This window comes from Cibotium barometz, chromosome 19 (genome assembly GCF_041138505.1).
Source record: "Cibotium barometz isolate CiBa-2024 chromosome 19, ASM4113850v1, whole genome shotgun sequence".
In the NCBI taxonomy this organism is placed as follows: domain Eukaryota; kingdom Viridiplantae; phylum Streptophyta; class Polypodiopsida; order Cyatheales; family Cibotiaceae; genus Cibotium; species Cibotium barometz.
Window position 1 is genome coordinate 55,109,373 of NC_141064.1, and position 72,089 is coordinate 55,181,461.

The following is a 72,089-nucleotide window of genomic DNA, read 5'->3' on the forward strand; positions in this document are numbered from 1 at the left end:
CCCATCAGGAAATTAGTCAACCTGAACCTCCAAGCATGGAAGTTATTCTTGTCCAGCTTCTCAGCCACAATCTGTGTTATGCCATCATTAGACATCTTGCCAAACACACAATTTTACCAGAAACTGCACTCTGGTTTTTCTGCACAAATGCTGTATTTTCTGCACAGCGGTACTGTAGTACTCTCAAATGTCACAACCAGTGACTTCAATGTGCATACATACACCCAATGGCAACTGTAGACCTCTTTGCAGCACTCACAGTGTCTGCATAGTCAATCTGTCTTCCTACAGTTCTTAAAACAGAGTTCTGCAGAGAATCGATGACTTACCCGCAGTGCTCGAAATCGCCTGCTTTCTGAAAACTGGAGGTCTAGACGCGCCCGAAACGCGTTTTCGGCCCGGAAATTTCAGTCCGAAGGACTATATAGTTGCCCTTTAGCTTCACTCCCGCGAAGAAAGCTCCTCAATCGGAGATCGTTTGCCGGTGCCTCCCGTAGAGCTCCCGACAAGGGTGTAGTCACCAACACAATAGGGAAGAGTAGTTGAAGCTCTTACCCTCGTACCGCTTCCTGTGGTTCTCTTGCTTGCAGCTCAGCCCTTAGCATGAACCAGGCTCTGATACCATGAAAAGATGCAGGGAGGAAGAGAGCTTGAGCTCTTGCAAGCACACACACACACTCACAAAACCCTAATAGAGAACACACAAGGTGAGAGGCTGAAAATCTTCTTCTTCTCTACTCAACACTCAACACACCATATACAAGGATAAGAGTACACACAATATGAAAGGTACTCAACCAAATACATACACGGGTTCTCTATAGTGTGAACCCGACTAAATGAGCTGGCGCTATAATTATGCCAGTCTCCAGAGTGGCTGTCACACAGCCTGTCATCCCACTGGCCGCATATCTCCCATGATCTCACCAACCATGCCAGTGGTGTAAGTGTGGGGCCTATCCCCCAGGCGGGTCATCAGTGTCCACCGCCTCACTAGACGAGCTTGATATCTCAACATGCCCTAGAGGACTCATGGGAGGGATGTGGATGCCCTGGACGACTGATGGGAGGGATGTGGATGCCCTGGACGACTGATGGGAGGGATGTGGATGCCCTAGACGACTCATGGGAGGGATATGGATGCCCTAGAGGACTCATGGGAGGGATGTGTATGCCCTAGAGGACTCATGCCCTAGAGGACTCATGGGAGGGATATGGATGCCCTAGAGGACTCATCCATATCCCTCCCATGAGTCCTCTAGGGCATCCATATCCCTCCCATAAGTCCTCTAGGGGATGTGTATGCCCTAGAGGACTCATGCCCTAAAGGACTCATGGGAGGGATATGGATGCCCTAGAGGACTCATCCATATCCCTCCCATGAGTCCTCTAGGGCATCCATATCCCTCCCATGAGTCCTCTACTGTGAACATTACTATGAACATTATTTTGAGTCCTCTAGGGCATTCATATTCGTCCCATAAGTCCTCTAGGGCATTCATATCCCTCTTGTGAAACCTCTAGGGCATCCATATCCCTCTTGTGAAACCTCTAGGGCATCCATTTTGAGTCCTCTAGGGCATATATATCCCTCTTGTGAAACCTCTAGGGCATCCATATCCCTCTTGTGAAACCTCTAGGGCATCCATATCCCTCCCATGAGTCCTCTACTTTGAATATTACTGTGAAACCTCTATATGTATGCCCTCCTAGAGGACTCATAGGAGGAATATGGATGCCCTAGAGGACTTATGGCTGAGGGATATGTATGCCCTCCTAGAGGACCCATAGGGGAGGGATATGTATGCCCTAGAGGACTCATGGGACGATATGGATGCCCTAGAGGACCCATAGGGGAGGGATATGTATGCCCTAGAGGACTCATGGGACGATATGGATGCCCTAGAGGACTCATGGGAGGGATATGGATGCCCTAGAGGACTCATAGGACGATATGGATGCGCTAGAGGACTCATGGGAGGGATATGGATGCCGTGGAGGACTCATGGAAGGGATATGGATGCCCTAGAGGACTCATAGAATGATATGGATGCCCTAGAGGACTCATGGGAGGGATATGGATGCCCTATTAATGTTCACAGTAACTCATAGTATGTTCACAATAGTTCACAATATGTTCACATGCTCATTCACAGTATATTCACAATAATTTCACAATAGAGAGGACTCATAATAGGGAGGGATATATATGCCCTCCTAGAGAGAACTTATGGGAAAGATATGGATGCCCTAGAGGACTCATGGGAGGGATATGGATGCCCTAGAGGACTCATAATAGGGAGGGATATGGATGCCCTAGAGGACTCATGGGAGGGATATATATGCCCTCCTAGAGAGGACTTATGGGAAAGATATGGATGCCCTAGAGGACTCATGGGAGGGATATATATGCCCTCCTAGAGAGGACTCATAATAGGGAGGGATATATATGCCCTCCTAGAGAGGACTTATGGGAAAGATATGGATGCCCTAGAGGACTCATGGGAGGGATATATATGCCCTCCTAGAGGACTCATAATAGGGAGGGATATGGATGCCCTAGAGGACTCATGGGAGGGATATATATGCCCTCCTAGAGAGGACTTATGGGAAAGATATGGATGCCCTAGAGGACTCATAGGAAGATATGGATGCCCTAGAGGACTCATAGGAGGGATATGGATGCCCTATAGGACTCATAGGACGATATGGATGCCCTAGAGGACTCATGGGAGGGATATGTATGCCATAGAGGACGATATGGATGCCCTAGAGGACTCATAGAGGATGATATGGATGCCCTAGAGGACTCATAGAGGATGATATGGATGCCCTAGAGGACTCGTGGGAGGGATATGTATGCCCTAGAGGACTCATAGAGGACAATATGGATGCCCTAGAGGACTCATGGAAGGGATATGGATGCCCTAGAGGACTCATAGGAGGGATATGGATGCCCAAGAGGACTCATCGGGGAGGTATATGGATGCCGTATAGAGGACTCATGGGAGAGATATGGATGCCCTAGAGGATTCATGGGAGGGATATGGATGCGCTAGAGGACTCATGGGAGGGATATGGATGCCATAGAGGACTAATGGGAGGGATATGGATGCCCTAGAGGACTCATGGGAGGGATATGGATTCCCATGAGTCCTCTAGGGCATCCATATCCCTCCCATGAGTCCTCTACTATGAACATTATTGTGAGTCCTCTAGGGCATCCATATCCCTCCCATGAGTCCTCTAGGGCATCCGTATCCCTCTTGTGAAACCTCTAGGGCATCCATATTTCTCCTATGAGTCCTCTGGATGCCCTAGAGGACTCATAGGACGATATGGATGCCCTAGAGGACTTATGGGAGGGATATGTATGCCCTAGAGGACGATATGGATGCCCTAGAGGACTCATAGGAGGGATATGGATGCCCTAGAGGACTCGTAGGAGGGATATGGATGCCCTAGGGGACTCATATGGATGCCCTAGAGGACTCATAGGAGGGATATGGCACCATTGGGATGCCCTAGAGGTCCCATAGGAGGGATATGTATGCCCTAGAGGACTCATGGGAGGGATATGGATGCCCTAGAGGACTCATGGGATATGGATGCCCTAGAGGACTCAGAAGGGATATGGATGCCCTAGAGGACTCATGCCCTAGAGGACTCAGAAGGGATATCTATGCCCTAGAGGACTCATGGGAGGGATATGGATGCCCTGGAGGACTCATAGGCGGGATATGGATTCCCATGAGTCCTCTAGGGCATCCATATCCCTCCCATCATAGAGCGATATGGATGCCCTAGAGGACTCATGGGAGGCATATGGATGCCCTCCTCTAGGGCATCCATATCCCTCCCATGAGTCCTCTACTGTGAATATTACTGTGAAACCTCTATATGTATGCCCTCCTAGAGGACTCATAGGAGGAATATGGATGCCCTAGAGGACTTATAGGGGAGGGATATGTATGCCCTCCTAGAGGACTCATAGGGGAGGGATATGTATGCCCTAGAGGACTCATAGGACGATATGGATGTCCTAGAGGACTCATAGGACGATATGGTTGCGATACAGGACTTATGGGAGGGATATGGATGCCGTGGAGGACTCATGGGAGGGATATGGATGCCCTAGAGGACTCATAGAATGATATGGATTCCCTAGAGGACTCATGGGAGGGATATGGATGCCCTATTAATGTTCACAGTAACTCATAGTATGTTCACAGTAGTTCACAATATGTTCACATACTCATTCATAGTATATTTACAGTATGTTCACAATAATTTCACAATATGTTCACAATAGTTCATAGTAGTTCATAGTATGTTCATAGTTATTCACAATAGTTCACAATATGTTCATAATAGTTCACAGTAATGTCCTCTAAAGCATCCATATCCCTCCTATGAGTCCTCTAAAGCATGCATATCCCTCCTATGAGTCCTCCAGGGCATACATATCCCTCCCAGAGTCCTCTAGGGCATATGGATGGACTCATGGGTGGGATATGGATACCCTAGAGAGGACTCATGGGAGGCATATGGATGCCCTAGAGGACTCATGGGAGGCATATGGATGCCCTAGAGGAGTCATGGGGATATGTCGCCATTGGGATGCCCTAGAGGACTCATAGGAGGGATATGAATGCCCTAGAGGACTCATGGGAGGGATATGTATGCCCTCCTAGAGGACTCATAATAGGGAGGGATATGGATGCCCTCCTAGAGGACTCATAGGAGGGATATGGATACCCTAGAGGACTCATGGGAGGGATATGTATGCCCTCCTAGAGAGGACTTATGGGAAAGATATGGATGCCCTAGAGGACTCATAGGAGGGACATGGATGCCCTAGAGGACTCATAGGACGATATGGATGCCCTAGGGGACTTATGGGAGGGATATGTATGCCCTAGAGGACTCATGGGAGGGATATGGATGTCTTAGAGGACTCATAGGACGATATGGATGCCCTAGAGGATGATATGGATGCCCTAGAGGACTCATGGGAGGGATATGGATGTCTTAGAGGACTCATAGGACGATATGGATGCCCTAGAGGACGATATGGATGCCCTAGAGGACTCATAGGAGGGATATGTATGCCCTAGAGGACGATATGGATGCCCTAGAGGACTCATAGGAGAGATATGGCGCCATTGGGATGCCCTAGATATGGATGCCCTAGAGGACTCACAAGAGGGATATGGATGCCCTAGAGGACTCATGGGAGGGATATTGATGCCCTAGAGGAGGGATATGTATGCCCTAGAGAACTCATGGGAGGGATATTGATGCCCTAGAGGACTCATAGGAGGGATATGTAAGCCCTAGACGACACATGCGGGGGATATAGAAATCCTAGCGGACTCATGGGAGGGATATGGATGTCGTAGAGGACTCATGGGAGGGATATGGATGCCCTAGAGGACGGATATGTATGCCCTAGAGAACTCATGGGAGGGATATGTATGCCCTAGAGGACACATGCAGGGGATATGGAAATCCTAGCGGACTCATGGGAGGAATATGGATGCCGTAGAGGACTCATGGGAGGGATATGGATGCCCTAGAGGACTCATGGGAGGGATATGGCTAATGGGAGGGATATGGATGCGCTAGAGAACTCATAGGATGGATATGGATGCCCTAGAGGGCTCAAGGAAGCGATATGATACCCTAGAGGACTCATGGGAGGGATATGGATGCCCTAGAGGACTCATAGGACTCATGGGAGGGATATGTATGCCCTAGAGGACTCATAGGAGGGATACGTATGCCCTAGAGGACTGATGGGAGGGATATGTATGCCCTAGAGGACTCGTGGGATGATATAAATGCCCTAGAGGACTTATGGAGATATGTCGCCATTGGGATGCCCTAGAGGACTCATGGGGTTATGGATGCCCTAGAGGACTCATGGGGATATGTCGCCATTGGGATGCCCTAGAGGACTCACGGGGATATGGATGCCCTAGAGGACTCATGGGAGGGATATGGATGCCCTAGAGGACTCATGGGGATATGTCGCCATTGGGATGCCCTAGAGGACTCCTAGGAGGGATATGGATGCCCTAGAGGACTCCTAGGAGGGATGTGCATGCCCTAGAGGACTCATAGGAAGAAATATGGATGCCCTAGAGGACTCATAGGACGATATGGATGCCCTAGAGGACTCATGGGAGGGATATGTATGCCCTAGAGGACTCATGGGAGGGATATGTATGTCCTAGAGGATGATATGGATGCCCTAGAGGACGATATGGATGCCCTAGAGGACTCATAGGAGGGATATGGATGCCCTAGGAGGGATATGGATGCCCTAGAGGACGATATGGAGGGATATGGATGCCCTAGAGGACGATATCCATGCCCTAGAGGACTCATAGGACGGATATGGATGCCCAAGAGGACTCATAGGAGGGATATGTATGTCCTAGAGGACTCATGGGAGGGATATGTATGCCCTAGAGGACACATGGGGGGGATATGGATGCCCAAGTAGACTCATCGGGGAGGGATATCGATGCCGTAGTGAACTCATGGGAGGGATATGGATGCCCTAGAGGACTCATGGGAGGGATATGTATGTCTTAGAGGACTCATGGGAGGGATATGTATGTCTTAGAGGACTCATGGGAGGGATATGTATGCCCTAGAGGACACATGGGGGGGATATGGATGCCCAAGTGGACTCATGGGAGGGATATGGATGCCCTAGAGGACTCATGGGAGGGATATGGATGCGCTAGAGGACTCATAGGAGGGATATGGATTCCCATGAGTCCTCTAGGGCATCCATATCCCTCCCATGAGTCCTCTAGGACTCATAGGAGGAATATGGATTCCCATGAGTCCTCTAGGGCATCCATATCCCTCCCATGAGTCCTCTACTGTGAACATTACTGTGAACATTATTGTGAGTCCTCTAAGGCATCCATATCCGTCTAGTGAAACCTCTAGGGCATCCATATCCGTCCCATGAGTCCTCTAGGGCATCCATATCCCTCTAGTGAAACCTCTAGGGCATCCATATCCCTCCCATGAGTCCTCTACTGTGAATATTACTGTGAAACCTCTATATGTATGCCCTCCTAGAGGACTCATAGGAGGAATATGGATACCCTAGAGGACTTATAGGGGAGGGATATGTATGCCCTCCTAGAGGACTCATAGGGGAGGGATATGTATGCCCTAGAGGACTCATAGGACGATATGGATGCCCTAGAGGACTCATAGGACGATATGGATGCCGTGGAGGACTCATGGGAGGGATATGGATGCCCTAGAGGACTCATAGAATGATATGGATTCCCTAGAGGACTTATGGGAGGGATATGGATGCCCTAGAGGACTCATAGAATGATATGGATTCCCTAGAGGACTCATGGGAGGGATATGGATGTCCTATTAATGTTCACAGTAACTCATAGTATGCTCACAGTAGTTCACAATATGTTCACATACTCATTCATAGTATATTTACAGTATGTTCACAATATGTTCATATACTCATTCATAGTATATTTACAGTATGTTCACAATAATTTCACAATATGTTCACAATAGTTCATAGTAGTTCATAGTATGTTCATAGTTATTCACAATAGTTCACAATAGTTCACAGTAATGTCCTCTAAAGCATCCATATCCCTCCTATGAGTCCTCTAAAGCATGCATATCCCTCCTATGAGTCCTCCAGGGCATACATATCCCTCCCAGAGTCCTCTAGGGCATATGGATGGACTCATGGGAGGGATATGGATGCCCTAGAGAGGACTCATGGGAGGCATATGGATGCCCTAGAGGACTCATGGGAGGCATATGGATGCCCTAGAGGACTCATGGGGATATGTCGCCATTGGGATGCCCTAGAGGACTCATAGGAGGGATATGGATGCCCTAGAGGACTCATAATAGGGAGGGATATGGATGCCCTCCTAGAGGACTCATAGGAGGGATATGGATGCCCTAGAGGACTCATGGGAGGGGTATGTATGCCCTCCTAGAGAGGACTTATGGGAAAGATATGGATGCCCTAGAGGACTCATAGGACGATATGGATGCCCTAGAGGACTCATAGGAGGGATATGGATGCCCTAGAGGACTCATAGGACGATATGGATGAAAAGATGCAGGGGGGAAGAGAGCTTGAGCTCTTGCAAGCACACACACACACTCACAAAACCCTAATACAGAATACACAAGGTGAGAGGCTGAAATCTTCTTCTTCTCTACTCAACACTCAACACAATATACAAGATAAGAGTACACATAATATGAAAGATACTCAACCAATACATACACGAGTTCTCTATAGTGTGAACCCGACTAAATGAGCTGGCGCTATAACTATGCCAGTCTCTAGAGTGGCTGTCACACAGCCTGTCATCCCACTGGCCGCATATCTCCCATGATCTCACCAACCATGCCAGTGGTGTAAGTGTGGGGCCTATCCCCCAGGCGGGTCATCAGTGGCCACCGCCTCACTAGACGAGCTCGATATCTCAACACTCCCCCTCGAGCTCAACTCCATCTCATGTACACCAAGCAAAGCCCTGAATCTGCGGAGCTTCTCTGTACCCAATGCTTTGGTGAAGATGTCAGCTACCTGATCCTCTGTGCTGACATAAACAAGGTCAAGGTCTCCTGCCAAGACCTTCTCTCTGACAAAGTGGTAGTGGACCTCTATGTGCTTCGTACGAGCATGAAAGACTGGGTTCCTGGCCAACTGTATACTGCTAATGTTGTCACAGAAAATGACAACCTGTCTATCCACTGATAGACCCAAATCTGCAAGTAGCTTCCTCAACCAAGCTACCTCACATGCTGCCATAGCAGCTCCTCTGTACTCGGCCTCTGTACTCGATAGAGCAACCGTAGGTTGCTTCTTGCTGCTCCAAGTCACAGCAGCACTCCCCAAAGAAAACATGAATCCACTGGTAGATCTTCTATCTGAGATACTACCAGCCCAATCAGCATCTGTGTACCCATGTACACATATCTCTGTCCCAGTCTCATAGAATAGTCCACAATGCAAAGTAGACTTCACATACCTCAGTATGCGTCTCACTGCATCCAAATGCGATTTCCGTGGAACCTGCATAAACTGACTCACCAACCCAACAGCATAGCTCAAATCTGGTCTGGTGATCGTGATGTAGATCAAACTCCCTACTATGCGTCTGTACATAGTAGGATCCTCCAAGATCTCTCCTGAATCTGCACTCAATTTGCCATTCTGATCCAATGGCACAGAAATAGGCTTACAGCCTGTCATACCATACTTGGACAACATGTCCAAGCCATACTGTCTGTGCAGTAATCCAATACCATGTGGTGACCTAATCACCTCAATGCCCAAGAAATATCTGAGCTCCCCCAAATCCTTCATCTCAAACTTTTGTCTTAGCAAGATCTTTACATCAAAGATCTCTGCATCATGGTCCCCCGTAATGATCAAGTCATCTACATAGATGACAACAAGCACAACCCCTCTATCACCATGTCTCACATACAATGAGAAATCTGCATTGGCTACATGAAAGCCAATAGTGACAAGATATTCAGAAATCTTGTCAGACCATGCTCTTGGTGCTTGCTTTAAGCCATACAAGGCTTTCTTCAACCTGCAAATATGCTCGGGGTGACCCACATCCTCATAACCACGTGGCTGCAACATATACACCTCTTCTTGCAAATCCCCATGCAAGAATGCATTCTTTACATCCATCTGATGTAAAGACCATTGCTTTGACGCAGCCACTGCTATCACAACTCTCACCGTTGCCATCTTGGCAACTGGGCTGAAAGTTTCCTCATAATCAATCCCATATGTCTGCGCATATCCTTTGGCTACCAATCTAGCCTTGTACCTGTTTATGCTTCCATCACTGTTATGTTTAACTTTGTACACCCACTTGCATCCAATGGCTTTCTTGCCTTCTGGCAATTGCACTAAATCCCAAGTTTCATTTCCATATAGTGCATCCATCTCCTCATCCATAGCTTTCTCCCAACACACATTTCCAACAGCCTCATCAATGCATGTGGGCTCAACAACCTGCACAACCTTTGCCATATATGCATAGTGATGTGCCACATAACCATCATAAGTAAACCTCTGCACAGGGTTCTTCACTCTCCCAGATCTTCGCAGCTTTTCATTCATGGCTTCCATAGCCTTCTTTACACCAGGTGTTCTCATAGCTGGGATCCCAAGCTCCTCATCAAGGCTCATATCTGAGCCACTAGACTCTCCATCAACATGAGAATGCCCTGCAGAAATGTCAGGCATACCAAGGGGCTCAACCACTTTCTCTTTTCCTTTACGTGATGTACTAATCACATTTGCAGGGCTGGTATTATGACGCAGCCTGCCACTCCATGGTCTATCAACAGACCCACTAGATGAGGACTCTCCTGGTCCACTCAAAGACTGTGATTGCTACCTGCATTCTGTGCAACCACACTTCCACTCAAATCAGCCCCAACAGCTTCTTTTTCAGCAGCATACCAGCTGCTTATCTCATCAAAGACAACATCCCTGCTTACCCTCAACTCACGTGTAGCAGGGTTATAACACCTGTATCCCTTTTGCTCAAGGGAATATCCAATAAACACACATTTTTCAGCTTTCGGATCTAGCTTAGTTCTCAGCTCATCTGGCACATGCACATATGCAATGCATCCAAAGACTTTCAGATGAGATAAATCTGGTTTTCTGCCAGTAAACCTCTCCTCTGGAGTTACATCATGTATGGCTGCAGTTGGGGTCCTGTTCATGATGTATACTGCTGTAGAAACAGCCTCAGCCCAATAGCAATACGGCATATTCTTCTCTTCCATCAATGCTTGCGCAATCTCAGCAATGTGCCTGTTTTTCCGCTCAGCAACTCCATTTTGCTGCGGAGTGTATCTGCATGTAAACTGTCTCCGAATACCATTCTTCTTCAAAAATTCAGAGAACTCATTGGAGAAGTACTCTCCCCCTCCATCTGACCTTAGGCACTTTACATATTTTCCTGTTTGCTTTTCAACCAAAACTCTGAAATTCTGAAAGTGAGTAAACACCTCACTCTTCTCCTTCATGAAATATACCCACACTTTCCTTGTGTGGTCATCAATGAAAGTGACATAGTACCTGCAGCCTCCCATAGACACGGTCTTCGTAGGACCCCATACATCTGAATGCACAGCATCTAGTGCATTTCTGCTCACATATCTGTTACGTGGAAACACATGCTTTGTTTGCTTCCCAAATTGGCATGCTTCACATATTTTCTGCATACCTTCCACTTTAAATTTTGGCAGCCCTGTCACAATTCCTTTTGTCTGCATAGACTTCAATCTTTGCACATTTACATGTCCAATTCTTTTATGCCATATGTCTGTGTCTGCAAGAACTCCTGAACCATTTACAAATATCGCAGCACTCATTTCAGGCATGTCTACATCCAACGTGAACATTCTGCCCACTCTGTTGTCTTTTGCAACCAACCTACACTTGTCTTTAAAATCTTCAACATAACATCCATCAGGGTTAAACCAAACCTGCAAACCCTGCTCAATCATCTGGCCAACTGAAACCAGATTCTTTGTTATGTTCGGTACATGAAGTACATCTGCAAGGTACTTCACTTTGCCATCCTGCATAGACAATGGCACATCTCCAATGTGGGCAATTGGATGAGCAGTGTCATCCCCTGTTTCCACAAAACCTGGTCTTTCCGGGTTTCTCATCTCCTTGAACCACTCCCCATGACTCGTCATGTGGTTCGAAGCGCCTGAATCCACATACCATACATTATCTTTTTGTGCTGCATCAACATTTTCAGACATGGCATTCACAACATACTGCATAACAAACAACCTTTCATTATCCTCATTATTTCTGCTTGAGGATGCATAGTTGTTTTGCTGCACTTTCCCATTTTGCATGTCAGTCTGCTTCTTATAACATTCTGACTGCACATGTCCAAGCTTACCACAATAATAGCATTCACGTGCATCATTATATTGCCTTTGCCAATTTCCACGGCCTCTTTGACTCCCCCTGCCTCTGAATTTGCCTCTTTCACCTGCGTGTTGTTGTTGTTGTTGTTGATTCTGGGACTGTTGTTGCTGCTGCTGCTGCTGATGGCCATAATTCTGATTACCTGTTTGGCCACCTCCTTGACCGCGTCCACGGCCTCCTCTACCTCGTCCTCTTCCTGAACTCGTGTAGAAGGCCTGTTGCTCTGAACTGTTTTTGCTTTGTGAAGACTGTTGGTCTTCACCCAAGTTCTTCTCTTCGATAATCAGCATAGACACCAAATCTGTAAAGTTGGGAATGTTTTCCCGAGTCTGAATAGACGTCTTGAACGCCTTGTATTGTGGCCCGAGACCACGTAGACAGACCTCCACCTTATCATCATCATCTACTGACACACCAATAGATGCAAGGGATTCCACAATACCCTTTATCTTCAACGCATAGTCATTCACAGACATGGTCTTTTTCTCCACAGTATGAAGTTCATTCTTCAGCTGTATCTTACGTGCCTTGGTGTTTGTTTCATAAAGCTTTACCAAGGTGTCCCACGCCTCCTTGGGGGACTTGGCATCCTGAATGTGCCCAATCATGGTGTTCTGTATACTAATGGAAAGCCAATACATAACCTTCCTGGCTCCTTGGTTCTAGTCTTTAAACTCTTTCACATCTGCAGCAGTCAGATTTATATCCGGTATCTCCGGTGCCTCTTCATGCTCACCTTCTATGTAGTCCCAATAGCCTTTTCCCATCAGGAAATTCGTCAACCTGAACCTCCTAGCATGGAAGTTATTCTTGTCAAGCTTCTCAGCCACAATCTGTGTTATGCCATCATTAGACATCTTGCCAAACGCACAATTTTACCAGAACCTGCACTCTGGTTTTCCCTGCACAAATGCTGTATTTTTTGCACAGTGGTACTGTAGTACTCTCAAATGTCACAACCAGTGACTTCAATGTGCATACATACACCCAATGGCAACTGTAGACCTCTTTGCAGCACCCACAGTGTCTGCACAGTCAATCTGTCTTCCTGCAGTTCTTAAAACAAAGTTCTGCAGAGAATCGATGACTTACCCGCAGTGCTCGAAATCGCCTGCTTTCTGAAAAACGGAGGTCCAGACGCGCCCGAAACGCGTTTTCGGCCCAAAAGTTTTAGTCCGAAGGACTATATAGTTGTCCTATAGCTTTACTCCCGCGAAGAAAGCTCCTCAATCAGAGACCGTTTGCCGGTGCCTCCCGTAGAGCTCCCGACAAGGGTGTAGTCACCAACACAATAGGGAAGAGTAGTTGAAGCTCTTACCCTCGTACCGCTTCCTGTGGTTCTCTGGCTTGCAGCTCAGTCCTTAGCACGAACCAGGCTCTGATACCATGAAAAGATGCAGGGGGAATAGAGCTTGAGCTCTTGCAAGCACACACACACACTCACAAAACCCTAATAGAGAATACACAAGGTGAGAGGCTGAAATCTTCTTCTTCTCTACTCAACACTCAACACAATATACAAAATAAGAGTACACATAATATGAAAGGTACTCAACCAATACATACACGAGTTCTCTATAGTGTGAACCCGACTAAATGAGCTGGCGCTATAACTATGCCAGTCTCTAGAGTAGCTGTCACACAGCCTGTCATCCCACTGGCCGCATATCTCCCATGATCTCACCAACCATGCCAGTGGTGTAAGTGTGGGGCCTATCCCCCAGGCGGGTCATCAGTGGCCACCGCCTCACTAGACGAGCTCGATATCTCAACAATGGATGCCCTAGAGGACTCATGGGAGAGATATGTATGCCCTAGAGGACTCATGGGAGGGATATGGATGTCTTAGAGCACTCATAGGACGATATGGATGCCCTAGAGGACTCATGGGAGGGATATGGATGTCTTAGAGGACTCATAGGACGATATGGATGCCCTAGAGGACGATATGGATGCCCTAGAGGACTCATAGGAGGGATATGTATGCCCTAGACGACGATATGGATGCCCTAGAGGACTCATAGGAGGGATATGGCGCCATTGGGATGCCCTAGATATGGATGCCCTAGAGGACTCATAGGAGGGATATGTATGCCCTAGAGGACTCATAGGACTCATAGGACTCATAGTCATAGGAGGGATATGTATGCCCTAGAGGAGTCATAGGACTCATAGGAGGGATATGTATGCCCTAGAGGACTCATAGGAGGGATATGGCGCCATTGGGATGTTCTAGAGGACCCATAGGAGGGATATGGCGCCATTGGGATGCCCTAGAGGACCCATAGGAGGGATATGTATGCCCTAGAGGACTCATGGGAGGGATATGGATGCCCTAGAGGACTGATGGGAGGGATATGTATGCCCTAAATGACTCCCATGGAGGGATATGTATGCCCTAGAGGACTCATGGGAGGGATATGTAAGCCCTAGAGGACTCATGGGAGGGATATGTAACCCTTGAGGACTCATGGGGAGGGATATGTAAGCCCTAGAGGACTCATGGGACGATATGGATGCCCTAGAGGTCTCATGGGGATATGTCGCCTTTGGGATGGCCTAGAGGACTCATGGCAAGGATATGGATGCCCTAGGGGACTCATAGGAGGGATATGGATGCCCTAGAGGACTCATAGGAGGGATATGGATGCCCTAGAGGACTAATGGGAGGGATATGGCTAGAGGACTCATGGGAGGGATATGGATGCCCTAGAGGACTCATGGGAGGGATATGTATGCCCTAGAGGACACATGCGGGGGATATGGAAATCCTAGCGGACTCATGGGAGGGATATGGATGCCGTAGAGGACTCATGGGAGGGATATGTATGCCCTAGAGGACACATGCGGGGGATATGGAAATCCTAGCGGACTCATGGGAGGGATATGGATGCCGTAGAGGACTCATGGGAGGGATATGTATGCCCTAGAGGACTCATGGGAGGGATATTGATGCCCTAGAGGACTCATGGGAGGGATATGTATGCCCTAGAGGACTCATGGGATGATATAAATGCCCTAGAGGACTTACGGGGATATGTCGCCATTGGGATGCCCTAGAGGACTCATGGGAGGGATATGGATGCCCTAGAGGACTCCTGGGAGGGATATGGATGCCCTAGAGGACTCATAGGCATGCCCTAGAGGACTCCTAGAGGACTGCTAGGAGGGATATGCATGCCCTAGAGGACTCCTAGGGATGCCCTAGAGGACTCCTAGGAGGGATATGCATGCCCTAGAGGACTCCTAGGGATGCCCTAGGAGGGATATGCATGCCCTAGAGGACTCCTAGGAGGGATATGCATGCCCTAGAGGACTCATAGGAAGAATATGCATGCCCTAAAGGACTCATAGGAAGAAATATGCATGCCCTAGAGGACTCATAGGACGATATGGATGCCCTAGAGAACTCTCAGGAGGGATATGGATACCCTAAAGGACTCATAGGATGATATGGATGCCTTAGAGGACTCATGGGAGGGATATGTATGTCCTAGAGGACGATATGGATGCCTTGCAGGACTCATGGGAGGGATATGTATATCCTAGAGGACGATATGGATGCCCTAGAGGACTCATAGGAGGGATATGGATGCCCTAGCGGACTCATAGGAGGGATATGGATGCCCTAGGAGGGATATGGATGCCCTAGAGGACGATATGGATGCCCTAGAGGACTCATAGGAGGGATATGGATGCCCTAGGAGGGATATGGATGCCCTAGAGGACTCATAGGAGGGATATGTATGTCCTAGGAGGGATATGGATGTCCTAGGAGGGATATGGATGCCCTAGAGGACTCATAGGAGGGATATGGATGCCCAAGAGGACTCATAGGAGGGATATGTATGTCTTAGAGGACTCATGGGAGGCATATGGATGTCTTAGAGGACTCATGGGAGGGATATGGATGCCCTAGAGGACTCATAGGACGATATTGATGCCCTAGAGGACTCATGGGAGGGATATGTATGCCCTAGAGGAGGATATGGATGCCCTAGAGGACTCATGGGAGGGATATGGATGCCCTAGAGGACTCATAGGAGGGATATGGCGCCATTGCGATGCCCTAGGGGACCCATAGGAGGGATATGTATGCCCTAGAGGACTCATGGGAGGGATATGGATGCCCTAGAGGACTCATATGCCCTAGAGGACTCATGGGAGGGATATGTATGCCCTAGAGGACTCATGGGGATATGTCGCCTTTGGGATGACCTAGAGGACTCATGGTGGCAGGGATATGGATGCCCTAGGGGATTTATAGGAGGGATATGGATGCCCTAGAGGACTCATAGGAGGACTCATAGGAGGGATATGGATGCCCTAGAGGACTCATCGGAGGGATCTGGATGCCCTAGAGGACTAATGGGAGGGATATGGCTAGAGGACTCATGGGAGGGATATGGATACCCTAGAGGACTCATGGGATATGGATGCCCTAGAGGACTCATGGGATATGGCTAGAGGACTCATAGGAGGGATATGGATGCCCTGGAGGACTCATGGGAGGGATATGGATGCCCTAGAGGACACATGCGGGGGATATGGAAATCCTAGCGGACTCATGGGAGAGATATGGATGCCCTAGAGGACTCATCGGAGGGATATGTATGCCCTAGAGAACTCATGGGAGGGATATGTATGCCCTAGAGGACACATGCAGGGGATATGGGAATCCTAGCGGACTCATGGGAGGGATATGGATGCGCTAGAGGACTCATGGGATGGATATGGATGCCCTAGAGGACTCATGGGAGGGATATGTATGCCCTAGAGGACTCATAGGAGGGATATTGTGCCATTGGGATGCCCTAGAGGTCCCATGGGAGGGATATTGTGCCATTGGGATGCCCTAGTGGTCCCATGGGAGGGATATGGATGCCCTAGAGGACTCATGGGAGGGATATTGCGCCATTGGGATGCCCTAGAGGTCCCATGGGAGGGATATGTATGCCCTAGAGGACTCATGGGAAGGATATGTATGCCCTAGAGGACTCATGGGAGGGATATTGATTCCCTACAGGACTCAAGGGAGGGATATGTATGCCCTAGAGGACTCATGGGAGGGATATTGATTCCCTACAGGACTCATGGGAGGGATATGTATGCCCTAGAGGACCCATGGGATGATATAAATGCCCTAGAGGACTTATGGGGATATGTCGCCATTGGGATGCCCTAAAGGACTCATGGGAGGGATATGGATGCCCTAGAGGACTCATGGGGATATGACGCCATTGGGATGCCCTAGAGGACTCATGGGAGGGATATGGATGCCCTAGAGGACTCATAGGAGGGATATGCATGCCCTAGACGACTTATAGGAGGAAATATGGATGGAGGACTCATAGGAGGGATATGGATGCCCTGGGAGGGATATGGATGCCCTAGAGGACGATATGGAGGGATATGGATGCCCTAGAGGACGATATGGATGCCCTAGAGGACTCATAGGAGGGATATGGATGCCCAAGAGGACGGATATGGATGCCCTAGAGGACTCATAGGAGGGATATGTATGTCCTAGAGGAGTCAAGGGAGGGATATGGATGCCCAAGTGGACTCATCGGAGGGATATGGATGCCGTAGTGAACTCATGGGAGGGATATGGATGCCCTAGAGGACTCATGGGAGGGATATGGATGCGCTAGAGGACTCATAGGAGGGATATGGATTCCCATGAGTCCTCTAGGGCATCCATATCCCTCCCATGAGTCCTCTACTGTGAACATTACTGTGAACATTATTGTGAGTCCTCTAGGGAATCCATATCCGTCCCATGAGTCCTCTAGGGCATCCATATCCCTCTAGTGAAACCTCTAGGGCATCCATATCCCTCCCATGAGTCCTCTACTGTGAATATTACTGTGAAACCTCTATATGTATGCCCTCCTAGAGGACTCATAGGAGGAATATGGATGCCCTAGACGACTTATAGGGGAGGGATATGTATGCCCTCCTAGAGGACTTATAGGGGAGGAATATGGATGCCCTAGAGGACTTATAGGTGAGGGATATGTATGCCCTCCTAGAGGACTCATAGGGGAGGGATATGTATGCCCTAGAGGACTCATAGGACGATATGTATGCCCTAGAGGACTCATAGGACGATATGGATGCGCTAGAGGACTCATGGGAGGGATATGGATGCCGTGGAGGACTCATGGGAGGGATATGGATGCCGTGGAGGACTCATAGAATGATATGGATTCCCTAGAGGACTCATGGGAGGGATATGGATGCCCTAGAGGACTCATAGGAGGGATATGGATGCCCTAGAGGACTAATGGGAGGGATATGGCTAGAGGACTCATGGGAGGGATATGGATGCCCTAGAGGACTCATGGGAGGGATATGTATGCCCTAGAGGACACATGCGGGGGATATGGAAATCCTAGCGGACTCATGGGAGGGATGTGGATGCCGTAGAGGACTCATGGGAGGGATATGTATGCCCTAGAGGACACATGCGGGGGATATGGAAATCCTAGCGGACTCATGGGAGGGATATGGATGCCGTAGAGGACTCATGGGAGAGATATGTATGCCCTAGAGGACTCATGGGAGGGATATTGATGCCCTAGAGGACTCATGGGAGGGATATGTATGCCCTAGAGGACTCATGGGATGATATAAATGCCCTAGAGGACTTATGGGGATATGTCGCCATTGGGATGCCCTAGAGGACTCATGGGAGGGATATGGATGCCCTAGAGGACTCCTGGGAGGGATATGGATGCCCTAGAGGACTCATAGGCATGCCCTAGAGGACTCCTAGAGGACTGCTAGGAGGGATATGCATGCCCTAGAGGACTCCTAGGGATGCCCTAGAGGACTCCTAGGAGGGATATGCATGCCCTAGAGGACTCCTAGGGATGCCCTAGGAGGGATATGCATGCCCTAGAGGACTCCTAGGAGGGATATGCATGCCCTAGAGGACTCATAGGAAGAAATATGCATGCCCTAGAGGACTCATAGGACGATATGGATGCCCTAGAGAACTCTCAGGAGGGATATGGATACCCTAAAGGACTCATAGGATGATATGGATGCCTTAGAGGACTCATGGGAGGGATATGTATGTCCTAGAGGACGATATGGATGCCTTGCAGGACTCATGGGAGGGATATGTATATCCTAGAGGACGATATGGATGCCCTAGAGGACTCATAGGAGGGATATGGATGCCCTAGCGGACTCATAGGAGGGATATGGATGCCCTAGGAGGGATATGGATGCCCTAGAGGACGATATGGATGCCCTAGAGGACTCATAGGAGGGATATGGATGCCCTAGGAGGGATATGGATGCCCTAGAGGACTCATAGGAGGGATATGTATGTCCTAGGAGGGATATGGATGTCCTAGGAGGGATATGGATGCCCTAGAGGACTCATAGGAGGGATATGGATGCCCAAGAGGACTCATAGGAGGGATATGTATGTCTTAGAGGACTCATGGGAGGCATATGGATGTCTTAGAGGACTCATGGGAAGGATATGGATGCCCTAGAGGACTCATAGGACGATATTGATGCCCTAGAGGACTCATGGGAGGGATATGTATGCCCTAGAGGAGGATATGGATGCCCTAGAGGACTCATGGGAGGGATATGGATGCCCTAGAGGACTCATAGGAGGGATATGGCGCCATTGCGATGCCCTAGGGGACCCATAGGAGGGATATGTATGCCCTAGAGGACTCATGGGAGGGATATGGATGCCCTAGAGGACTCATATGCCCTAGAGGACTCATGGGAGGGATATGTATGCCCTAGAGGACTCATGGGGACGATATGTAAGCCCTAGAGGACTCATGGGGATATGTCGCCTTTGGGATGACCTAGAGGACTCATGGTGGCAGGGATATGGATGCCCTAGGGGATTTATAGGAGGGATATGGATGCCCTAGAGGACTCATAGGAGGACTCATAGGAGGGATATGGATGCCCTAGAGGACTCATCGGAGGGATCTGGATGCCCTAGAGGACTAATGGGAGGGATATGGCTAGAGGACTCATGGGAGGGATATGGATACCCTAGAGGACTCATGGGATATGGATGCCCTAGAGGACTCATGGGATATGGCTAGAGGACTCATAGGAGGGATATGGATGCCCTGGAGGACTCATGGGAGGGATATGGATGCCCTAGAGGACACATGAGGGGGATATGGAAATCCTAGCGGACTCATGGGAGAGATATGGATGCCCTAGAGGACTCATCGGAGGGATATGTATGCCCTAGAGGACACATGCAGGGGATATGGGAATCCTAGCGGACTCATGGGAGGGATATGGATGCGCTAGAGGACTCATGGGATGGATATGGATGCCCTAGAGGACTCATGGGAGGGATATGTATGCCCTAGAGGACTCATAGGAGGGATATTGTGCCATTGGGATGCCCTAGAGGTCCCATGGGAGGGATATTGTGCCATTGGGATGCCCTAGTGGTCCCATGGGAGAGATATGTATGCCCTAGAGGACTCATGGGAGGGATATTGCGCCATTGGGATGCCCTAGAGGTCCCATGGGAGGGATATGTATGCCCTAGAGGACTCATGGGAAGGATATGTATGCCCTAGAGGACTCATGGGAGGGATATTGATTCCCTACAGGACTCAAGGGAGGGATATGTATGCCCTAGAGGACTCATGGGAGGGATATTGATTCCCTACAGGACTCATGGGAGGGATATGTATGCCCTAGAGGACCCATGGGATGATATAAATGCCCTAGAGGACTTATGGGGATATGTCGCCATTGGGATGCCCTAGAGGACTCATGGGAGGGATATGGATGCCCTAGAGGACTCATGGGGATATGACGCCATTGGGATGCCCTAGAGGACTCATGGGAGGGATATGGATGCCCTAGAGGACTCATAGGAGGGATATGCATGCCCTAGACGACTTATAGGAGGAAATATGGATGGAGGACTCATAGGAGGGATATGGATGCCCTGGGAGGGATATGGATGCCCTAGAGGACGATATGGAGGGATATGGATGCCCTAGAGGACGATATGGATGCCCTAGAGGACTCATAGGAGGGATATGGATGCCCAAGAGGACGGATATGGATGCCCTAGAGGACTCATAGGAGGGATATGTATGTCCTAGAGGAGTCAAGGGAGGGATATGGATGCCCAAGTGGACTCATCGGAGGGATATGGATGCCGTAGTGAACTCATGGGAGGGATATGGATGCGCTAGAGGACTCATAGGAGGGATATGGATTCCCATGAGTCCTCTAGGGCATCCATATCCCTCCCATGAGTCCTCTACTGTGAACATTACTGTGAACATTATTGTGAGTCCTCTAGGGAATCCATATCCGTCCCATGAGTCCTCTAGGGCATCCATATCCCTCTAGTGAAACCTCTAGGGCATCCATATCCCTCCCATGAGTCCTCTACTGTGAATATTACTGTGAAACCTCTATATGTATGCCCTCCTAGAGGACTCATAGGAGGAATATGGATGCCCTAGACGACTTATAGGGGAGGGATATGTATGCCCTCCTAGAGGACTTATAGGGGAGGAATATGGATGCCCTAGAGGACTTATAGGTGAGGGATATGTATGCCCTCCTAGAGGACTCATAGGGGAGGGATATGTATGCCCTAGAGGACTCATAGGACGATATGTATGCCCTAGAGGACTCATAGGACGATATGGATGCGCTAGAGGACTCATGGGAGGGATATGGATGCCGTGGAGGACTCATGGGAGGGATATGGATTCCCTAGAGGACTCATGGGAGGGATATGGATGCCCTATTAATGTTCACAGTACCTCATAGTATGTTCACAGTAGTTCACAATATGTTCACATACTCATTCATAGTATATTTACAGTATGTTCACAATAATTTCACAATAGTTCATAGTAGTTCATAGTATGTTCATAGTTATTCACAGTAGTTCACAATATGTTCATAATAGTTCACAGTCATGTCCTCTAAAGCATCCATATCCGTCCTATGAGTCCTCTAAAGCATGCATATCCCTCCTATGAGTCCTCCAGGGAATACATATCCCTCCCATGAGTCCTCTAGGGCATATGGATGGACTCATGGGAGGGATATGGATGCCCTAGAGGACTCATGGGAGGCATATGGATGCCCTAGAGGACTCATGGGGATATGTCGCCATTGGGATGCCCTAGAGGACTCATAGGAGGGATATGGATGCCCTAGAGGACTCATGGGAGGCATATGGATGCCCTAGAGGACTCATAGGAGAGATACGGATGCCCTAGAGGACTCATAATTGGGAGGGATATGGATGCCCTCCTAGTGGACTCATAATAGGGAGGGATATGGATGCCCTCCTAGAGGACTCATAGGAGGGATATGGATGCCCTAGAGGACTCATGGGAGGGATATGTATGCCCTCCTAGAGAGGACTTATGGGAAAGATATGGATGCCCTAGAGGACTCACAGGACGACATGGATGCCCTAGAGCACTCATGGGAGGGATATGGATGTCTTAGAGGACTCATAGGACGATATGGATGTCCTAGAGGACTCATGGGAGGGATATGTATTCCCTAGAGGACGATATGGATGCCCTAGAGGACTCATAGGAGGGATATGGATGCCCTAGAGGACGATATGGATGCCCTAGAGGACTCATGGGAGGGATATGGATGCCCTAGAGGACTCATTGGAGGGATATGGCGCCATTGGGATGCCCTAGAGGACCCATAGGAGGGATATGTATGCCCTAGAGGACTCATGGGAGGGATATGTAAGCCCTAGAGGACTCATGGGGACGATATGGATGCCCTAGAGGACTCATGGGAGGGATATGTAAGCGCTAGAGGACTCATGGGGACGATATGGATGCCCTAGAGGACTCATGGGAGGGATATGTAAGCGCTAGAGGACTCATGGGGACGATATGGATGCCCTAGAGGACTCATCGGAGGGATATGTAAGCCCTAGAGGACTCATGGGACGATATGTAAGCCCTAGAGGACTCATGGGACGATATGTCACCTTTGGGATGACCTAGAGAACTCATAGGAGGACTCATGGGGCAGGGATATGGATGCCCTAGGGGACTCATAGGGATATGGATGCCCTAGGGGACTCATAGGAGGGATATGGATGCCCTAGAGGACTAATGGGAGGGATATGGCTAGAGGACTCATGGGAGGGATATGGATGCACTAGAGGACTCACAAGAGGGATATGGATGCCCTAGAGGACTCATGGGAGGGATATGTATGCCCTAGAGAACTCATGGGAGGGATATGGATGCCGTAGAGGAGTCATGGGAGGGATATGGATGCCCTAGAGGACTCATGGGAGGGATATGTATGCCCTAGAAAACTCATGGGAGGGATATGTATGCCCTAGAGGACACATGCGGGGGATATGGAAATCCTAGCGGACTCATGGGAGGGATATGGATGCACTAGAGGACTCATGGGAGGGATATGGATGCCATGGGAGGGATATGTATGCCCTAGAGGACTCATGGGAGGGATATGTATGCCCTAGAGGACTTATGGGGATATGTCGCCATTGGGATGCCGTAGAGGACTCATGGGAGGGATATGGATGCCCTAGAGGACTGATAGGCAGAAATATGGATGCCCTAGAGAACGCATAGGACGATATGGATGCCCTACAGGACTCATAGGATGATATGGATGCCCTACAGGACTCTCAGGAGGGATATGGATGCCCTAGAGGACTCATAGGATGATATGGATGCCTTAGAGGACTCATGGGAGAGATATGTATGTCCTAGAGGACGATATGGATGCCCTAGAGGACTCATAGGAGGGATATGGATGCCCTAGGAGGGATATGGATGCCCTAGAGGACGATATGGAGGGATATGGATGCCCTAGACGACGATATGGATGCCCTAGAGGACTCATAGGAGGGATATGGATGCCCTAGGAAGGATATGGATGCCCTAGAGGACTCATAGGAGGGATATGGATGCCCAAGAGGACTCATAGGAGGGATATGGATGCCCTGGAGGACTCATAGGAGGGATATGTATGTCCTAGAGGACTCATGGGAGGGATATGTATGCCCTAGAGGACACATGGGGGGGATATGTATGCCCTAGAGGACACATGGGATGCCCAAGTGGACTCATCCGAGGGATATGGATGCCGTAGAGAACTCATGGGAGGGATATGGATGCCCTAGAGGACTCATGGGAGGGATATGGATGCCCTGGAGGACTCATAGGAGGGATATGGATTCCCATGAGTCATCTAGGGCATCCATATCCCTCCCATGAGTCCTCTACTCTTAACATTACTGTGAACATTATTGTGAGTCCTCTAGGGCATCCATATCCGTCCCATGAGTCCTCTAGGGCATCCATATCCCTCTAGTGAAACCTCTAGGGCATCCATATCCCTCCCATGAGTCCTCTACTGTGAATATTACTGTGAAACCTCTATATGTATGCCCTCCTAGAGGACTCATAGGAGGAATATGGATGCCCTAGAGGACTTATAGGGGAGGAATATGGATGCCCTAGAGGACTTATAGGGGAGGGATATGGATGGCCAGATGAAACAACTCTGCAGCAGACATAAGCCAGTGGAAAGAAAGAAAGATTGATATGTTCAGAGCTTACCAATTTTTATGCATGGTTCTGCACCAGAGGGACTGACCGTACCAGTCTGTACTTGCAACAGCCTGTCTGTACTTTTCTCCGTGCAGCCGCCTGACTGATGCACCGCCTGAACTGCTGGACTGCACCGGACTGTACCCGCATGTACCTGTCCGTACAGTACTGTACGTCCAGCCGCCTGTGTTAGAAAAATCTATAACAACCGTACTAGCTTGCGTCGGATGGCAGCGACTGTACTGTTCTGTACAGTACCCGCCTGCAGCCCCTGTTCCGTACAGGTTTGCTCCTGCACAGCAATCGCCTGAACCTGCAACCGCTTGCTATCCGTACTCTGGTCGCCAGTGCCGCCTGAACCAGCCGCCAATAAATCTGCAACCGCCTGCTCTGTACGGCCTGCAACCACCAGCTCTGTACAGCCTGCAACCACCTAGTCTGTACGGCCAGTGTACTGTATGGCCTGTGTTCTGTACGGCCTGCTCTTCACGCAGCAAAACCAGTAGAGCCACTCTCCTCCACGCAGCTAGCTTCCACGACTCCTCCCAAAAGCAAGAGAGAGAGAGAGAAGAGAGAGGCGTGTACCTCCAAAAGTGGAGTTGCCCCTTTTCCCCAAAAATATCCTAGTGGCCCCTTTCTCAAGTTTATCAAACTTTCTAAGGGTCACTTATGCCTAGGGGCCACCCAAGGTTAAAACATTAAAAATAATAAATCCCTTGGTCCCCCTTCACACTTGGGGATGTCCACACATATTTCTATTTGTCCAGGAACCCAAATGTGAATCATTAAATATTTATCTTGCTCACCAGCCACCATGCCCACACTTGTGCTATTCCACTTTCACAGGGTCATGACACGGTAGACGTGATCAGAATAGGTGGAAGATGTCTCTCTGGTGAAGTGGTATCTCGGACGGTGATGGGGCAAAGCAGGTGGTTGGATGGTGTATTGGCATGTGAGGGAGAAGGCCAGGTATGCATGGTTTGGCTGCAACATCGATGAGGCGAGGCGAGATGGTAAACTCGAATGAGTGGGATCAGAGAGAGGGATCCCATTAGATAGTCCACTGTACTCGCTCCATGTCCCGAAGGGGTAGGAGGTGAAGGAGTTGGATCTAGGCCAGGCCATTATAAATGGCTAGCCTATGAGCACCGCCGAGGGCTAAGAGATACTCTCCATAGTCTATGTGGGCTGCTGTATCCTGTGATGTCCGCTCCAGATCTGTACCCACCGTGTCAATCTCGTGGTACATGGGATCATCTGTCTCAAAGAAGGGTACATGTGCACCTACGGTGCGGGCATTGAAGTCTCCAACCAGGAGGATGTCCCCTAGACTGGAAAACTTCATAATGTCATCATAAAGGGGCAGGTACGGGGACTCTCCATGGGTGGCATATTTAGAAGTGGAGGGTGTAAAGTAGCACAGTAGATGTCTCGGGCCCTCTCTATCTGGATCCTCACCCACAAAAACCATGCAGCCTCATCCCGTCCAACCACCTATATCACATGTTGAAGCTCCTCCCCCTGTATAGTAAAGCCACCCCTGCCGACCCCCGGGTACCCCCTGCTGTGCGTGGGTGTGGGCGGTGAACAAACTCCAAACTATATCCTCTCACCTCTGAGAGAGAGAGGAGAGAGGGAGTCGGACACAGTATTGGATCCCGAATACCCTCTATAGGGCCCCGACCACGAATGGTCTATTTGCTTTATTAGAATGATGCAAATCCGTAAAAATATTCTGGTTCTTGGCCTTTCATCTTCACCTTGGTTGAGAGCTTTCCCCTTGGCTGTCGTGGCCCTTGGAAGACTTCTGCCCTTCATGAATGCTAAGATCAATGACTGAATTTCATGCCCATGCTTTTATAGGCCGTCTAGGTGCTCGTCGGTCTGCTCTAGAAGCAGTTGGCCTGCTGATTTATTCTACACGACCTGTTTATTACCCTTTCTAGTGGGTTCTTTTCACACCATGTCCTGGCCGCCCTTTCTGGAGTCCAGCCTGCCCTTTGAGACTGGCCGCCTACCAATGTGGCTGCCCATGACTGGCCAAGCCCCAAGATCTGACCACCTTGCTGTCCAGGCCCCTTAGGCCTGGCGGACAGCATGCCCAGCCAATGGTGGCTGTGGGGCATTGGTCATGGGCCTCCATGGCCCCTTGGTTGGCCCACAAGGGACACTCCCTTGATAGGCAAGGGCTATACACCCTTTTCTAGGGTAGCCCAAAGGGCTGCCCCATTCTTCTACATGCAACTACATGCTTCCTACACAAATGCTTAGTATATGGCTGCAAACCCAACACTCAAAACACCTAACATCATTCCAGAGAGAGACTCACAGTACGGACTGGCATTGCTTCATGTGCAGGACAATGCACACCTAAGCAAGACTATGTACGAGACTTGTACACCTTACCTTGGACGCTTAGAGTGGAACCCTGGCTAACTCGTCTCGGACTGGGGCTCACATGGGACCAGTTTCCACTCTAGGTCCTGCACCTGCCGTGTAGAGATGTCCACGTGACATCCCCTATTACGTAACTTGACAGAAGCTGTATAGCCTCCAGATAGTCCGTCAATAAAGCTAGATAGTCGTCGAAGAATTCTTTGTCAAGTGGCAAGCCAAACCGCTTCGTGAGTCCTGTGGTCTTGAAACTTCATGAGGGACTGTCTATGTCTTCGGCTGGAGCCGTGCTTGAAGCAGTGCAAAAGGATCTATCACTTCAGCTTCGTCAACTTCCACTTCGTCTTTAATCTCTGAAGGGATTGGACTTGCATATGTTTTTAGCCAACTGACATGGAACACATCCATCTCGGGGGTAACTTCAGCTTCATTAGCCAACCTATCTTTGACTGATTCCAAGATCTCCAGTAAGACTTTGTCAATCTATTCGCTTCATGTACTGAGGACGAGATTCTCGTCAATAGCGACTGGAATGGTCTTCCAAACACTACTTCATAAGCAGTCCTGCCAATAGCTGAAGAAACAAATCATTCAAAATTGCTTGAACTAAAGGCAAATATGATTCCCACTTACCTTGCTAATCATAGACATAACACTTCAACATGTCGAAGGCCAATTGGTTGTAAATTTCTGTCTGGCCATCTGTCTGTGGGTGAAACGTACTGGGAAAGTTCAGTTTAGTACCAAAATTGTCAAACAATGCCCTCCAAAAATGACTAGGAAACTTGGCATCTCAGTCTAACACTATGGCCCTAGGAATCCTACCAATAGGGTAGCAATGCCGAATGAGCAAGTGGGAAACATCTTCAACGATCACATTGGCCCTGCATGGAATAAGCATAACAAATTTGCTAAATCTATCAACAATGGTTAAGCACTGAGTATAGCTTACCCAGATTGGGAGGCAAATTTGTCACCAAATCCATAGATATATCTTGGAAAGGTCCTTCAAGAATGGGTAAGGGCTATAACAACCCTATCTTCTTCCTCTTCTTCCCACTAGGAGCTTTCACTGTTTGACAAACGTCACAGTGTTACAAATGAGTGAACACATCTTGCCTCGTTCTTAGCCAATAGTATTGCCTTTCTAGCTTCTCCAAAGTCGAATTCATGCCCTTGTGACCACCAGTGATGGCGTCATGGGCATCATGGAGAAGAGCTGTCCTGAATGACTTCATGACACAAAGGTGGCCTTTGTAGAAAAGCCAATCATCTCCTATCAAAAAGTGGCATGGTCCTATGGCATTCAATGCCTGTTCCCACTATGTATCAAATTCCTCGGAATCCGGGTACGTGTGCTTCATATCATCTAGTCCCGTACCAACAAGGTCTAGTCTAGTGTTCTAAATCATGGTTGCTATTCCCTTCCTACTCAAAGCATCGATCACTGGGTTAGCCTTTCCTAGAAGGTACTCAATCATGCTACCGAATTGCTGGAAAATTTGGCTCCAACGGTGCTGACGGTCACTCCACTACACGGCATTGTCTGAATCCAGCACAATGCCTACTGGTCAATGTGAACCTCAAATTCTTGCCCATAAAGGAAATGCTTCCAATGTTTGAGGACCTAAATTACTACTAGGAGTTCCCGATCATAGACCGAGTAATTATTTTCAAAAGATAGTAACTTATGAGACATGTAAGCTAGTAGATGGCCATTATGTTGTAAAATAGCTCCAATAGCGATGTTTCTCGCATCGGTGATTACTTGAAATGACTCGTCCCACGATGCCAACCCTAGACAAGAACCTTCTAAGTTCTTGAATGCCTCCAAAGCTTGTGGAGTCATTCGGATCCGCTGCCTTCTGGTTCTTGACACCCTTAAGCAAATCTGTAGGATCTACCGAGAGGTCACAGAACTTGTCAATGTGGGTGGAATATGCCTAGCATATACCCACAAATGACCGAATATCTTACCAGAAATGCCTGATTGCAAACATAAGTTCAAAATTTTGTTGGCAAAACTACAAGATTGGTTGCGCGTTTTGATGCGCTTCTTTGAACTCATCTTCAAGTCTCTGTAGCCAATGGGGATTTAGAAACCGCCACTTAAAATCTAAGACGAATTCGTCCCAGACATAAGTTGCCATACCTAATTTGGTTTGGGCATGAGCCCACAGAGTCCACTATGGGATGGCCTTCTAAAAACCAACTAGCTAGGATCACTCTCTCAGTATCATTTTTTCTTACAGCAGCAAAATAAGCTTCAAATTGATGCAACCAGGAATAAAGGATCGTGGGGTCGTGTTTACTAGTGTACTTACTAAAGTTCATCCTCTCAGGAGGATGACTCGAGGAAGAAGCTCGTGTCGCTCTTGTGTCTAAAGCCGCAAGGAATCTTTCATGCTCCACGCGTCGCCTGGTGTCTTCTTGTGTAGTAGCATGGGATGCTACCGCACAGTCTTCCATCAATCAAATCTCCAATGCTCGCATGTGCAACTCAAGTGTCAAACTCCGGCTAACCCTTCAAGAGGGTTAGCCGGAGGAGGATCTGCTATCAAGTTTTGGGAAAGAGAAGAAGAGAGAGGAGAAGACGGAGAAAAAGGGGCTGGAGTATGGGTTCGTTCTTCCAGAGCCAAGATCTGCGCCTTCTACTCTTCCAATTTGGTGTTCTAGTTTGCGAATGCTCACATCATAGTCTAGCACATGTCATGCACACTCATGTCTACCGTCCTCGAAGGACTACCCGGTGCTTCTTGTTCCGAAGTTCTTTGTTCTCTCTCTTCATCGAAGCTCGTCATAGTGGGAATATGCGCTTCCTTTCTGGAAGGCAACAAAACCATCCACTATGTGTGTGGAAGACTTCCAAAGGCTTCCGCAGGCTCTAGGGACAAGAGTCACACCAAAAGGAGTGGTCTTCCGGAGTCTAGAACTAACCACACAAGCCAAAAAAAAAAACTTTCTTTTTTATGGTTTTCTGGCTGAACCTTCACACTTGAAGAAGGCTCTAATACCAATGTAACATGCGAAAGATTGATGGGTAGAATCGGTTTCACCTACAACCAGGCCCTCCTCGCATGGAATCCTTAGTGGCTATTTTGGGCAACCCAAGCCTCTGTCGCCCCTGCCAAAATCAGACATTTGAGTCCTCATCGGTTGAGCCATGTGACTCCGGGCTGCTATAACCCCTCATTAGCATCATGCACCTACATCTACCCGGTGTGTGCAGACCCTAATCTATACTCATATTACTGCTTGAGTGTTTCCCTTTGTGAGGGACCCACAAAGGTATGCTAAACCATAATTGTCCTAGGCTAGGCTGAACATGTCCATGAATCTAAGGACTGATGCATGTGGCATTCCTTCTACTTCTCTTGGAGCAAGAGGATGGAAGGTCTCCAAAGACACTCCATCTTCATCAAGGACTTCCTTCACGTCTTAAGACAGTACCTGATCTCTTCTTGCCGCTTTAAAGTCCATCTTCACTTTTCTTTGAGATGAACCTGTCTTCTCTTCGCCAGTACATGTCTCTTGCTTTATCAAGAGAAAAGCACCTCCCAGACAAAGCTCCGCACCAGACTGTGCTTCACCCAGACAAAGCTTGGACTGCTGCTCTTGCTCAGACCCCACCAGAGCCCTCGTAAATGTTAATGTAACTCTCTCCATATACTTTACCCGTGTATTAAAAAAAGTCATGCATGCATGTTGGATTCTATTCTCCTCAATGCAAAGAATCCTCCCTATGCATAGATTTGAATTTTGGGACATACTTATTTTTGAGACCTGGAAATTGTTTCCCCATGTTTCTTGTAACTTTACTCTGTTTTAGGACCACTTTGAGGCTGCTTCTACACAGGTGACTTATCAGCAAGCCAATGACCAGTTGATCAAAGGGCCTCATCACTTCATCCTTGAGCACCCCCCCCCTCCCCCCCACCTCCCCGCGGAAAAAAAAAACTCCAACGGATCTGTCAAGTTACAGCCCTACAGACTAGGGCAACAAGTGGAACTTCTTGTTCATTTAGCAGGAACGATTAGTGAGGTTTCTAAGGAGGGCCTCTTTAGCCAGAAATAGCAACCTTCTTTAGAAATCAAGGCATGATAACTATTGCTTCAAAAAGCATCATCAATAGCCTCTATAGATTATCCACAAGCCCACGCATGCCCATAGAATGGGCAAGGAACTCTGATGTGGTCAAGGATTTTTTTCAGGAATAAGAAGTCCTGAACAGAGAGAGCATTCACAGGGAGGGTTTTGATGTGACATAGGACACAATGAGCTACATGTCATGGACTAATCATGGGTGTGTCCATGGTATTCTTCATGTGTCAGGTCATCGATGTGTCATGGTATTCACTATGGATTGGTGGTGAGAGAGGAAAGCCTATCAATGCAGTGGCATACAAAGCTTCGGCCATTGGTATTCTTCATGTGTCAGGTCATGTATTCACGAAGGATTGGTAATGAGTGAGAGAGCCTACCAATAGCCAAGCTTCTGCCAACATTCAACCTCAACATACAACACAATCGCTTGCACACTGACCAGTTAATATATACCTCCAAAAAGCCGATTCCTTTCCTTGCAGTTTCTTGAGTTGCTTTCAGGCCATGAACCTGCAACATCACAATATTGAGGTGCTAGTTGCCCTTTATTAGGGGTTGAGATAGGTACAAGTGTGAAGGCTTGCACAAACCTGCATCAAGAGCTTGATTCTATCCAAAGGAGCAGTTACAGTCTTTGCAGCCGCCCCTGCAACAGCACCAGCAAAGAAGAGAGCAGCATCCTTGGGCACATAAGACACCAGTGCAAGAGGGTTGCTCCAGAGCTGGTTTGCAGTAGGATGATCAATCTCCAGCTTTAAATTGTCTTCCTGGCATTTCAGGGGCGCAAATGTCAAGCTTGCAAAAACATCCTTCTCCCTCTGTAAGCTTGCCCGTCGGTTCAGGGCTGGATGAGCTTCGGGTGATGGGCAAGCTCTTAGATACCTTGGCATATGCTTTCCTAAGGAGAACTCCCCCTTGCAAGTGGCATGTAGAGCATTCTTCAAAGGCACCATCAATTTTGAGGCTGCGTCTGCAAAGGCGACCTCGTACTGGTCCTCATAGAATCCCAGGGCTGGGTTGTTAGACAGCTCGGATTTTCCAGCATGATTGTAGTCACGCAATGCTGGGATGGCTATACTTTGTGGTGCAGAAAGGTTCGGTCCTTTGCGAGTCAAGACACGTTATGAGGCTCTTCAAACGTTTAAAGTTCAAACTGTCCGGGTAGGCAACGTACGTACTACTACCAGACAGTTCTCCCAAAGAGCTTTTTCCCCACTGAGACCTTCAATGGTGGTACTTTTAGTCTTCCCACAGAAATTTTGGGTTTTCTTTTTTAATAATCATAGCCAAATCCTTGGTTATCAAGATATCAAGTGCAATTTGATTCTCTCATTTCCCGAAGACGTCCAATATCAAAACATATAGGTTTGGACTTTTAATTTTAATCCCGATAAATTAGTAGATAAGCTCTAGAACTTGGTAGAATATCAGTAGGTATAATGGATAGTATCCTCCTATCATATGGCATAGCAGCTTTCATGCTCTCCAAATTTCCCCCTCTTGCCTCCAACTTCCTTCTTGTTGCAAAGCATCCTTCCACCTTCTATTGATTCAAATGTTCCACTGCTACCTTGTCAACTCAAAGCACAAACACATGTTTATAGCTCCAAATCTTCCTAAACTTTAATGCTCAAAACATTGCACACCTATTCAAATCATTAAAAGAGCAAAGGAAAATTTAAGCCTTGTGAGATTCAAAGATTCTCATTCAAAGCATCGAAAGAGAAAAGGAAAATTTAAGCCTTGTGAGATTCAAAGCATTGAAAGCTATAGCAATGGCAAGCTGAAAGTTCTCCTCAATAATGAGTGATAACAACATTCAAAGGCACCAAAAAACAAGTCAGTAATTCAATCCCCATAACTCACAAGTCACACCTTTTTTTTGGTGTCAAAAAGTAGATCCACAAGTAGCATGTAGGTATTATGAGGTGTTGAATTCCTCAACTCGAGTTCATGAATGTGTGTGTGTGTGTGTGTGTGTGTGCGCGCGCGCATGCGTGTGCGCGCGTGCGCACGCACATGAGGGGGGAGAGAGAGAGAGAGAGAGAGAGAGAGAGAGAGAGGATTCACACCAAAGGGAAGGGGCTTGAAGGAAGAGTGGGGAGAGAGACACAACTCAAGGGAGAGAGGGCTTTCTCTATCATGCTTCAACATACAAAGAGAGGGTCTCTATCATGCTTCAACATACAAAGAGAGGGTCTTTCACATTAGAATCTATATGCACAAATACTCGGCTTTGATCTAGAGCTGAAGGTGAATGGCGTTGGAAAAGATGTAAGTGAACAAGGGAGAATACTCTGTGCTAGCATTGCTTCCCCAACGGGAACAGGGATCTCACACTCATCAAACAAAGATTCTTAGGGGGATCACTATTGAGTGAGGCCTAAGCTATGCAAAAGGCTACGGATGTTACCAGCTATTCTTTTAATAATGAAAGTAATCTTGGAGGATCACTAGTAAATGCATGAGGCCTTTGACCATGGAGTATTGGGAATCACTAGTGAGTGAGGCCTCCTCAAGCCATGAAGTCTTGAGGATCACTAGTGAGTGAGGCCTATGACCACATCCACACGCACACACACATTCCATCTCTCTCACTCACGCACATTGGAGATGCTCTAGGAGAGATTTTAAAATTTGAATTTCAAGTGCACTCACACATTCCATCTTTATGTCTCAGGCACATTGGTGGGGGAGAGTTTCAAATTTGAATTCAAGCACACACAGCGAGAACTACAAAAAAAATGTGCAATCAATCACTTCTTTTACTTTTATTAACTATTTGTTAAAGTGTTTAAATATTGATTAAGTGACCTGATTAATTTCTTTGATTATTTATAATCAAAGAAATTAATTAATTAGAGATAGACTAAATAAAATTTATTAATATTAATCAACTCAATTAAACAAACTTTCAAATTACTAACAAAAACTAAACTAAAAAATTAACATTAATGAAAAATCAACTAATACAAAACAAAAAAAATATAGTCGTTTGCTCTGTTGCGCAGTGGCAACCAGCAGTGGCAACAACGGGTAGAGGAGGATGAGCCATGAGAGGAAGAGGAGATAGGGGGAGAGAGAAAGATAGAGAGAGAGGGAGGGAGGGAGGGAAGAAGGGAATGCATGTGTATGTGGGAGGGGGCAGAAGAGGAGAAGAAGGAGCCACGGGAAGAGGGAGAGGGAGGGAGAAAGGAGAGAGAATGTGTGTTGGTGGCGATGGCAGCAGCAGTGGGAGGAGGAGGAGCTGCAAGAGGGGAGTATGTGTTTGGGGTGAACAAGGGGGCGCTTAGTGAAAGGCGTGGAGGAATAGGAGGAGGGCGGCCACCACGATGACGATGACGCCCACAACGATGCCACCGAGTCACCCTATCAAAGCAACAGATAGCAACTATCAAGGAACGGGCAACTGACTACTCACACTCAACTTGGGAACTGACTCCTCGCACTCAACTTAGAAGCTGTTCGCGCCATCCACCAAAAGCCCCATCGGTGGCCCTTCGAACATTGCCACCGAAAGGAATTTAGTTCCCACTAGAGGAGTTGTCAAGTTTGTTCAAGATTTAAAAAAAGACATTTTATATTGAAATTAATAAGAAACCATTGGTTGCTACCTAGAAAAAGCCTTACATAAACAAAATAATACAAACAAAAGAGTTTGAAAATAAGAAAGAGATAACCATCTGTAAGATTTCTCCTCGGGCTCAATATTGATTAAGCCTCTACTTCAATCCCTTGTAATCATTCTATGTTTCTGAATACAAGAAAATATTATTTTTCCTTGTTTTGCCTAGGGAGATAAAAAATTCTAGAGAGTGGTAAATCAATATTAGGATATTTTTGGATAAATAAATTCTACAAATATCAAAAAAATGTTTCCCTAAAATAGAAAATCAAAATAGATTAAATTCCAAGGTGCAATTGGAATTAATTAAAAATGATTTAGAAGACCTTAGCCTAAGGGTCAAGATTTTTGAAATTTTTTTGATTATGGTCCAATTTAGGTTCCTATGGACCAATAAGATTAATCCAAGTGTTGGCACCCCTACTACAATGTCAAGCACACAAAAGGACTCATCGACCTTCTCTTTGCTTTTACGTGATGCACCTACCGAATTTGCAGGACTAGTGTTTTAACATAGCCTACCACTCCATGGTCTATCAATAGACCCACTACTAGAGGACTCTCTTGGTTCACTCAATGATTGTGATTGTTGACCTTTGTGCAACCACCTATTCTTGTGCATCAGTCCCAATCAAGTTATTTACATCAGCATACCAACTGCTCATCTCATTAAATACAACATCCTTGCTCACCCTCATCTCACATGTGACAAGGTTGTAACATCTGTACCCCTTTTGCTCAAGGGAGTAACCAATGAAAACACATTTTTCAGCCTTCAGATCTAGCTTATTGTGTAGCTTATGAGGAATATGTACATATACAATGCATCCAAAAACTTTCAGGTGTGACGAATCTAGTTTTCTAAAATTATACTTCTCCTCTGGATTCATACCATCATGCACCGCGGGGGGGGGGGGGGGGGGGGGGAGGGGCTTTTCATAATGCAAACTACAGTCGCAATTGCTTCAACCCAATAATGATTAGGCATGATCTTCTCAGCCAATAATGTACGAGCAACTTCTACAATGTGCTTGTTCTTCCTCTCACCAACACCTATATGTAAATAACCTTTGAATTCCATGCTTTTTCACATACACATATAACTCATTGGAGAAATATTATCCCCATCCATCTAACCTCGTGCACTTAATCTACGAACCTATTTGTTTTTTAGCCCCAACAATCTAGAATTCTGAAAGTGACTCAACACTTCACTTTTCTCTTTCATAAAGTACACCCACACCTTCCATGTGTGGTCATCATCAATGAAAGATACATAATAGTGACATACTCCCATTGATGCCGTATTTATCAGGCCTCATACATCTAAGTGCACCACATCAATTGCCCTTTTGCTTACATTTCTATCATGTAGAAATACATGCGTTTTTTGCTTCCCAAATTGACATGCTTCACGAACCTTATGCATTCCATCCACCTTAAACTTTGGCAAACTTGAAAAATTTTTAAAATTTTGTAGGGACTTCAATCATTTGTCATTTACATGACCAATACATTTGTGAAAAATATCTATATTGGCCACAACACCTCTCTCACCCAAATGACGTCCAATAGTGACCAAATTGTGGACATGTGTGAAGAGGGATACCCTTAATACACTTATAAAGTTCAATCACACCAATGGTTTAGGCATGCCAAGATTGAGAAAATCCATATTTGTTGCATTTGGGCCCTCTTGAAGAAACTTGCATGGGAAATGTGAGATGAAGTACCATATCTCACCCAAATAACGATAGTGTGACCAAACTTTGTAAGTATGTGAAGAGGGGTAACCCCCATACACTTGCAAAGGTTGATCACACCATCAAATGTCATTCAGGCATATGATGAGATTGAGAAAGCACATATTTTTGTGCGTTGAGAAACATATGTAGAAAATGTAAGATGAAGCATCATATCACACTTGAATGACATATGATGGTGATGAAACTTTGCAAGTGTGTGGAAAGGGGAACCCCCACACACTTGCAAATCTTAGTCACCATTGAACATTGTTCAGGCATGACGAGATTGAGAAAACCCATATTTCTTATGCTTTGGGCCCTCTTGGTGAAACCCATATAGAAAACATTAGATGGAGCACCATATCTCGCTTAAATGATGTTGGATGGTGACGAAACTTTACAATTGTGTGAGAGGGGTACGCCACACACACACAAAGTTTGGGCACCATCAAACATCGTTCACATAATGGAGATTGAGAAAACCCATATTTTGTGCATTTTGGACCTCTTAGAGAAACCCACGTAGAAACATGAGATGAAGTACCATATCTTGCCCTCGAATGACATTCCCTAGTGACCAAACTTTGTAAGTGTGTGGAGATGGGTACCCCACACACTTGCAAAGTTTGGTCACACCATCAAAAATTGTTTAGGCATGATTAGATCGAGAAAACCCACATTTTATACATTTGGACCCTCTTAGAAAAACCCGCATAGAGACAGATAGAGGATCACATCTCACCCGGACTACTTCCTATGGTAATAAAAATTTACAATTGTGTAGAAAGGGATACCCCCCAGAAGTTTGGTCACCATTAGACATTGTAAGACAAGATCAAGAGCTTATGAACATCAAAACTAAGTAGAATGCAACAAAGCTCAATGAAGACATATCTCATAAAACATAAGCAACCCTAAGTACATCGTAATGTGAGCTAACCTAGCTAGTCTAAGTTTACTCACTATCAATAGATCTAATTAAGTTTACTCACTATCAATAGATCTAATTAAGTACAAATCATATCTCATAAAACATAAACATCAACCAACAATCTCAAAATATGAATTAACCCAACTGGTTTTAGTTTAGTTATGAACAATACAAGATCTCTATAAGTATACATCATAAGTACATCATAATGTGAGTTAACCCAACTAGTTATGAACAATACAAGATCTCTATAAGTACATCATAATGTGAGTTAACCCAACTAGTCTGAGTTTAGTCACTATCGATACAAGATCTCTATAAGTACATCATAATGTGAGTTAACCCAACTAGTCTGAGTTTAGTCACTATCGATACAAGATCTCTATAAGTACAAATCATAAGTGATAAAACTAGCCCCAAATCACCAACAATATAAGATCTCTATAAGTACAAGTCATAAGTGATAGACCAACTCCAAAGAGCCATCGCCACTCTCTCGTGCTCTCAAAGTATCATGCTTTCATGATCGACTATTGTAAGACACCAACGTGGCTGAGATCCACGTTTAGTGTTATGTACCTGATCAAGGTTAAGCTTGACCGCAACCTTTTAAATGGGAAAATTGAAAGGCCTTTTAAAGTCCCTCTAAATTCAACTTCCATAATTACGAGTTAATGAATATCTCTACTTGGCCAACCTGCTGCTGCTGGTAGCAATGTTATGACCAGCAAGGTGAATCTCGTACTCATCTAATGTGTCATAATTGAGGATGCACTTTGACCTAGTGCATATCATGAGATAATAATCGACCCTCTTCTCTCACTACACTCTTTAGCAACAATGACTACAAAAACATCACCTTCTTGCTGGTCATAACATTGCTGGTAGCAATGTTATGACCAGCAAGGTGAATCTCGTACTCATCTAATGTGTCATAATTGAGGATGCACTTTGACCTAGTGCATATCATGAGATAATAATCGACCCTCTTCTCTCACTACACTCTTTAGCAACAATGACTACAAAAACATCACCTTCTTGTGTAAGAAATATGTTAATGTGTCACATAGGTACTCGAGGCTATACAAGAAGTGGAAGCCGCACACGAGTCAACACCGGCTCAAACCAATGATTAGGCCATGCTGACATGGTACAATATTTATTGTCATCATCCATACATGACCCACAAAAGCATGCAAAATGTCAAGTAAAAATCCTAGGGTCTCTCACCATTTTGCTCCTAATGGAATGGACTCCAAGTGTCTATAACTATCTCATAATCATGCGATGTGAGATCAATCATCATGCTACCATCCATGCACCAAAAATAGCTCCTCATAGCTTGGCCTCATAGTAGGGATATAAAGATGTTGCACTTCCTAGTAAATATTGATCACACCAATCCACCACTTGGGTTGCACCTCAAAATCTATCTACATCATGCCAAAGCTTGTAAACGATAAAGAGCATGTTTAACACTTGCTCCCACTCCATCATGCTCCCCCTTCCTATGCCCAGTCTCAAAGAAGGTCCAAATGATCTCAGCGCAGGTTTGACAGTGCCACCTAAAAAGCTAATAGAACTGTCATGAGCTCTTAAACTACACACCACATCCATCCAACCATACCCATCATTGTCGCCAAGTGATACCATGCTCTCTTAAGAAAGAATCATGGAGAGGGAAGCAATAATGCACAAATTGTGCATGTGAGTGATAATTTCGTTGATGTGTAGAAGTGGCACTCCCTAATGATAATTCATAAATTTGGGGTACTTAACACTCCATCTACATCAAACTCCTCATGGCAAATTAACCAATACTTACATAGAGGATGACATTAATTTTACAATTAATAAATCTAAAAAATTCACCAAAAAAATTGTTACTTACTCAAAGAAGTAGTATGTAATTCTCTTCAAAATCTAAATCTACTACAAAGATAACTAGACTTGGAGGAAACTCTACCAAAAATGCTCAAAATTGTTGGCCACTGGTAAAACGTGTGTGTGCAATATGTGTATGTGTGTGCCATATATATGGATACACCTGCTCCCTGAAATTGCGTGTGAATACTACATATGGTGTATGATGCTCCATAAGCTATAATCTCCTAGACCATCCACCACCACCCTACAACTGATGCACAACATACTCATAGCACTACCATTGGACCAACGCCACCTCACTAACATCTTGGTCCACCATGTCTAGCCTTGCAAAACAACAAAAGATCCATATGTGGTACAAGTACCCCCACACAAGTCAGTTGATAATAAAGGACATCCACATCTCAGGCACACAATACAAAGTGCATAAATTCTCAAGGGCTACAAGGAAGTCAGGTGTGCCCACTAAGAGAATGAAAGACATCATAAGGGTGGACGCATGTTGAGGGTGCTTACAATAATCACCCTTAGCTTTAAAAGGAATTTCATTACAAAGTCTTATAATGAAATGTTACACATGAAGTCGATCAACTAAATCCAATCGAGAAATAGATACATGTAAGTAAACATATCCTTGTGCACACTCTTAGCAAGTATCTCATATCCTTGTGCACACTCTTAGCAAGTATCTCATATTGTAGATTTGGACTGATTTATTAGACTGTAGGATAGTATGTCCTTAAAATGCTTTTAACTTTAGCATCTTAGCAACAAAACAATTTGAACATAATAAACTCATAAAATGCTTTTTAACTTTAGCATCTTAGCAAAAAGACACTTTGCACATAATAAATTCACATAACATAGAGCTTAACTTGACTTTTTTAAAGTTTTATTTATGAGTGCTAAAAAATACACTACTTTTGTGCACATAAGATCAACAACTTACAATGCTCAATTTCAGAGATTTAACAATTAGAAAACCGATGAAATTTGATAGAATGTGAGGCTAAGGTGAAATTCTAAAGTTAACAGCTAAGAATTTTTTAGATCTCATTTAGAAAATCATGGCAATCTATCAAAAGGCTTGTGAAAGTTTTATAGTTTAATAATAAAAATATCAACATTTATACAAACTACTCATGTGGGTAAAGGTAGTTGTAATGATCAATTTATATTTAAAAAAATTAGGTAAGTTTAAGTTTAGGAATCCCATTTTGCACCTTGAACAAGTGAAAATCTTCATTTTATGTGCATGCAAGTTTAAACCCACCCATATTTAGCTTTGGTAATCTAGTCTTAGTAATGAACCAAGCCTAGACGCCATGCCATGTGTAAGACAAATTAGCTTTTTTATCCTAGGCTTGGTGGGTACGCCTTCTACATATCTATGCCACTTTGTGTCCATCTTAACTTGGGGAGACTCCACATTAGCATCATGCCATCTTATCTTACCACTAGAGGAGAGGTGGCTCTTATCGAGGGAGGAGGAGGGGACAAGGGAGGAGAAGGCGCAGTAGAGTGTGCTTAATATTTTTAGGGAGGGGAAGAGGAGGAGGAGGGTTAAGCTCGCTTATTACGACAGTTTTGATGTAGCTCATTGTCATAATCTCCACTCTTTCAAGCTATCCTTTTCCTTTTCTCCTGAAGAATAAGATGGGCGGGGTGGTTTCTCGACCTATCACCTTTTCAGCTCCGATGGCTTTGAGAACCTATTCTAAGAGCTAAGACAATGATTAAAAGAGCTAAGAGTATTAAAACACTTAAGATAGGGTTAAGAAAAGATTAAAAGACTTAAAAGGATTAGAAGGGATTGAAAGAGCTAAGATAAAGATTAAGATAAAATTAATTTTCAGAGCTAAGAGGATTAAAGAGAGCTCAGCCACCACAAGTTTATTCAAATGAACTTAGAACTGTGTGCGAATGAGCTTAGAATTATGTGCCAATATATAGTAGGGGGTGGAGCTAGAAAGAAGATTCTAGAAAACTATTTTTAATAAAATATATTCTTTTATCATTAAATATATTTTTTAAATTTAAATAACTAATATAAAATAGTTTTGATATCTAATATATTCATTTATTTTTAATATATTTTTATTGGTTAATATATAATTAATTTAATAATTTATATATATATATATTATCTTTTTAAATTATTAATAGAGATTTTTTTTATTATTTTAAATATGGAATATCATTACTAATTTTGCTTGGAGTTGATTGGAAACACATTTTATTTTAAAAATAATTTTTGAGACATTGTTTTTTAAAAATATTTTTTATGTTAAATAATCATAAATTATTTAATCTATAAATTAAATTATAGATTAAAATTTCATTCATGTTTAGATTTATGCATGCATGGAGCCATGGCTGGGATGGTTGATGATGTGGCATGGTTTGGTGAGGTGATGGTGTGATGTGGTATATCCACGTGTACATGCATCCATGGCATTGCATTGTGAGGTGACTTCCCATGTCAACACATGGGAAGTGGCATGCAAAGGTGGCAAGAATGATATGGCATTATTAATGACTAGGATGATGACTTAGCAACTCAATTAGGTCAACCTTGTTAACATGGAGCATTAGCATCTCTTGTGGCCAACTTGGTCATCATCACCATAACTACAAGGTCTTTTATATAGTCATTTTGTGTGCCTTTCTCTTTTGTTGCTTTCTGACATTTTTTAATAACATGCTTGGGCCTTTTTTACAACATGCCTAGGATTTTTTTTCCCCTCATCATCTGACTCTTTCCTCCTTAACTATCATTGTCATGCTCATTGTCAAAGGAGTCATCTTTCTTTTTCTTCTTCTATGATTTTTTGGTGTTGTCAAGGTTCTTTTCTGCTCATCTCACTACACATCAACCAATCTAACAAACCCAGGTGTGACTTCATCCATTGAGGCTACAAAGCCTTTGATTTTATTGCTTAATCCATCTCTCATCATCTCATTAGAGTCTTCTTGCCTTTGAATGTCGGCGTGACATGATGGCAGAGAGCGGCCATGATGTTGTTTAACTATGGTAAGGTAAGCATTGCCTCGATACTATAAGGTGGAAGATGAATTTTTGGTTGAACTTCTTGACCTACTTTTATTCTTTGCTATTGTGCAATGTCGAGTGCCGCATGATCAGGAAAGCTAGCAATTGCTAAAGCCTATGCCATGTTTTGGAGGATTTCCATTAGCTTTACTTTAGGGAGTGTGTTAAACGTTCATTGTTATTGGAAGAGTCGTCCTCTCTGGCTGCCACGTGCAAGTGGTTTATCCCATATACCTAAGCTAAGGGTCTTTGGCCATAGAATAAAGGGGCAATTAGCCCTTGCCCTCCTCTATCCCTCCACAAACCTTTACGGTTGTGTGGTTCACATGGGATTGGAGAAAGGCGGAGCTGGTCAGCAATGGCCATTTGTGTGTGTTCTATGCCTGGGATCGCCTTCTCAACATGGTATCAGAGTGGGTGCTCTGCCTCACCTTTACGGTTGTGTGGTTCACATGGGATTGGGGAAGGGGGAGCCAGTCAGCAATGGTCATATGTGTGTGTTCTATGCCTGAGATAGACTTCTCAACATGGTATCAGAGTGGGTGCTCTACCTCGCCTTGCTATGCTTGTCATCTGCTCCTGCCTATGTGTACAAGCTGCTGGGCTAAGATCTTAGTAAAGCCTATGCACCTAAGCTCGTCATGGCCTCTAAGCCAAGCCATTGTAGCCATGACCAAGCCTTTGTTGCCTCTAAGCCTAAGCTGTTGTCATGCCTCCGAGCCAAGCCATCTATCTATTAGCCTCTGTCAGTGATTGACGTGGAGCCAACTTCGATGCCAGGGGGTGTTGGAAGAGTGGTCTTGACTGCCACGTGTAAATGGTTTATCCCATATGCCTAAAGCTAAGGGTCCTTGACCATATAATAAAGGGGAAATCAGCCCTTGGCCCCCTCTATCCCTCCACAAACCTTTAAGGTTGTGTAGTTCGCATGGGATTGGAGGAAGGGGGGTGCGACAGTGGCCATCCGTGTGTGTTATATCCCTAGGATCATCTTCTCAACATTAATTGGCATTTGCCAGGTTTTGAAAACTAGTGAAATCTAGTAGGATGGCCAAAAGTGTTGGTTGGTTAACCAACACAGCAATAATAGTTTATGACTAATCAGGCCCAATGCTGCGTGCATGAGTAACCCATTGATAAGACATATTAATAACAAACACAACACTTAATACAACACAAGAGCATAAATCAAATGTAAAAAGTGGTCAAATCTCTTAAAAGAAAGCCCAATTGAAGTTGTTGTACTCTTATTGCTTATAATTAGACTAGATTACTAGAAGAATACACTCTAAAGAGTACAAAAGTGAGCTTTGCACTCTTTGATAGCAACATGATAACTAACTCTAGCTCTACTCTATGCTCTCTACTAAAAAAAGAAAACTCTAAATACATTTGTCTTATCCTGTGTAGACTTCTTACAAGATCAAGATCAAGAATCAATTGTTTTATAAATAAACTATAATGACTATGATGACTTTGATCCTAGAGTGGCAATTGTGTGATGACCTCCTACTCAATAAAACCTATGTGGCCATAGTAGTGTGGTAAGCTAGGGTTGTTCCCAAGTTGATTCATCAACCAACATCTTTTCTTGGGCACTTCTAGTCTCTTGTTTGGCCATGTGTTCTTCTTTTTGCCTTCTTTCTTCTTTAATTTTTATGTGCTTCCATCTTTGTCCAATAGTTTAGTTCATTCATATCTTTTTCTTCTTTCCTTCATTCAATCCTTCCTTCTCTATAATTCAATCCCTTTTGTTTCTTTCTTCTCTTTTTTTATTTCTCTTCAACCATTTTTTAGCTTTTCTTTGGTCTTCGCTTCCTTCCTTTTTTTCCTTTAATTCTTTTACTTTTCTTTCTTGTCCTATGTGTGTATAATACTATTTCTTCCTTCTCCTATATAGCTAGCATGCTAATTTATTAATTCTTGAATATGACTTTCTTGTCTTATTTATCAATAGCACTATTTCTTTGTTTTCCTATATAGCTAGCACTCTAGATTATTAATTCTTGAGTATGACTTTCTACACAACCATTACGGTAAAAACTTGAGGAAGTACATGATTTCACCTATAAAAATGTTTGCACTTCTTTGAATTCTATAAATATATCTTCCTTTCCTTTTTTTTTTCTAGTCTTTCTTCTCGGTTTTCAATTAACAAGCTTTCCTTATTTAGATAGCTCTCGCTAATCTTCCCTTTAATTATTTATTTAGTGTTAAGTTCTTCCTTACCAATGCCTTAGCAAGATGATTACTTTTGAGCTCACACTCCTTTAGTAGTTGTCCTTAGCAAACTCATTCTAGCTTCCACTCCTTCGCATTAATGAAATCATTACCAACATCTTTCCAACTCATTTCACCTCCTTAGTTGGCATTTATATTCCCAAATAGGATACCTTAATGTGTGGTAGTGCATGGATTCTTTTGCAGCAGCAAGACGGGGGCTCGATGTGAACCCTAGATTTTGGTACTAAGATCACTTAACATTGATCCACATTTCTAATACTTAATTGTTACACCTAGTAAGAGGACCTACATCAGGTCTAAGATTGCACATAGCTTGGGGTAGCCACCTAGGAATGTTTCTAGCAATACTAATTGGCACATAGGATAGTGCTTACTCAAACAAATGACTAGAACCAAATTACACAACTAGACAAAAAATAACTGAAATCAAACTAGATAAATTTGTGGGAAAAGGGAAAAGGAAACAAACAGCTTTTGAAAATAAACTCATTCAAGAGAAGATTATATTAACTGTTGTGTAATCACAATGGCTTTTGAGAGCAGTAATAAAGAGAGAGCAGAGAAGATTATATTAACTATTAGTTAATCACGATGACTTTCGAGAGCAACAGTAAAGAGAGTATTGGTAGTACTAGTGTCACATTAGACATCCCCTGAGATTGTATTTTTTGCACATCGACTTTCTAAGCATTTGTCTCATGCAACTTCTACCTCCTTTTCTAACCCCCTTTTCACTTGTACTTTGTCCCATGCATATGCGACATCTTTTAGTTGTTCTACCTCTTCTTCCATCTAAAACGTTGCTTTCATTACCTAAGATTCCTCATGTCTCAACTTCCTCCTCGCCCTCCTCAAACACCTTCTTTTTCTTTTCCTTTCCACCACTTATTCTTTTTTCCTCATAGATATCATGAAGTTCCTCCTAGCTATTAACCACTCCCCTTTCTCCCATTCCCCATCCCAAATACTCATAGCATCGTTTGCTCCTTGAAACCCCCTTCCTTTGTGTCATATGCCTACCCCAGCTTTGCCTCCTTTTAGCACATGGGACAATGCCAAACGTCTCAAAACTCCTGTTAGGATTGTAAAAGGACCCCTGACACCTAATCTTTAATCTTAGCCAACCCCACTAAGAGCCTCTTCATCACATTCACTACCCACCTTATTTTTTAAGATCTCGAAGGAGGATTTCTAAGTGCATCAGACAACCTCCTCTTTAGGCATAAAGACAAAGTGTTCTTCAAAATGATCAAATAACGTATTTGGTATTCTGTCAACCCATTGCATAGCTTTCTCGAGCAGAAGGCTATCTTGACTTTATCATGGTAGGAAGCAAGAGAGGGAGTGGTCTAAACTAAAATGCAATGCATCTTCTTTTTGTGTCTTGTGTTACTATCTAATAGCCTTGAATAGGCTCTACCTATGTTGATACCTTTTTGTTTAGTCTATATAATCCTTTTGGTGGACATAGGTACTTTGAGTTGCCAAGATTTATACTTTTACTTTTGACATATTTTTCTTTTTCTTAAAATATGATTATATTATAATTCACAAATTGGGTGTATTGCATGTATTGCAAAATTGTGGAGCGTAAATTTTATAATGAGTTAAATATCTCTTAAGTTCCAACCCTTTAAAGATCCCAAATCCTATTAAAAGCCCTTCAATAATTAAAATGTTGACCTTTTATAGGCTGCAATTGCAAGTTGTCCTTACCTGGAATTTTGGTATCAACTAATTGATTTGTAGGCTACTCTTGGCTTTAGCAATTGTCCTCTAGAAATTTTTGTGTGTTTCTGGCCACACAAGTATTGGCTCATGATGTTTTATGAATGTCACGAACAATTTTTTTGCTTTTATATTGTGGCTCTCTAATTCTCTCATTCAAGGCAAAAGGAAAATGTGTCTTACAACCAAAAAAGTGATGTGGGACGAGGATCTATGTGATTTTTATATCTTTAAAGACCCTTAGATTTGAGAAGGGTTTAAGGTGAATGATTGTAATGTGGGCAACCCTAAAATTTGTAACCCTACCTTGGCCTTCAAATGGACACCTTGTTTGAGGTCTTGGACTTCGGAGATAAAAACTTGCTTTTTTAATTGATCAAATGCCACTGAGTGCTTTTGCATGGTCTTTTTCCAAAATATAGAGAAAAATGCTAATTTTTCCCAAACTTGCTTTTTTAATTGATCAAATGCCACTGAGTGCTTTTGCATGGCCTTTTTCCAAATAGAGAAAAATGCTAATTTTTTGTTTTCATGTTCAACAACACTGATAAGTCATTTGATTCCAAGAATAGCTTCATCTTAAACTTCCATGTATTTTGAATGTATGCACTTGCACTTCGGACATTGTTTTCGATTTAAGAGGTTGAAGTGTCAATGTTGAGCGTTTAGAAGTGAAAGGTTTAAGAAGAAATTTGGGTAGATTAGAGAAATGTGACGAGGATATCTATTCTATTTCTTATTGGGCTAACACCCCCTCGACACATGGTGCATTTTTTTTGGGGTTACCAGCGCCAAAAAAATACGCCATGTGGCCTCTCTCTCTCATTAGTTAAGATGAAGCTAGCGCCAGCACCACCTTGCTCTTTTCATTGCAGGCCACTACTCCATACAGAGCCACCGTAGGGTGAAAGGCCATGACTCCATACAAAGCCTCCAGTGTCATCTTCGTCTGCAGGTTGCAGGGCCATGCCTCCCTTTAATGTGGGAATGGGAATTTGAATTCTCATGCGAGCCCTTTAGAACGCATCACCTGGTGAGCCATCCCACTTTCTCTCTCTCTCTCTCTCTCTCTCTCTCTCTCTCTCTTTCTCTCTCTCTCTCTCTCTCATTTTCCTGGTTTGAAGCTTGCCTGGTGTAGGTGAAATTCCTTCTCCTCCCTCGGTCTGCTTCCCCGACACTTGCGCTTCCCCTACACCTATGCTTGCTCTGTTATCGGCCTCCCGTCCACGATTTGCATCTCCTTCTCCTTAATGGCTTCTCTTTCTCCTGTTTTGTGTGTGTGTGTGTGTGTGTGTGTGTGTGTGAGAGAGAGAGAGAGAGAGAGAGAGAGAGAGAGAGAGAGAGAGAGAGAGAGAGAGAGAGAGAGAGAGAGAGAGAAAGTGAGAAAGAGAGAGAGAGAGAGAGATTGATTTTGAGTTGCTTGTTTCTTATGCAAGTGAGGTTTCCCTCCTCGTGGGATCTAAAAAAGGACAGCTACACTCCCAGAGCTACGTACTCCTCCTGATGATGTGCGAGTCTTGCCTCGAACAGCTGACTCCCACTCATACCCGGCTATGTATGGTAAGCCCCTCTCAAGGCTCTCATGAGTCTCTGTAAAAAAAATGGCATCCCTGCCTGTGAGAATCTCGTTCAAGCCCCCTAGATTCGACCACAACATGCCATTGCAGTTTCATACTGCCAACCCCAGGTGTTTGGTCTCATAGACCCTGCGTCCCTATTTGGGACGGCACTCAGTGATAATGACTCTACCATCTCTGTAGATAGCCCACTTACCTGCTGCTCTGTGGGCCTCATGAAGAGTCACCATCGCCTCACGCTGGTGTGCCACCCTGGTGTGCCACCTGTGCTGGAGTGAGATCATCTCCCATGTACACCTGCGTGCCCTTGAGGGCAGCCCGCCTATCTAAGAAGGCCTGTCTGATGGTGGCATCAGGGAATCTAACGATGAGGGGCGCTCTCGTGTCATATCCTTTCCTGCCCTCCATGTGTCTACTACAAAGGGGGGGTGATCCCGTCCACTCCTAGCATCTGGCAAAGTGTCATGGCATCCTCCTTTGGGGAAGCCCCCACGCCTGTAGCCCCTGTACTCGCACATGGAGGGCCCTCTCCTTCCTGCATTTCTCCTCGTTATATGCACATTATGTGTGCATATACTAGGAGGCTAACCACATTAGGCTTGTGAGCATGGGAGCATGGGAACAAGCTCTAGTGGAGCATGGGTTAGGACTAACCTTAAGGGTTAAGCTTAGGGTCAGGCATCCAAGGGTCACACATGGGAAATGGAGAGTAAAGAGTCACTTGAGGGCCCTCCTATATAATAGGGGCATGGGGCACACTCAAGGGGACTTGAGGCTTGGGGCTTGTGAGGCCAAGGCTATGTTATGCTCTCTTGTGTAGAGGATCATATCTACTCACCTACCATTTCACATTATAGCTACATGCTATTGGATTGGAGTATACCTCTTGATGGTATGGGACATCAAGGTAGAGGTATGATGTATTTCATTATATTTCATGTGTGCATCCCTTGGGCTCGGGGGTGGTTGGGTGGATGAGTTTATGCGTGATTTATGCATGTTTATGCATAACAATTATCTAGAGAGATCTTAGGGTTTTAATAGTGGTATCAGAGAAATCTCTAGTTAATTGTTGTTATTTTTTTCTTTCTTATTGTAATTTTTGGTATTTTTTAAAGTAAATTTTAATATTTACTAAATAAAAAATATTATTTTATTAATTTATATTGAGATAATTTACCCGTGAATCATCAATATGGCGATTGAAACACGTGTTACTACTATTCAATGGTCGAATCGACATTGCAGGGGAATTTCGTGAGTTTAATGCTATTTTTTCCTATTTTTTATGATTTAAAATAAGCATTAATGAGACTTTTAATAAAAATACCACATATTTTATTATGGATATTTTTGGTAGAATGGATTCCCTAAATTTCTAGAATTTTTAGGAATTTTTTTCTAATTTTTTAGAATTTTGTAGAGCATTTTTATAGTTAAAAATATATTTTTTATACATTTTTGCGGGTTTTTCTGCAGGTATGCGATCAAATTTCTGCCGATTTTCTGTTGAAATTCAGTAGGGGGGCAGCATGTTGATGCATGGAATGCTCTCCCATGTGCATGGGATCCTCTTCATCTCTCAATTTCAAATTTTCCTCACACATGTATAAAACCTCTCTTAAAAAAACATATTTTTTATTAACATTAATCATAATTATAATTTAATTATGATTAAAAAGGTTAATTAAAAGTTAATGAAATGTTAACCTCTCTGATTAATAGAGAGAGAGAGAGAGAGAGAGAGAGAAGAGATGGGAGGAGAGAGAATGGAATGGAGAAGAAGGAGAGGAGAGAGGGGAGAAGGGAGAGAACTCCATCTCTCCCTCTCTTGGTTTTTGGTGCACGCAAGGGGGGGGGGGGGGGGGGGGCGATGAGTTTTTTATTTACCAAAAAAAAGAGCTTTTGGAATTTTTTCAAAAGAGCTTGAAAAAAAAGCCTGAAAATTATGAGAATATGGGATTTGAGAAAAAAAAATGTTTCGAAATTTTTGATTTTTTTTTCTCTTAAAACCTTTTGGCTTTTCATCTTCCGCGAAACCTTTTGGCTTTCTGCTTTCCCGAAACCTTTTGGCTTTCTGCTTTCCCGAAACCTTTTGGCTTTCCGAGTTTCGGAAAATCTTTGACCTTCCGTATTCTGAAGACTTTTGACCTTTCACATTCTGATTTTTTTTGTCTTTTCATTTTCCCAAAACTGTTGGCTTTCCGTATTCAAGGAAAACTGTTGGGATTCCGAAAATTTTTGACTGTTCATATTCTAAATGCGTTCGGGGTAAATTAAAATTTTTAAAAAATTGCTAAAAATTAGTGGAAAATTAGACAAAGGTAATTTTAAATTTCAAAAAAATGTGGGGTTGGTGTTTGGCATGTGGTGTGTTCATTCGGGCGCCCATGACCATTCAAATTCCTTTAAAAATATATTTTTTGACCAAGAAAATTAGAAAATCCATTAAAATTATAAATTTTCATTAGATTTGAGAATTGTCAGGTGGAATTGAAAATTTTGTGAATGATGGGATTCTCAAGAAAAATTAGGAATATTTTATAAATTATTTTTAAAAATCCTAAAAATTGGTATTTTAAAAAATATCAATGGTATTTTGGTAAATGTATTTGCTAAAATATTTATGAAAAAATATATGTTTGGAATTCCATAAGATAGGTTTGGTGGAATTCAAAATTATCGTATGTTGAGGCCCTTTAAAATTAGAAAAAATTAGAAAAAAAATCATGATAATTTTTTTCTCAAGAATTTAATATTTTTGAGAGTTATTTAATGTTGAAGTACGTTTTCTCGTGCTGACATTAGATAGATGTGGGTTATTCGTATATTATTAATACGATTATACCTCATATTAGTAGATATTTCTGTTTAGATTAATTCTGAACGATGTTTTCATGATTTTTTACCATTGTTTAGCCATTCTTTTTGGACATATTCTATACTTTTGATGGCTAGAATCTGCGTTCAAAGTGTGTCTCACCTTTGACATTTTTTCATAATAATTTATTTTGCACTTGTTTAAGTGTGGTCTATGCTTAATTTCCTAAGCCTAAGACAAATTCTATTATGGGCTAGTTGATCGGTTTGTTTTGGTGGATTTTATTGGATGTTTTCCAAGTTTTATATGGACTCATCAGGTTTTGCCTAGATCACTGATGTCTAGGGGTTTTTTAATGAGTGCTACACACATGTGTTTCACTTGCTTATTTTTTTTTCTTTGAACGACACTACGTTCATATACTCCAGATTGATGAGTTGGCCACCAATTTTAATGCTTCTTTTGGCATGATTAATGTCCATTAGATGGCATGCATTGATTTTTATGATCAACTATGGTTTTTATAGATTTGAGGAGCTTTTATGCTTTTATCCATGGTTTTATAAGGATATTTTGATCTTTTGGATAGTATCATGTGCTTTGAAGGTAGCATTTGCCTTCGTTTTTTGCACGTAATTTTAGACTATGTTCCTTGTACTTTTGTACATATTCCAACTTGGATACCTATTTGCTTATGTATCTAGGTGAGTTATTTTTCTACCCTAACTTTATTGTGTTTTGGGTAGTTATCATTAGAAAGGTGCCAATAATTCAATTTCTTTTCTAATGATGTACTCGAAAAGAGTTATTCCTTGATGTAGTCTCAGGTATATAGAGATAGGTTTTAGTATGTGAAAGTCTGGGATAAGGCCATTTTATTCCTTTTATACAGGATTTTATTCATATTTCCTAGACGGCATACTAGGGAGTTTCAAATTGTTAAGGTATGTATGGGTGGTATCATGGTGGTATGGGATGCTAGCGATCTCTCACATATATTATCTTATGGGATAGTTTGGGCTCAAGATTGTTGCTTTGCTTACATCACTTAGCATGTTGACCTCAAGATTCAAAGACAATCTCATTTTCTAAATTCACTAGAAGTTATTGTGTGGGCATTCTCTAGATAAACTTTTTTTATCTATAGCCTACATGTATTAATGAGTGTAATCTCGTCGGCATTTTCACTTGTTGAAATCTCTTTCTTTAGAGTTCAACGAGTTTATCTTGTTGTGTTCGGATTAAGAAAATTTAGATTTTTTCCTTTATTGGCATTTCTTTATCTAGTTCCATACTTTAGGTGATTTATACAATCAACCTGATGGTTTACGGATGGACATATGTGACTCATCGAGACGCTGATGACTCTCTATGTTGATATGGGTAACTCGAGACATCGATTATTCCATGTGCAGATGTGGGTACGTCGGGGCACCGATAAATCCCTGGTTCCTACTAATATAATGCCATATTTTCCTACTTTATTCCGAATGGTTTACAACGAGGAAATTACTTTGAGTATGAATTCCTCTCATCATCCACAGTCTGGTGGGCAAACAGAGCATATGAATCAGATTGTAGAGGATGTGCTTCGTGCATATGTCTCTGGAAAAGCATCAAATTGGGAAAAATATCTTCCAATGATAGAATTTTCCTAGAATAGTTTTAAACATACGACTATTGGTTTTTAGTTCGTTCATGCTTATATATGGGTATCAACCCAGGGCACCTATTGATGTCGGTCTTAAGGACATCGAGCTTGATGCATTGAGGGATTTCTTGCATGATATGCAAGAAATGCTGACCGAAGCTCAGGATTCTATCAGAAGTGCTCAGGATATAGTACAATTTTATGCTGATAGGGGATGCTCATCTTGGTATTTTGAACCAAGAGCGTTGGTTTATTTAAAAGTTCCTAAAGATTCTCAAACTTTGTCAATAGGTATTATCTCCTAGATATTGTGGTCCATTTTGATTTATACATCGGATTGGCACGATCGGATTGGCACGGTTGCGTATGAGCTTAAACTACCTCCACATGTTAGAGTTCATCCAATCTTTCATATCAATAGATTGAAAGGGAAATTGGGAGGTGAGGATAACATAGTTACAGAACTCATTGAAGTCAAAGAATTATCCTATGTTCCACATGAACCTGATAAGGTACTTGAATTCAAGAAAAGAAAACTTTGTAGTTGACTAATCCTTGAGGTTAAAATTAGGTGGAAAGATAGGAAAATAGAGGATTCGACTTGAGAGTCGGTTGATATTATTCAGTGCAGTTCTCCTTCTTTTCATTGCAAGAGTGCAATGTTTTGAGAGAGGAGAAGTGTAAGATTCCTCCCTCTGGCTTTTAAGGTGTGCAGGTGTAAAAACCTCCCCTTCTCATCTTATAATTATTCCCCTCTCTAAAATAAAAGAAAGATCCTGTTTTGGATTAGAGCGAGAAAATGTCTAGAGGGAGGTAATTCAAAATTGAGATATTTTTTGATATAAAAATCCTCCTAGTGTCTAAAATGGTTTCCCCTGAAACAGATATTCAAAAATAAATTTCCAATGTGCAATTGGAATAAATTAAAAAATAAGGTAAAAAGGACCTTAGCCTAAGGGTCCAGATTTTCTGATATTTTTGAATTAAGGTTTCTATGACCAATTAGATTAATCCAAATGTAAGGAGGAGATAAATTGAATAATAAAAGGAAATCCCCCCAAAAATGAGTAAATACTCACATAAGATGAAGAGTTGTCTAAGGACAAGGTTATTAGTTAAAAAAGAAGAGATATTTAGATGAAATGATGCATTTTTGACACCTCAGTGTGGGGGAATTTCCCTCATGAAGGAGGCACCTATTTCACATGTGTGGTTGAGTTTTAAACTCACAAATACTGAGATATTTTGATCTCTCCTCTCTCCTGCTTCAACTAGATCCAAAAAGTAAGCTAAACTAACCTAAAAATGGTCAAAAATTGACCAAATTGATCTGGAAAATTCTAGAATCAGTTTTCTTGGTTAGAGGCTCACTTTTTCCTATCAATGAATCCTCCCCCTTTGTAAATGGTTAATAGTGTTTTATGCACTATTACTCTACTCAATCCCAGAGCCAAAAATAGTGAATTTATTTATAATTCATTAGTTTTTGACCATTTCCTCTTCAAAAGAATTGGTGGCCACTCTTGTTGCAAACAAGAGTAGATCCCTTAAACCATCAAGCTGCCAAAGGAAAGCTCACAAAAATTCATGTAAGCTAGAAATCCTACTTTTTCTTTATTCCATTTAATGGTTTTCTAATTTTTATTTTCTTTAAAATAAAAAATGATGCTATGCCTTGTTGGAAAGGCTTTCCCCCTCTCTTCATTTTTTAATTCAGCCTTTCTTTATCCTATATGTGTAATCAAATTGTTAGAATTAAACTTTTCATATTGTTTCTCTTTAAAAAGTAAAATTTGATTAGTTAGAAACAAACTTTTCATATTGTTTCTCTTTAAAAAGTGGAATTCGATTAGTTTAAAATGCTTTAAACCATTTGGGATAATTTCTAAGTAACTTGAGAATGAAAAAAATTAAAAAATAATCAGCCATGCAAAGGAGGTTATGGCAAAATTTTCTTAAATTTTGTGAAATAAGTTTTATCTTTTATTATTCAAAAAGACTAATCCCCACCACTTGTGTATTGTAAAAGTGTTATTTTTATTCTATGCATAGAAAAATGCATATGCATAAAAGATTTTTTTTAATTATAAAAATGTTACTTTCATTAAAATTAAATTTATGCATAAATAGATGCTTAAAAGAATTTTTTTTATAAAAGAGTTACTTTCATCAAATTTTGATTTTATGCATAGAAAGATGTATAAAGGAATTTGATTTTAATTCAAAAGAATTATTCTCATTAACTTTGATTTGATGCATAGAAAGATGCATAAAGAAATTTATTGTTATTTCAAAAGAGTTATTCATCAATTTTGATTTTATGCATAGAAAGATGCATAAAGAAATTTATTTTTATTTCAAAAGAGTTATTCTCATCAATTTTGATTTTATCTCATCAATTTTGATTTTATCCATAGAAAGATGCATAAAGAAATTTATTTTTTATTTCAAAAGAGTTATTCTCATTAAAATTGAATTTATGCATGGAAAGATGCATAGAAGATTTATTTTTATTTCTAAAGTGTTTTTCTCCTTAAAATTGAATTTATGCCTAAATAGATGCATAAACGAATTTTTATAAAAGTGTTATTTCCCACTGAAGTTGTTCTTATGCATAAATAGATGCGTAAAGAATCTTCATATAAAAAATAAGAATTCTCTTACATTTTGTAAATAGATGTGATGAGATGGGATGTGAATCAGATAGATGGGAATGAATGGATGGATGGATGTGATGAGAATAGAAGTGATGAGAATGAAAGGTAAATAGATGTGATGAGATGGGATGTGAATCAGATAAATGGGAATGAATGGATGGATGGATGTGATGAGAATAGAAATGATGAGAATGAGAGGTAAATAGACGTGATGAGATGGGATGTGAATCAGATAGATGGGAATGAGAGGTAAATAGACGTGATGAGATGGGATGTGAATCAGATAGATGGGAATGAATGGATGGATGGATGTGATGAGAATAGAAGTGATGAGAATGAGAGGTAAATAGACGTGATGAGATGGGATGTGAATCAGATAGATGGGAATGAATGGATGGATGGATGTGATGAGAATAGAAGTGATGAGAATGAGAGGTAAATAGACGTGATGAGATGGGATGCGAATCAGATAGATGGGAATGAATGGATGGATGGATGTGATGAGAATAGAAGTGATGAGAATGAGAGGTAAATAGATGTGATGAGATGGGATGCGAATCAGATAGATGGGAATGAATGGATGAATGGATGTGATGAGAATAGAAGTGATGAGAATGAGAGGTAAATAGATGTGATGAGATGGGATGCGAATCAGATAGATGGGAATGAATGGATGGATGGATGTGATGAGAATAGAAGTAATGAGAATGAGAGGTAAATAGATGTGATGTGATGAGATGAGATGCGAATTAGAAAGATGGGAATGGATGGATGGATGGATGGATGGATGGATGTGATGAGAATGAGAGGTAAATAGATGTGATGAGATGGGATGCAAATTAGATAGATGGGAAAGAATGGATGGATGGATGTGATTAGAATAGAAGTGATGAGAATGAGAGATAAATAGATGTGATGAGATGGGATGCGAATCAGATAGATGGGAATGAATGGATGGATGGATGTGATGAGAGTAGAAGTGATGAGAATGAAAGGTAAATAGATGTGATGATGTGATAGGGATCGATGAAAAAAAAATTATGGGAATATGAGAAAAGATGGAGACTAATGTGAAAGGATGTGGAGTGATGAGAAAAAATGGAAATATTGCTAGAACTGTATTTGTATGTGAAATTTGTTTTTAAAATGACTATTTTATGTCAAGAATGTTGGGGAAGCAATGTGACCATCTTGTGAATGAGGTCGTGGAGACCTATCTGTTAAAGTTGCAATTGCTGTGACAGAGAGTCAATGGAGGACGTCTCGTGTAGCAAGGTCGGGCGAGGTCTTGATTTAAATGGTGAGCTTCCCGTACAGTGGATGAGGGATCAAGGAAGCGGCCTATGAGTGAAGCGCTAGGTGACCTGTGAAGGATCCTAGAGGTGAGCTTCCCATACAGTGGATGAGGGACCAAGGAAGCGGCCTATGAGTGAAGCGTTAGGTGACCTGCGAAGGATCCTAGAGGGTGTTGACCATACGGTGCTCGGGCTCTAGGTCACCGAAGATACCCACACGTACATCGGGGAAGATATTAGAACAAGGTGTAAGAGTTGTTTTCTGAATTCGGGCATGGATCTGATTGGTTGACCTTGTTGGTCCTCAACACGGATGAGTCCATGGCTCTTTTATATGGATCCGTCGGTTGATCTTGTTGATCTTCAACGGAGATTCCATTTTGACATGTGAATATATTGCCGGTTACCATGAGCTAAGAACTATCGAAAAGGCCCCTGAGTCAACAGGTGGTGAGCGTTCTAGTTGCCAATGATGCCATAGGTACACTGATGAAGGAATGATTGGAAATAAGGATTCAACCGGAGATTTTGAGGATTGTGCTAATGAAATGCAAGGAATCATTAGAGCTGTGGGTAAATTGAGGGGGCTGATAAAAGGAGAGGAGAGAGAAGGAAGTGGGATGCATTGTTAGAGGATCTTCTGTTAAAGAGGCAAAAAAATGGGTTAGATGCTGCTGACACAACTTTGTACTTTAAGTTCCAGGCTAGTATTAAAGAAGAGGAGGATAGATGTTATAGAGAACATGAGAATTGGGCTAAATGGAATCAATTTACTAACAAAAGAAAACCATACAACAAGCTATTTAAACTCCCAAGGAAAAAGTGTGATAGTGAGATTGTGGAAAGCATTATGGATGAGGATGGCACCCTCGTGAATGATATTAACATATTGGCTTTGAAATGGGTGAAATTTTTGGGTTCAGCCCTTAGTCTGAAGGAGGACTACTCTTTGAGGAGGTTTCAAGTTGAAGATAGGCCGTTGGGCCTCCTAAAACAAATGGTGGACCCTGATAAAGCTAAATGGTTAGAAAGAGATATTAAGGTAGATGAATGATGGTGTGCCTTGCTAAAGTTGGGGAGGGAGAAAGCCCCGGGTTGGGATGGCCTATCAAGCCTTTTGGCCTTCCTTGAAAGAGGTGGTGGGGATGACATCTGTAAAAAAGCCTTCAATTCACGGCTTTGGGACAAGGTTTTTAAAGAAGGGCTTGTAAAGATCATCCCAAAACAAACTGCTTGCAACAGGTTTGGTCATTGGAGGCCTATCACCTTGTTAATAGTGATGTGCAAAATGCTAGCCAAAGTGATTGCTCTTAGAATCACCCATGTGCTACAAAATGTTATCTCCAGAAAACAACATGGTTTTATTAAAGGTAGGTCAATTTATGATAACATCTTTGCAGCTTTACTGGGAAGGGATGTGGCTATTAAACCTTAGCAGAAATGCATCATGTTGCAATTGGACTTAGAGAAAGCTTACGACGATAGGATTCAGTGGTCATTTGTAGCTAGAGTGATGGAAAAACTGGGTTTTGGAACCAAAATGGCAACATGCACTTACAAATTATCCTAGGGTGGATACTCTAAAGTGTTGCTTAACGGAAGAGTGGTAGGGGGATTTGAGATTAACATAGACAAGGTTGTCCATTAGCCCCCCTGCTGTTTGCTATTGCCTCCCACCCTTTAATAATGTCTCTAGAATCAGCATGCATTGAAGGGAAGATTATTGGGTTAAAACTCATGTATAGTAAAAAGTTAGTTATACAATGCTTTGCTGATGACTCTGTATTGTTTCTAAGGCTTGAGAACAATAATGTGAGATTGGCCTTAGAGATAGTGCAGGAGTTTGCCAATGCCCCTGGTTCTAAATGTAACATTTTGAAATCCAGAATTATAAGCTTGACTGAGTATAATGATTTTGATCTTCAAAGGTGGGGCTCTGACGTGGTGCAGAAGGGCCAAATTGTCAGACTGCTTGGTATACCTTTTGGTGTTGGGCTTACTAATAAACAATTGGTAATGTGGGCTATTAATAGGTTTTTGGACAAATTGAAAAAGTGGAAAGAAATGAGAGTCCCCTTTCATAGTAGGGTCAATATTTCCAATACAATATTGAATGCCTATGTTATGTTTTTATGCCCTGTGTTAAACTTTGGGAAGTGCCGCTGGGAGAAAATCGTTGGCCCTATTAGAGATTTTCTGTTGAGAAATGGTAATGGGAAAAAAAGAGTCTCTGCTTGGCTTGCATGGGATAAACTTTCAGTTCCTAAAAAGGAAGGGGGCAATAGCATTATTCACATGCCCACTCACTATACTGCAAGAGAAAGACTCATGCTTCCTAGATTTTTATCTCAAAATATCAATTGGGATCTAATGATGAGGGAACTGGTGGAGCTTGCTGATGTTATGGCGTAAGGCAAATGGGGAAACCTAAACTGGAAGGATAAACTCTTCTCATGTACCCCTCTTAAGATCACATGCTTAGATCTTTGCAAAATGCTATGTAAATGTTGGAAGGACAGTTTGGGTTTCATGGTCTGGGATGGAGGAGGCAGAGTAACAAGCAATTCCATGCTCACTCTGGGTATATGGTGGACTCATAAGTTTAATCCCCCTCTAGCCCTACTTGATACATCTGTTGCAAAGAGTCTCAACAATAAAGGCACTAGGCACCTGGTTGACTGCTGGGATAGGGATCTGGCAAGGTGAAAGATGTGAGCCAGTTATCTATGGAATATCAGCTAGTTAGGAGGGAAAGAGATCTGATGGCTCAAGTTTTGGAGGTGCTTCATAGGGAACTATGCTCTATAGCTACTGATACCTCTGTTTGGATCAAGGATTGGACTTGGCTCAATGGTGTCAAACTTAAGGATGGCAAAACCAGAGACATATATGCATTAATGAGAAATGGGGATGCCAATGTACTGTACTGCAATAAAATCTGGAATGTAAAGTGGAGTCCCTCTAGTTGGAAAAAGAGATGGAATTTGATCTGGGATTGCCAGATCCCTAGGAAGTTCCAAGTCTTTTTGTGGAACCTTTTCATGTGAGCATTACCTATTGACTCTAAACTCCAAAGGAGAAATATCTCTAGTGGCATTTTCCCCAGGTGTAGGTCATCACTTGAAGATGGCAAACATGTGTTTTGGGAATGTCTAGCAATTAGGGGTACCTGGTTCAAAATGTTTAAATGGATAGAGAAGAGTCCAAGTATGCAAACATATTGGGGGGACTGGATCCTTGGTAAATGGTCAGTTTTAGTAATGAATGCATTGGGCTGGTCTTTAATATTATCAGATCTTGCATATTATGGGAAATCTAGTCTAGCAGGAATGCAATTGTATTTATGAGGGCAGTATGTACAGGCTTACGAGATTCAGATCTGATGCATAAATGTGTGTACATGTGCTGGTCTGTGTGCAATGTGAATAAAATTAGATGTCTTGAGATGGATTTGTTGATTCAGAATCTGCAAAGGAATATGCTTTGAATGTTGCTCTAATTCTTGGTGAGCTTCAAACATACTAGGGATATACTCCTAACTCTGGATTGTATGTTGCAGGTGAGATGTTAGGATGGGAAGAAAAGTCCTCCTAAGTTTGGTCCAAAAACTTTGAGGTGGTACCACAAAGAAAAACAAATTGATCATACATTTGTTGCTTTTATTGAAAACCCAAAACCAAACCCAATGTTAAAGTCTGGTCCAAAGTCTGGTCCAAGAAAGGGGGAATGCTAGAAAAACAGTCCCCTTGTGGCTACACTACAGAAGCTATGATGAAGGCTTGCCTACTTTTTGTTAGAGGATGAAAGATGGGAGTTCGTGTAAAATTTTAAATGACATGGAGAAAGAGTAGTAAGTTGTAATTTGGTCTTAATTATATGACAGCTTTTGAACTGTTACAGCTAATATAAATAATAATTATTGATCAAAAAAATGTTAAGCCTTTAAATTAAAAATCTTTTCAACGATTGCACCCACTGTGTTGCACACGCTATTGCTTTGTTGCCTTTGTGCTACCCCCCATGCTGCTCTTACTGTTCTAGAGTTCTTTTGTGCTACCCCTAGTGCGCTTCTCTTACTCTTCTATATTGTGCAGTGTGTATGGCGCCCCTATGTTGTAGGCTATAAGGTTTTCAGAGCCTTAGCTAAAAGCAATTGAAAAGCTTAATTGCTTTGAAAAAAAAATGCATGTGCCTACCTCCATGACCAGTCATGCAGTATGTGTTATGCTCCAATTCACATGCTTATGCTTATGTTAACTACACACTATATGTACGCTGATGTGCTTTGTAGCACTTTGCACTACTAACTACACACCATGTTTACACTAGTCATGTGGTATACTTATGCTCTAATTCACCAGCTTATGCTTATGTTCATGCTAGTCAAGTGGTATGCTTATATGCAGCTCCACTAAGGCATATATAAGCATTATCTTCAAAGCTTTTTAAGGTTTTAATAAAAACTTAAGTAAGCGTCTTTTTTTATACTTAAGCTTTGTAGGCTCTAAACCAATGTTATAAAAAGGAGACACGAGGAAGCTCCACACAACTTGATGTTTATCATGAGAGAATTCAACCTTTATGTACAAGTTATGGAAACTCTAAAAACAACAAAAAGCACTTTGAAAAAAAAACAAAGTGGAAAAAGCTCCACTTTCAAACACATTTTAGATTAGGAAAATGCTCATGGAACATGCTAGAGTGCTTCCGTCTCATGAGACCTCATGTACTTCTTGAAGAATTAATTAAACTCACATGCACTCACATACACACCAAGGAATAAAGCATAGACTTACAACAAATTGCAAAGATTTAATCATAGCATAAAAATATGAGATAGAGTAAACATCACCATATCAACACACTATTGGGCGCAATCTCCCCCCTAACGAGTGCAGCTCCTCCTTTTACGACATGAGTATTTTGAGAAATGTATTCAAAATATAGCCCAAGGAACTAATAATAGTTGTGCGTACAAAATAAAGCTTGCTTAAGCTCTTTTACAAAAATAACTCAAGCATTAGAGCTTGTTCACACACAAATATTAAATAACCAAAACTCTTCTAACACATGTGCTAATAATAAAGCAACGCCACGCAAAAGCATGCATAAATAATATGTACAATCATTTGGCTAACAAAATAACTCATACGAAATAATATAATCCGAGATAATATTGACAAGATCCTCCATGTGTGACACACGCACTGCTCATCACCTATCTCACATCGCGCAACGGATTCGGGGTACTAGCAGCGGAAGTAGCACTTCTTGCATGAGGCAGGGTCCCACACTCAGGGCCTCGTCCACGGATATCCGGACGAAAGACTAATCCATCGGTTTTTCCAAAACCGAACCCGAAAAAACTTCCCTTATCCGAAAAGCACGGGCGATTCCTCCAGGATAACTTTTTACTCTAACGTAGTCAAGACCATTAGTGGTCAAACTAATCCGACTGCACCTATAAAGATACTCGGTCAGATCAAGAAAGAAACTTGCACTTGGATCATTGGGATCAACACTTTTTTCCCCATCAAGAGGCATAGCCGTTGATTCCTATCCATAGAACAGTACTATTCGGGACTTACTTCATCTATCGTAATAACAGAAATTGAGTCTCGATTTACGGATCCATCAGTCCAGCCTAACCCCATCCGATCCCATGGGTTAGCCAACCACCCAACCACTGTAGTGATGGGATCCAATTTGGAATTTGGTTAGGTTTTGTCCCGGGTACCAAGAAAAAGAGTTCCAAGGCCCCCTAACCGGAAGTTCATGCAAACATAAAATTAGGCACACCACTTACACACCCAATATGAAATTGCCTTTTTCTTAGCATCAGCTAACTTTAAAACAATCCTTTAATGAAACCATAGTACCACTGATCACAGTCTTCCAAATTATCCGGTTGATTCTTAAATTTTCCATCATTCCTTCATCAGAGTATCTATGGCATCATTGGCAACTAGAACGCTCACCACCTGTCCACTCAGGGGCCTTTTCAATAGTTCCTAGCCCATAATACTCGGCAATATAATCACTTATAAAAATCAAGATGGACTCTCGTTGAAGATCAGCAAGATCAACCAACAGATCCATAAAAAGAACCAGATCCATGCCCGATTTCAGAAAAACAACTCTTACTCCTTGTTCCAATATCTTCCTCGACACACGAGTGGGTATCCTAGGCGACCCAGAGCCCGAGCACCGTATGGTCAGTACCCTCTAGGATCCTTCGCAGGCGACCTAGCGCTTCACTCATAGGCCGCTTCCTTGGTCCCTTATCCACCGTATCGGAAGCTCACCATTTTAATCGAACTTAGGCTGGTCAAGACCTCGGCGGACCTTGCTACGCGAGACGTCCTCCATTGACTCTCCGTCAGCAGTTGCAACTTTATCAGTTAGGTCTCCACGACCTTAATCACAAGACGGTCAAAATGCTTCCCCAGCATTCTTGACATAAAACAGCCATTTACAAACAGCATTTACAAATACAATTTCTATATTAACTCTCATTTTTTCACATTAATCCTCATTAATCCACATTACTTATTCCACATTCCATTTATATGTGTACTCATCCAATCACATCATTTTCCATCTCTTCACTTCAGATTCCTTCACATCACATATCATAATTTCACATCTATATCCACATCCATACATCCACATCCACATCCACATTCACATCCATACATCCACATCTACATGCTTACCTCCATTTTCACATCCTCATTTATACATCCACATCCCATATCCACATTCATACATACACATCCATATCCACATCCATACATCCACATCCACATGCATACATCCACTATCACGTCCTCATTCATACATCCACATCCACATACATACATACATACATCCGCATCCACTATCACGTCCTCATTCATACATCCACATCCACATACATACATACATACATCCGCATCCACTATCACGTCCTCATTCATACATCCACATACATACATCCACATCCACATACATACATACATACATCCGCATCCACTATCACGTCCTCATTCATACATCCACATACATACATACATACATCTGCATCCACATTCCCATTCACATCTATACATCCACATCTACATCCACATACATATATACATCCACATCCACATCCACATTCCACATTCACATCTATACATCCACATCTACATCCACATACATACATACATCCACATCTACATTCCACATTCACATCTATACATCCACATCTACATCCACATTCACATACATCCACATCCACATTCCCATTCACATCTATACATCCACATCTACATCCACATATATACATACATCCACATCCACATTTCACATTCACATCTATACATCCACATCCACATTCCCATTCACATCTATACATCCACATCCACATTCCCATTCACATCTATACATCCACATCTACATCCACATACATACATACATCCACATCCACATTCCACATTCACATCTATACAGCCACATCTACATCCACATTCACATCTATGCATATACATCTTCATGCATACATCCATTTTCACATTCATACATCCACACTCCCATCTCCACATTCACACATCCACATTCACACATCCACATACATACATCCATTTCCACATTCCCATTCATATAACCCCATATGCCTTCACATCTAATCTTTTACATCACATCCATTCTCGCCCTAACACAACCTATATACATCTTATCCTATCACGTACACTTCTTACCTCATCCCATACACATCTTATCACATCTTAATTCATCTTATCACCTCCTAACTTATTTCATAAGCATCTTATCACCTCTTATACACCTCTTATCACATCTTAATTCATCTTATCACCTCTTATCACATCTTATACACCTCTTATCACATCCTATCACATCTCATATCTATTTAGAATACAAAAGAATTCTTATATTTGATATAAGATTTCTTTACACATTTATTTATGCATAAATTCTATTTAAGGAGATTAATACTTTCGAAGTAAAAATCAATCTTTTATGCATCTTCCTATGCATGAATTCATTTTAAATGAAAATGACACTTTTGAATTAAATTTCAATCTTTTATGCATTTTCCTATGCATAACTTCAATTTAGATGAGAATGACACTTTTGAATTAAAATCAATCTTTTATGCATCTTCTTATGCATAAATTCAATTTAGTAGGAATTACACTTTTAGAATAAAAGAATTTCTCTTATGCATCTAATTTATGCATAAAATCTATTTATGATGAAAATCACACTTTTAGTATAAAAATATCTTTTATGCATAACTCTATGCATGAAATCCAATTATGATAAAAGTAATATTTTTACAATATAATAATCATCTTTTATGCATACCTCTATGCAAGAATTTCAAATGTGATAAAAGTAACACTTTTACAATAAAATAATCATTAAAAAAACATTTTTATAATAAAATAATCATTTTTTTTCATATCCCTATGCATGAAATTCAATATGCTAAAAGTAACACTTTTGATATAAAAATTTATCCATTATGCATACTTCTATGCATGAAAATAAAAATGATAAAAGTAACACTTTTGATATAAAAACTTATCCATTATGCATACTTCTATGCATGAAAATAAAAATGATAAAAGTAACACTTTTGATATAAAAATTTATCCATTATTCATACTTTTATGCATGTAAATAAAAATGATAAAAGTAACACTTTTGATATAAAAATTTATCCATTATGCATACTTCTATGCATGAAAATAAAAATGATAAAAGTAACACTTTTGATATAAAATTTATCCATTATGCATACTTCTACGCAAGTAAATAAAAATGATAAAAGTAACACTTTTGATATAAAAATTTATCCATTATGCATACTTCTATGCAAGTAAATAAAAATGATAAAAGTAACACTTTTGATATAAAAATTTATCCATTATGCATACTTCTATGCAAGTAAATAAAAATGATAAAAGTAACACTTTTGATATAAAAATTTATCCATTATGCATACTTCTATGCAAGTAAATAAAAATGATAAAAGTAACACTTTTGATATAAAAATTTATCCATTATGCATACTTCTATGCAAGTAAATAAAAATGATAAAAGTAACACTTTTGATATAAAAATTTATCCATTATGCATACTTCTATGCATGAAATAAAAATGATAAAAGTAACACTTTTGATATAAAAACTTATCCTTTATGCATAATATAAAAATTCAATTTCTCCATGATTACAATGAAATTCTTTCAATTAATCTAGGATGATAATTCCTAGAATATGGTGGGAAGTCCTCTTTTTATGCTTTGAATGAAATTATTTTATGCGTAATTTTTATAAAAATTTTGCCATAGCTCCGCTGCTCTATGACTGATAAATCTCAAATTTTCTAAGGGATAAAGCTTATCATTAAGGAAATAATTAGAATGGTCTCTAATTGGATCATCAATCCATAATGGATTGAATCATCAATATACATAAACTAAAAGCATAGAAAAAAGCCATTAATTTGGCCTCAAGCATAGCTTAATCTTGGATTAAGGAAAAGCTTTATGAAAAGCCTCATTTGGATTGAGAATGGGTCATGAGTATGACCATTTCTTGAGTGAGAGAGAGAAATTACATAAAAACCATTTGAATTAAGCATAAATGAAAGTTTAAACTATCATTAATCAATTAACTTCAATAGTATTCATCAAATTATGTAACTCTTCACTAACATTCATTAATTAACTTCAATAGCATTCAAAAACCATTCCAATTAAGCTTCTAAAGCTTGAGAGGGGTTGAGAAGAGAGAAACATTAAGGAATTATAGAAAAGATCAAAATTCACCATTTACCTTACAAATTGGTTGATTCTTTGTTCACGGTAGAGGCCCCCAACCAATCAATTGGTTAAGTATGTTGATGGAGCTACTAATGGGGATTGAAGAAAGAGGGAAGCTCCAAAAACTAGTGAATTATTAATGAATTCACAAATCTTGGCTTAGGTGGAGTAGAGTAACGATGCATAAACACTATCTATTTTTCAACAAGGGGGAGGCTTCTATTTATAGGAATAATTGAGCTCCTAACCAAACAAACTGATTCTAGAATTTTCCAAATCAGTTTAGTCAATTTTTGACCATTTTTAGGTTAGTTAAGCTAACTTTTTGGAACTAGACTTGAATGAGGAGAGATGAAATATCTCAATTTTTATGAGTTTAAAACTCATTACTAATAAACCTTGTACATTTTCAACTCTTCATCTTATGTGAAATATGCACCTCCTTTAAAGAACTCCCCTTCCTTACATATGTGTCAAAATGGAATCATTATACCCAAAATATCTCATATTTTTAATATTGCTCATAGTTTTTTACTAATAAACCTTGTACATTTTCAACTCTTCATCTTATGTGAGCATTTACTCATTTTTGGATACCCAAAATATCTCATATTTTTAATATTGCTCATAGTTTTTTACTAATAAACCTTGTACATTTTCAACTCTTCATTTTATGTGAGCATTTACTCATTTTTGGGTATCTTCTTTTACAAATTGGATTTATCTCCTCTCCCTACACATGGATTGATGCTATTGGCCCATAGGAACCTTAATTGGACCACAATCCAAAAATTTCTGAAAATCTAGACCCTTAGGCTAAGGTCCTTTATACCCCTTTCCAATTAATTCCAATTGCACATTGGAAAGTTCTTTTTGAATTTCTGTTTCAGGAAAACTTATTTTAATAAGATGAGATAATTTTCTATCCAAAAATGTTAAAAATCTAAATATTCTCTCTCTAGAATATTTTCTCTCTCTAGGTTAAAACAGTTAGAAACAAGTCTTTTATATTTCTGAAGAGGGATTGATTACAGGGTAAGATGCTGGACATTTTGAGAGGCTGGGGAGGAATCTTACATTCTCTCCCACTTGAAAAATGCGAGATGCCCTCATCTCACAAACTGGGGGTAATTTCGCAAGATGCACAAGTATGAGACTGAGATAAATTTTTTAATTAAGATTAACCACGAATTACAAAAGTCTCAAAGAGAGTAAGGGTCAAGACAAGAACAAGATTTAAACTTTATTCATTCTTGGAACTTATACAGTAAAGATAGAAGAACTCTTTACACTTCCATAAGCCCGTCCATCATATGATCACAAAAGCAGCACTCACAAGCTGCGCACGTATAAGGTAACTCATCTATGGGAATAATTCTGTTGGTTATTACTGCACCTATCTCAGTGGTATGAGGTGATCTAACAAAAGGACCTCTGAGAGGCAAGCCAAAAACGGGGTAAAGGCATATCTTCTGATGAGGAAGAAAACACACCAGTAAGAAGACCCGCTCAGAAAACCCAAGATGTCTTGATCTCATGACGCAGTAGTATCGGCGACCCAAACCCAAGGCTTCAATAACCATGGCCAAGCGGACATTGTTACGAAAGTGCTGCTGACCCCAAGGTGTTACCCTAGTTATGTCTTGATAGGTCCGCCATTTGGTCTGAGCTACAGAAGTTCCCAAGTGAGGAAAAAGTGAGCGCTCATACTGTTCTATAAAATCCTTCTTCACAGACTCGCTTACGTCTTGAAGGTGAGAAATCATCATGGATAAAACTAATTCCTATTGCCAAGCCATGAAGGAGATTAAGAAGAAGGGAGATCGATGGAAGTAAGATTACTGTGAGCGATAAGTAAAAGTTACGACTTATATAAAGGAAGGAGCTAGCGTAACTTAGAAGCCAACGGTATCTTGCCACTGAAGTTTTTTCGTCTTTCCATGATTTGGGTTTGGCACATATTTCTATGAAATACATTAAGAACTTTGAGATGAGGAGGTAAAAGAAGCTTGTAGGCTAAGTCACCTACTTTCATTGAATTCAGATATAAGGCTCACAATATCTGGGGGACAACTTCTTCCCAAGAGATAAAGAACTTCTTTTGGGCCGTACTCGAATGAAAACCAAAACCTTGGTATCCAAAACAACGATTTTCACTTCTGAACTCATTGTTCTGAATCCTTAAAATAGGCGTGACTCCTGAGAAGTATTCTAGGGAAAGGGTCTTCCTTTTTTTAAACAGAATCTTTCTTTTATTTTAGAGAGGGAATAATTATAAGATCAAAAAGGGATATTCTTACTCAATAACCATGGCCAAGCGGACATTGTTACGAAAGTGCTGCTGACCCCAAGGTGTTACCCTAGTTATGTCTTGATAGGTCCGCCATTTGGTCTGAGCTACAGAAGTTCCCAAGTGAGAAAAACGTGAGCGCTCATACTATTCTATAAAATCCTTCTTCACATACTCGCTTGCGTCTTGAAGGTGAGAAATCATCATGGATAAAACTAATTCCTGTTTCCAAGCCATGAAGGAGATTAAGAAGAAAGGAGATAGATGGAAGTAAGATTGCTGTGAGCGACAAGTAAAAGTTACGACTTATATAAAGGAAGGAGCTAGCGTAACTTAGAAGCCAACGGTATCTTGCCACTGAAGTTTTTCCGTCTTTCCATGATTTAGGTTTGGCACATATTTCTATGAAATATGTGTTTGGCACATAGTTCTTAATGTATTTCTATGAAATACATTAAGAACTTTGAGATGAGGAGGTAAAAGAAGCTTGTAGGCTAAGTCACCTACTTTCATTGAATTCAGATATAAGGCTCACAATATCTGGGAGACAACTTCTTATACTCCTCAAGAGATAAAGAACTTGTTTTGGGCCGTACTCGAATAAAAACCAAAACCTTGGTATCCAAAACACCGATTTTCACTTCTGAACTCATTGTTCTGAATCCTTAAAATAGGAGTGACTCCTGAGAACTATTCTAGGGAAAGGGTCTTCCTTTTTTTAAACAAAATCTTTCTTTTATTTTAGAGAGGGAATAATTATAAGATCAAAAAGGGATATTCTTACTCAATAACCATGGCCAAGCGGACATTGTTACGAAAGTGCTGCTGACCCCAAGGTGTTACCCTAGTTATGTCTTGATAGGTCCGCCATTTGGTCTGAGCTACAGAAGTTCCCAAGTGAGGAAAAAGTGAGCGCTCATATTGTTCTATAAAATCCTTCTTCACAGACTCGCTTGCGTCTTGAAGGTGAGAAATCATCATGGATAAAACTAATTCCTGTTTCCAAGCCATGAAGGAGATTAAGAAGAAGGGAGATCGACGGAAGTAAGATTACTATGAGCGACAAGTAAAAGTTACGACTTATATAAAGGAAGGAGCTAGCATAACTTAGAAGCCAACGGTATCTTGCCACTGAAGTTTTTTCGTCTTTCCATGATTTGGGTTTGGCACATATTTCTATGAAATACATTAAGAACTTTGAGATGAGGAGGTAAAAGAAGCTTGTAGGCTAAGTCACCTACTTTCATTGAATTCAGATATAAGGCTCACAATATCTGGGGGACAACTTCTTATACTCCCCAAGAGATAAAGAACTTCTTTTGGGCCGTACTCGAATGAAAACCAAAACCTTGGTATCCAAAACACCGATTTTCACTTCTGAACTCATTGTTCTGAATCCTTAAAATAGGCGTGACTCCTGAGAAGTATTCTAGGGAAAGGGTCTTCCTTTTTTTAAACAGAATCTTTCTTTTATTTTAGAGAGGGAATAATTATAAGATCAAAAAGGGATATTCTTACTCCTGTACACCTTGAAGGCTGGGCAGGAATCTTACATTCTACCCCACTTAAAAAGTGCGAGATGTCCTCATCTCGGAAGGTAGAGGACAAATCTTTTTCTTAAGATCCAATTTTATTCTAGGGTTCCTTATATTCTGGTCAACCCAACAGAATACTGGGATAAATATCCCTTATATAGAACTCATCATTAAATAACAATTCATTCAGATCATATCATTCATATCTTTAACATGATAATGGTCCATTAGATCGAAAATTTCCTTCTGAACATTCCTCCATGGGAATTTCAGTCAAGTAAGTTCTCAATTTTTCATCCCTTAACTTGATCTACCGGTCAAGTGTTAACAGTAGTAATCTGACAGCACAATCCACTAATCTCATAGTGATTTGCTGAATTCATTATCATCATTCCAGTTATGAATATCATCACAGGGACTCGTCCTATTCATCCTCTTTGTGGTTTCGCTCAGGTTATTATATTTCAACTTAATTTTAGAAATCATCATTTTTCAATTCAGAATCCAAATCAACTCATCAATTCTCAAACAGAATTAAAAATCATATCAACCACATTCGAAATCATCATCTGGATAGCATTAATGCTTATAATTTCAAGTCTTAGATTTACTCGTATATACTGCCAGTAAAAGAGCTGCAGTTATACTCTTGGTATATATGGGTAGTCACGGCCCTTGGAATTATAAGGTAAATACCATCATGTCTAGGCCTCAAGCAAGTCAGGGATTTTATATAATTGCGGTACTTCCATCTGAAGACCCAATTACCAAATTATGAATTTCAATTTGTATGAATTATATCACACAATTATAACCTTTTTAAGTTTCTTGATAAATTTTTGACATATTTGTCTTCTCAGTTGATCTTTATTAACCAAATGCTCTGATACCAATTGTGAGATCCCTGTTCCCACCACGTAATGGATTCGGGGTACTAGTAGCGGAAGTAGCACTTCTTGCGCGAGGCAGGGTCCCACACTCGGGGCCTCGTCCACGGATATCTGGACGAAAGACTAATCCGTCGGTTTTTCCAAAACCGAACCCGGAAAAACTTCCCTTATCCGGAAAGCATGGGCGATTCCCAGGGATTTTATATTCACGTGATCACAAATTTTTTTTTGTTAATAACATGTGTGAACATGTTATTAACATGTTCACATGTTAACATGTTCACAAAAAAGCCGGTGGCAAGCGACCTGGTAACCGGGAAAAATCCCGCCGGGCTTTTGATATACCCCGACGGGCCCGCCGGGCTTTTGCTTTGCCCGACGGGGTCGTCACATATCCCGGCGGGGTACATTTTTCTATATATATGGGCCCGGGGGGCCCTTTGGGATTTCATTGCTGACAGCAGACACAGGTAATAAAAAACTTGTGTGTGTGTGTGTGTGTTTGTGTATGTGGGTGTGTTCGTGCGGGCAGCCGCCCACTGTCGCAATGCGCGGCAAGATGTGGGTGGTCCGCCACACGAGGGATGTGTGTGTGGGTGAGTTCGTGCGGGCAGCCGCCCATTGTCGCAATGCGCGGCAGGATTTGGGTGGCCCGCCACACGACTGGTGTGTGTGTGTAAGGCCATTCTTCGGAATGGTGCTTACCCTGGGGCACTTAGTCGGTAACGCGGCTAGTCTGTGTCCTATGGTAAGTATGGCACGCCGTAGCGGTACTAGTCGGTAACGCGGCAAGCATAGTATCGTTATGGCGATGTCACCTTCCCTTCCCTGCCCTTTGTCAAATGCGGACATATGGTCGGTAACGCGGCCAGTGTATGTTCGTATCCTATTGGTATTCCCATAGAATCGGGCGGCATTTTGTCGTTAACACGGCAAGTTGGTGTCGTCTGCTAGTGCATAAAATGTTTTTTGCATATTGCGGCATTTGATCGTTAACGCGGTCGAAAAAGTGTCGTAAATTTCCTTGCGTATTTCGGCATATGATCGTTAACGCGGTCGAATAAATGTCATAAATTTGTTTGATTTGACTTGTATTATTTTTATTGTGTTTGATCCATGCGATACTTGGTTGCTAACGCGGCATTAGTATTTCATGGATCAAAGTTTACATCATATTGTCTAACCGTTTTATTTTATAATATCGTGATTCGT

General features: G+C 42.3%; 1 protein-coding gene across 1 annotated transcript; it reads right to left on the reverse strand.

Annotated features, from left to right (window-relative positions):
- Positions 1 to 31,122: 31,122 nt before the first annotated feature.
- On the reverse strand, positions 31,123 to 48,154 carry LOC147628753 (uncharacterized). Its single transcript, XM_086813088.1, has 3 exons — positions 48,121 to 48,154; positions 31,726 to 32,237; positions 31,123 to 31,645 (listed from the first exon to the last, which is right to left on the reverse strand). The coding sequence occupies exons 1-3, from the start codon at positions 48,152 to 48,154 to the stop codon at positions 31,466 to 31,468; spliced, it is 726 nt and encodes a 241-aa protein (XP_086669214.1). The 3' UTR covers positions 31,123 to 31,465.
- Positions 48,155 to 72,089: the final 23,935 nt, after the last annotated feature.

Bases quoted from the DNA above. Each gene is read 5' to 3' on its own strand.
- LOC147628753 (XM_086813088.1), bottom strand. From the start codon at position 48,154: ATGGTGACTCTTCATGAGGCCCACAGAGCAGCAG. The intron at 32,238-48,120 runs GTAAGTGGGCTA...TGACTCGCAAAG, and splicing joins TGAGGCCCACAGAGCAGCAG to GACCGAACCTTTCTGCACCA. The intron at 31,646-31,725 runs GTTTGTGCAAGC...GTGATGTTGCAG, and splicing joins GAATCAAGCTCTTGATGCAG to GTTCATGGCCTGAAAGCAAC.